The sequence below is a fragment of the Triticum urartu genome, chromosome 6A, assembly GCF_056163025.1.
Source record: "Triticum urartu cultivar PI428250 chromosome 6A, HENAU_Tu73, whole genome shotgun sequence".
Classification (NCBI taxonomy): domain Eukaryota; kingdom Viridiplantae; phylum Streptophyta; class Magnoliopsida; order Poales; family Poaceae; genus Triticum; species Triticum urartu.
In genome coordinates, this window is record NC_141878.1 from 496,594,250 (window position 1) to 496,666,338 (window position 72,089).

Here is a 72,089-nt window from a genome sequence, read left to right on the forward strand (position 1 = left end):
CCCCAAAGAACAAGAAAAGAAATAAAAATATTTACACGGGAAAGCTCCCAACAAGCAAAAGAAGAACGAGGAATCTTTTGGGGTTTTCTTTTAATTATTACTACTATAGGCATGGAAAGTAAACTAACTAAAAGCTACAAGTAATTTTTTGTTTGTTTTTCTTAAGGTTCATCAAACACACAAGAAGAAAGCATAAAAAGGGAAATAAACTAGCATGGATATTACAATGAAAAAGTATGGGCACCGACAACTAGCATGAGTGTGTGAACATGAATGTAATGTCGGTGAGAAATACATACTCCCCCAAGCTTAGGTTTTGGCCTAAGTTGGTCTATGGCCACCGCTGGCTGGGAGATATCCAAAGTTGAAGTTGGGGTCGTACTGTGATGCAACAGTTATTGCCTCATGAGCTGCCGCTTGGAGGCGAGCTGTTTCCGTCCTCCACTTATACTCGTTCGCCTCCTCCCTGGTTATAACATATCTCCCCTTTGCCTGAAAGTCAAAGAAAGCAGGAGCAGGGAGAGCGACGTGATAGGTGCGTCGTCTGTCAAACATTAGTCGATACTAGAGGGACTGGTCGTTCCTCTCAACAAACTAATGACGGACCATAGCATCATAATCTAGATAAGAAGGAGGCAACTCAATATCATCTCCCCGTATGGGTATCTCAAGAAAGTTAGCTATACGAGTTGCATAAATTCCACCAAAGAAATCTCCATGAATACTATTATTATGCAACCTACGTGCAACAATAACCCCCAAGTTGTATTGTTTATCTCCTAAAACAGCGCACTTGAGAATGCTAAGATCAGGTACACACATCTGGCATGCTTCATCTTTACCATTTATGCACCTTCCTATGAAGAGAGCAAAATAATGTATAGTGGGAAAATGAATGCTCCCTATGGTGGCTTGTGTTACATCTCTAGATTCCCCCACGGTTATACTAGCAAGAAAATCTCTATATTCACATTTGCGAGGTTCACTAACGTTACCCCACTATGGGAGTTTACAAGCAGTGTTAAAATCTTCTAAGTCAATGGTATAAGATTTATCATAAAGATCAAACAGGACAGTTTGAGAATTGAGTGATGATGAAAATTCAAACCTTCTCACAGAGGAATCAGTGAGGTAGTGGTATTGACGGCACTTATCTGCCACGAAGCCCTCAAGATCGGCATTACACACATATGCTTCAAATTCCTCCTTGATTCCCGCTCGAACCATGAAATCCTCTTACGACCATTCACAAGGCCTCACTTGAGCGTCCCTCGGTGGTTCATCGTCCGCATCGCGTATTGTGGGTCTGGGTCCTTGCTTCCTTGAAGAACCACCTTGGTACATTTTCCTAAACATATTTCTTCCTCTGAAAAATTTCTGAAATTTTTAGTAACTTAAAAATAAAAGTGGTCCAAACTCAAGAAAATTGATAGCAACTACTCCTACAAGTGCTTAGATGATATATCATGCTTTAAAACTACTTTTGACCATATAAACTTGACATGCAAGCTCAAGAACATGGTCACCTAAGAAGCAAAAATTTGCAATGAATAAAGCACTAGAACAAAAACTATTTGGACCATTGGAGGAGTCGCATACCAAAGAACAATCCCCCAAAGCAGTTTTGTGAATGGAGCTTTGAGCAAGGAGATCGAAAATGGCAGCAAGATGAGCTAGAACTCGTGCTTGAGCTGGTTGGTGATTTTTTTGGGAGGAAGAAGGAGTGTGTGGTGGCTGGACTAAGTGGAGGGGACCCACGTGGGGTCCATGAGGCAGGGGGCGCGCCCACCACCCTCGTGGGCACGTGGCTGCTCCCCCTGCTGTGTTTTTAGGGCCAGATATTCTCAAATATTCTAGAAAAAATCATATTTAATTTTCAGGGCATTTGGAGAACTTTTATTTTCGAGGTATTTTCTTATTGCATGGATAATTCAGAAAACAGACAGAAAATACATTTTTGCTTTATTTAATATAAATAATAGAAAGTAAAAATAGGGTATAGAGAGTTGTGTTTTCTAAATTCATCCATCTCATACTCATCAAAAGGAATCCACTAACAAGGTTGATCAGGTCTTGTTAACAAACTCATTTCGAATAACATGAAACTGGAGAATTGTCGAATACACTAGGTTACCTCAACAGGGATATGCATCCCCAATAATAAGAATATCATATTTCTTCTTGACAGTAGGAAGAGAAAATTCAAAACATCCAATAGTAATTGTTGAAATTTTTCCAATAGAATTGATACTGTGGACTTGAGGTTGTTTCCTCAGAAATTGTACCGTATGCTCATTACCATTAACGTGAAAAGTAACACTGCCTTTGGTGCAATCAATAACAGCACCGACAGTATTCAAAAAGGGTCTTCCAAGAATAGTAGACATACTATCGTCCTTGGGAATATCAAGAATAACAAAGTCCGTTAAAATAGTAACATTTGCAACCACAACAGGCACATCCTCACAAATACTTATAGGTATAGCAGTTGATTTATCAGCCTTTTGCAAAGATATTTTAGTAGGTGTGATCTTATTCAAATCAAGTCTACGATATAAAGAGAGAGTCATAACACTAACACCGGCTCCAAGATCACATAAAGCAGTTTTAACATAGTTTCTTTTAATGGAGCATGGTATAGTTGGTACTCCTGGATCTCCAAGTTTCTTTGGTATTCCACCCTTAAAAGTATAATTAGCAAGCATGGTGGAAATTTCAGCTTCCGGTATCTTTCTCTTACTAGTAACAATTTCCTTTATATACTTAGCATAAGGATTCATTTTAAGCATATCAGTCAAACACATACGCAAAAAGATAGGTCTAATCATTTCAGCAAAGTGCTCAAAATCTTCATCATCCTTTTTCTTGGATGGTTTAGGAGGAAAAGGCATGGGTTTCTGAACCCATGGTTCTCTTTCTTTACCATGCTTCCTAGCAACAAAGTCTCTCTTATCATAACGTTTATTCTTTGATTGTGGGTTATCAAGATCAACAGCAGGTTCGAATTCTACATCATTATTATTGCTAGGTTGAGCGTCAACATGAACATCATCATTAACATTATCACTAGGTTCATGTTCATTACCAGATTGTGTTTTAGCATCAGAGATAGAAATATCATTGGGATTCTCAGGTGTGTCTACAACAGGTTCACTAGAATCATGCAAAGTCCTATCATTTTTCTTTCTCTTCCTCTTAGAAGGACTAGGTGCATCAACATTATTTCTCTGAGAATCTTGCTCAATTCTCTTAGGGTGTCCCTCAGGATACAAAGGTTCCTGAGTCACTTTACCTCCTCTAGTTGCAACTCTAACAGCAAAGTCATTATTCTTACTATTCAATTCATTGAGCAAATCATTCTAAGCTTTAAGTACTTGTTCTACTTGAGTGGTAACCATAGAAGCATGTTTACTAATAAGTTTAAGTTCACCATTAACACTAGCCATATAATCACTCAAGTGTTCAATCATATAAGCATTATGTTTCAGTTGTCTACCAAAATAAGCATTAAAATCTTCTTCTTAACCATAAAGTTATCAAATTCATCCAAACATTGGCTAGCAAACTTAGCAGGAGGGATTTCAGCCTTATCATATATATAGAGAGAATTTACCTTTACTACCTATGTCGGGTTATCAAGACCATGTATTTCTTCAACAGGCAGCAAATTAAGACCATGTATTTCTTCAATAGGTGGTAAATTCTTAACATCTTCAGCTTTAATACATTTTTCTTTCATAGATTTCTTTGCCTCTTGCATATCTTCAGGACTGAGAAATAGAATAACCCTTTTCTTCAGAGTTGGCTTAGGAGTTGGTTCAGGAAGTGTCCAAAAAATTTCATTACTCGACATATTATTCAATAGCAATTCAGCTTGATCAACAGTTCTTTTCCCGAAAACACAACTAGCATAACTATCCAGGTGGTCTCTAGAAGCATCGGTTAGTCCATTACAAAAGATATCAAGTATTTCATTCTTCTTGAGAGGATGATCAGGCAAAGCATTAAGTAATTGGATAAGCCTCCCCCAAGCTTGTGGGAGACTCTCTTCTTCAATTTGCACAAAATTATATATTTCCCTTAAAGTACCTTGTTTCTTATGAGCGGGGAAATATTTAGCAGAGAAGTAGTAAATCATATCCTGGGGACTACGCACACAACCAGGATCAAGAGAATTAAACCATATCTTAGTATCACCCTTTAATGAGAACGGAAATAATTTAAGGATATAATAGTAGGGAGTTTTCTCATCATTAGTAAGCAGGGTAGCTATATCATTTAATTTAGTGAGATGTGCCACAACAGTTTCAGATTCATAGCCATAGAAAGGATCAGATTCAACCAAAGTTATTATCTCAGGATCAACAGAGAAATCATAATCCTTATCAGTAATAAAGATAGGTGAAGTAGCATAAGCAGGATCATATTTCATTCTAGCATTCAGATATTTTTCTTTCAGCTTAGCTAATAATTTCTTAAGATCACTTCTATCATTGCAAGCAAGAAAGTCTCTAGCAGTTTCTTCATCCATAACATAACCCTCAGGAACAACAGGCAATTCATATCTAGGGGGAGAATCTTCATCATCACTTTCATCAATATTATCAGTTTCAATAATTTCATTCTCTCTAACCCTAGCAAGTTGTTCATCAAGAAATTCACCCAGTGGCACAGTATTATCAAGCATAGAAGTAGTTTCATCATAAGTATCATGCATAGAAGAAGTGGCATCATCAATAACATGCGACATATCAGAATTAATAGTAGAAGTAGGTTTAGGTGTCACAAGCTTACTCAAAACAGAAGGTGAATCAAGTGCAGAGCTAGATCATAGTTCCTTACCTCCCCTCGTAGTTGAGGGAAAAATCATGGTTCTTTGATCTTTCAAGTTCTTCATAATGATAAGCAGATCTAAATCCCAAGTGACTCAAAGAATAGAGCGATGCTCCCTGGCAACGGCGCTAGAAAATAGTCTTGATAACCCACAAGTATAGGGGATCGCAACAGTTTTTGAGGGTAGAGTATTCAACCCAAATTTATTGATTCGACACAAGGGGAGCCAAAGATTATTCTCAAGTATTAGTAGCTGAGTTGTCAATTCAACCACACCTGGAAACTTAATATATGTAGCAAAGTGTTTAGTAGCAAAGTAATATGATAGTAGTGGTAATGGTAGCAAAAGTAATATTTTTGGGTTTTGTAGTGATTGTAATAGTAGCAACAGAAAAGTAAATAAGCGAAGAACAATATATGAAAAGCTCGTAGGCAATGGATCGGTGATGGAGAATTATGCCAGATGCGATCGATCATGTAACAGTCATAACATAGGGTGACACAGAACTAGCTCCAGATCATCAATGTAATGTAGGCATATGTTCCGAATATAGTCATACGTGCTTATGGAAAAGAACTTGCATGACATCTTTTGTCCTACCCTCCCGTGGTAGCGGGGCCCTATTGGAAACTAAGGGATATTAAGGCCTCCTTTTAATATAATACCGGACCAAAGCATTAACACATAGTGAATACATGAACTCCTCAAACTACGATCATCACCGGTAAGTATCCCGATTATTGTCACTTCGGGGTTAACGGATCATAACACATAATAGGTGACTATAGACTTGCAAGATAGGATCAAGAACTCTCATATATTGGTAAAAACATAATAGGTTCAGATCTGAAATCATGGCACTCAGGCCCTAGTGACAAGCATTAAGCATAGCAAAGTCATAGCAACATCAATCTCGGAGCATAGTGGATACTAGGGATCAAACCCTAACAAAACTAACTCGATTACATGATAAATCTCATCCAACCCATCACCGTCCAGCAAGCCTATGATGGAATTACTCACGCACGGCGGTGAGCATCATGAAATTGGTGATGGAGGAAGGTTGATGATGACGATGGTGACGGATTCCCCTCTCCGCAGCCCCGAACGGACTCCAGATCAGCCCTCCCGAGAGAGTTTAGGGCTTGGTGGCGGCTCCATATCGTAAAACGCGATGAATCCTTCTCTCTGATTTTTTCTCCCCGAACACGAATATATGGAGTTGGAGTTGAGGTCGGTGGAGCGTCAGGGGGCCCATGAGGCAGGGGCATGCCCAGGGGGTAGGGCGCGCCCCCACCCTCATGGACAGGGTGTGGGCCCCCTGATGTTAATCTTTCTTCCAGTATTTTTTATATATTCCAAAAATAATCTCCGTTGATTTTCAAGTCATTCCGAGAACTTTTATTTATGCACAAAAATAACACCATGGCAATTATGCTGAAAACATCGTCAGTTCGGGTTAGTTCCATTCAAATCATGCAAGTTAGAGTCCAAAACAAGGGCAAAAGTGTTTGGAAAAGTAGATACGACGGAGACGTATCTCGTGTGTTGTCTCCATTTGTAGAAACCTGGGCGGCTCCAATCTGCTTCTGCAGCTTTTGCTTTTTGATAGTGGCATATGTGCAGAGTGGGCATCTGCGGTAATTATGATTGCTCACCACATTTCAGAATCCGCATGCCCTTATCCCGAGAGGTTTGCCGTCCGGGCCAAATTCCACACGTCTGATGGGGCGTGGCAGCTGTTTGGCTCCTGCTTTCACTGCTTGTGTCTTACTCTTCCTCCCCTTTGTGTTTGAGAATATGGGTGGTTTAATTACCCTTTCCTGCTACTGCTGGTAGGATGTCCTGTTGTCATGTTGTTCGCCTACAGCACCATCAAGCTCATGATCTTGCACGTGAGCATGTTGCTACTCTTGAGTGTGCACATGGGCAAGCTCTGGTTGCTGTTGCTCCTCTTCCTCGTTGTCAAATGGGTCAATAGCTCCCAGATGGTTCATCTGAGATACGATTGTAGAAATATCCTACTCAATGGTTTCATTGTCCGCGGCACCTCCGTTTTCAGCAAAATACATGGCGTCGAGTTCTTGTTCAAGTTTTTCCATGACGACCCGTGACCTCGCCATTTGGCCTTGGCTTCTCAAGCTTTTTCTATGCACCCTCATGTTCAGCTGCAGCTGTGTGCTTTCAATGCAGTATTGGGAGGCCTTGTTTGACGCTACTTTCCTTAAGTCATTTCTGTTTAATGCAGCCTTAATTGTCTGTATCATGCACAGGACATGCAAACAGAAAATACCTATATTTTTTGGAAGAGGTGCATGACTTTTGTCATTTCAGTCGAACAAAAACTTTGCAAAAATAAGTTGTTCAGTATGTAACATATTTTTTTAGTCCTCACATGTGTGGTCCCATAGCTTGCACTCGTAGTCATATATTTCTCCCACGGGGTCTACAACCACCTGGAACGCGTGCTGAGACCATGCAAACAGTTTTTGCGGTTTGTTGTAGCGCACGAGGTACTTTGTGGGTTGTTCTGTCTTTGTCGCCGTGAAGAGTGTACTCAGTTTTAGCCTTTTCTGATCTCGCTGTACACAGCTCGTGAGTAAAGCTTTGCCATCTGAGTGTCAAACCCATAGAAGGTCAGCGTGTTTTTCCTTCTGCGCAAGCAAGAGTGATGACCAAATTATTAGTTTTCTCGCAGCAAAAACTTGTCTAACTAAGAAAGTTTTGCTTTAGTAAGAACGTTATTTTGTCTTACAACGGGTGATAGAGCTATACCCGGCTACCCATTGTCTCATGGTTCTCTGTTTGCCTCCTGGTTTTGACGCGGGTGTTTACCTGGCTGACAAACTGGTGCAGGTTTTGTCTCTCACTTATGAAGTTCTTCTTGAGCACATAGTTCATGCTCTCACTCCGTTGTGTGGACATCATTTTGGCGGAAAATTTTTCTTTGAAGTAAGCTGATATCCATTTCTCGCGCTCATTCCACATTGCCACCATTGTGACATCATCATGGAGATTGTACTTATCCATGAGTGCTTTCCAGGGAGCCTCAAACTCAGTTGGCATGAGGGGCCAGTTGAGGATTGCTGTGAATTCATCCTTAAACTCTTCTTGGAGGTTGTACAGGTATGCGAGGTATTCCCTGTACTTCTTCATAATATGCCAGCGGTACAGCTTGTGTACTGTGTTCCCGAAAGCATCTGGGATCGCCAAAGCCATTCCGGGCACTGGTCTGGTAATCATAAAAGTGACATGGAGTGGTCAGCAGATGGTAGTGCATATATACAAATAGAACTGACACAACATTTTTTATTGTGTTATTTTCCTTTTTGGGGGAGGGGGTGGTTTGGTGGTTGTACCTGTGAGGATGCATGTAGGAGCTTTCCCTCTCATGCACCTTAAAATGTTTTGAACAACCATCTGAATGAATCTGCATCCTCATCTCTTATAAGGGTGAAAGCAAAGAATGTAGTCTGCAAGTGGTTGTTACTACCCATAAACAAACCTGGCAATGGTCATATAACTGAACTAAACCTAAACCATAACCAATCAATGTGGAGTTTGAACCAGAGCTAAACCACACCGCCAATCGTCGCGCAGAACCAAAACCAAACCAAACCATATGCTCTGTTGACCTCAACCAAAACCACACCACTCGTCGATCTATGGGCTTAACCCAGTTCTTTGTTTTGGGTTGAAACCAAATCAATCTGATGTATATGCAAAGCTAATCGGCAATCAAGCTAGCTAGCAACGTAATTGATCTACAGTAGTAGCTCAATACGTGTGTGCCCAGTCGTGTCGCGTCACGTAGCGTATGTACCTGTGTGTCCAGCCGCAGCGTGTCACGTGCATACCTCCAGTCTGAGAACCGGTTCTGAACCACGATTCACAACTGCCAGTGACCAAACCATTTAGGCCCGTACTCAGCCATTCCCAACTTGTTTTTATGCAAATCCAATCCAAACTAAACCTATAACAGTCTGGGACCATCACAACCCAAACCAATCAAGCCCAGGGCAAACAACCAAACCATTGGCCCCAGTTAATCAAAAACTGTTCTCAGATTTACCCATAAACACCTCAAGTGGCATATGGTTCCTGTTGGTCTTATATGTGGTGTCAAACATTACGAAATCATCAAATTCTTGATATGCCCCTCGGTAGCTTGCGTTCGCCCAAAATATGTTCTTCACTCTGTCGGGCTCATCAAGTTGTATGTCGCAGAAGAATTCCCTGTTTATCGCTTTCATCTCCCTAAAGAAGTTGACAATCTTTAGGACATCGTCCACATCATCCATCCTTGCATTCTTTGCTTTGTTGCATATTTAAAAGTGAACAGTCATTAAAAAAATGCATGCTGAACTGGCATCAGGTCATGTGTTGCGTAATATGCTTGTACTGATAGAGGAAAAAGACGGATGGGGTTTTATGGGAGGAGAGCAAGATTGTACTTACATGTTAATCAGGTCTTTGGCATTCATTTCGAGGAAGTAGCTACCGGGGTCATCGCCACCCAGTATGCTCATGATTTTTGCGTGTTCAATGCCTTTGAACTGCAGGTACTTGACGTACTCCAAGATTGTTTTGTCAAAGTTTTTGTGGGAGTGCAAGAAGACAAGCATTTGGGAGGAGAGTTGTACCTATGGTTGTGTTCCCAGACTATCTCTTTTATGACAAGTGTTCCATGGTTTTCCCTCTTTAGATTCATTTTATCCCCGCAGTTAGTCTTGGCTGTGGTCTTGTTCCGCTGTCTATTTGCTTTTGACACCTTCGATTCATAGAATCCATAGCACGTGCAATAAAGGTAGACTCTGGTGTTAACCTTGGAGCCTTCCCTGACAGCAAAACTAGCGTGCTTTGCATAGACGTTGTAGAAGTTCTTTGCTTCTTTGAAAGTTTCAAAGCACATCTCTAGCCTTGGCAGAACGTAAGCTTCAATGTTAGGTGGCTGCACGCAACAATGAGCAAACAAAAACACAGTTATGAAAATGTTAGATGGGGTGGTCATAGTACTAGGGTATGGACTGTGCTTGTATGTTTTTTTGAATGGATACTTACATGTGTATACCTCTGTGCTGCCTCCAGTGTTTGCTGTTCACCCTCGTGCATGGGCGCGGGTGGTTTCACCCTCGGCACATGCAGCAATTCATCTCTTGGAGGGAGCAATGTTGATGAAACTCTCTGTCTCTCATTGTACGGTCGTCTTCCCTTAGATTCGTTGTGAGGTTGCTCCTGTCTATATGGCTCATATCTTCTACTTTGCACCCTGCTAGAGTGTCCAACACTTATATCTCTTTGGCCTGGTCTTCCCATCGCAACCGATTTTGCAGCACGGATGATTGATGTTGACGAAGCGACTGGTGGAAGCCTGTGTGTCCTTACCTCTCTGCATGCACTAGGGAAGGAAAACATTTGTTGTTGGGGAAATTGTTGACCTTGTTGCACCCCAGTAGTGGCAAAGCTTGTATTCCCAGATATCTATGTTTGCTGCATAGAAGAACCAGTCTGTGCTTCTGATGATTCTGGTGTACCTTGAAATATGCATGTATTGTTGAAGTATCCAGGTGCTATTTCTGGTGTTACCCAACCAGGCGGTGCCCCATATCTGCTTGGCTCATCAAACCCTCGCTGCGTGTGCCGCCTTGCATGTTTCCGAAATGACATTCAACAGTTTTCGGATTAATCTTTTCTGCATTTTCTTGTATACATGATATGGGTAACATGCCGTGCACTGAAGGTAATCTATAAGTTGAACTTGCATCACTAGGCGTTATTAAACTTTGTTGTCTATTTTGTATCTGATTTATTTTCAATTGAACTGATGAATGGACATGTTCAACACTGATGTACTGATTTTAGCACTGATGCATCTGTTATGGAGGATTTTTTATCCTTTTCCCTATAACTGATGCATAAACATTTGGTGCACTGCTTGTAAACCGAACATTGAACTTCAGAGCAGTATGCATATGCATATATATATATAGGGCTGGACTATTCTGTTACCCGTAACAAAATAATATTCTGTTACCATCGACCCCTATAGGGCCCGATCTGCATTTCGGTACACTGAAAAGAGGCCGACGCACCACAACCCCACCTCCCGCTGACGGGCCTCGCCCCCACCTCCCGGCGACGCGCCGCGCCACCACCTCCCGCAGATGCGCCGTCTCCTCCCCCGCCGATGTGCAGCCCCTGCCTCCCGGCGCCGTGCCGCCCCCTCCCCTTCCCGCCGACGCGCCCCGCCACCACATCCCGCCGATGCGCATCCGCCTGCCTCCCGGTGACGCGCCGCACCACCACCTCCCGCAGACGTGCCGTCTCCTCCCCCGCCGACGCATCCCACCACCACCTCCCGGCGACGCGCCCCCCCTCCTAGTCCCGCCGACGTGCTGCACCACCACCTCCCCGCGCCCCGGCCGCCCCCTCCCTGTCCCGCCGATGCGCCGCAGCACTATCGCCGCCCAACCCCTCTGCCCACAAGCTAGGGAACTAGTCTGCCCTCCTCGTGGTGGTGTCCCTGCTGACCATCAACAGCGAAAGCGGGTTGGCGACTGGAACCTTATCGTGCTCGTCTCTGACATGTGTCGAGGTAAATAAAGTCAGCGGAATTGGTATTGTGAGCTTGTTGGCTAACCGGTCCTGTGTGTTATCTTAATGTTGGACTGAGGAATTTGATATTAAAATTAGTCATCTACAAGTTGGAACATGGAGCTTGCAGCTTATGTTTGTGTAGTTTGAACTTAAGCTGGTCTCCCTCTCATACTTCAGTTTTTCAGTATTGATCTAACCAGTATGGTGAAGATGAAGCTCCTTTTTGAACTTCTCCGGTTAATATACATGCACTTGGTCATCTTCTTTACATGTACTAACATCAACTCATTCTAAGTTGTTCGTGTGCCTGTAACACAAATCAGTTCAAATCTCAAGAGAAGTAAGCTCAAAATAAAAAATACAGAAGTTCGAAGCCAAGATGTTTGCATATGTTTTGTTGAATTGAGTTCCTTCCTAAAAAAGCACTAAATATGTTTGCACATCTTTTCAGTACAAACTTTTAAAAAAGTTCCTTTCTAAACTTCTCAAAATTAATATACATGAACTTGATTATCTTTTTAACATGTACTGATATCAGCTTCTTTGGATTTTTGTGCATGTGCTTGTAACACAATCAGTTCAGATCTCGAGAGACCATAATTTCAAGTTCACTTGTATTCATAAAAAATTTGGTTGCAGTACTAGTATTTCAAAATTTCTTATAATCTCCATAGGTCGGAGGCCGTATATATTTCTTATTCCTATTGCTATAAGTTCAAGTGATCAAATGCTATAAGCTCGCATGTTATTCCCCAATTAGTTCAAGTGATCATTGTTTTATTTTATTTTGTATATGTCTAAGAGTAAACTTTGTGACCTGAACTTTCTACTTACTGCTTAGAGAAGGTCCCTTTTGTGGCATGAACTTTCTTCTTATTGCTTAGAGAAGGTCCCTTGGAAAAGATGACTACCTTTCCAAGTCGGATTATCCTGAAACAATTTATATTTTGATATGGAATAGGAAAATAGGTTTGCTTTGGAGTGTGTTTTACAATTAGAACGTTTCAGACTTCATATTCTTTGCGTATGCCAAAAACAGAGGAGAAAAGCTGGCTACGTGCGTATAGTTTTTATAATTTCCATGGGAAACTAATATTCATGTACCTCTTTGGTGGATGTTTTGATATATTTCCTTCATGAATTGTAGTTGTCGAATGGTGTTACACAATTACTATTCTAGCATTCATTGTTTATATTGTTTTTTAGCATTCTTGCAACCCTATTAACAACACCTTTTTGTGCAGTGTTTGTTGGTTTTTCTTTGATTTATGGACATCTTGGGCTTGCTAGGTGTAGAATAAAGAAGGCCAGTGAGAGGTACTAGTAGAAGGCCAGTTCTTTAATGGTGCACTGCTGGTGGTATGAAGGCAATCAAATGGTAAATTACTGACCCTTATAACCTCAGGTACTACTACAAAAGCAGAAAGGATCTCTGAAAGTTAGTTAATAGCACCATGCCATGCCTCTTGTGCTGCACGACTACTAGTTCTTCAACTAAAAAAAATACATTTCTCTTGGCATGCTTTCTGCATGTTGTATTACATGATATCAATCCCCAAAAAATATAAATTTCTTCTATTGTTAGTTCAATTTTCTCTAGTATGTGTGTTCCGAAGATGATGAGAGAATGGTCTCATGGAGATGACGCATGTTTGTTTGCTTTTTATCATGATATATAAAAAGATGCTGGTAGCTCTAGTACCTATACTACAATAGTTCATTGACAAAAAATATATCAGTTCAATACATACTTGGAAAAAAGTTCGATACCAAGTGTTCTTTGCCTAGATAGTGCCTATAAGAAATTAAATCGCGCATTTCCATAAAACTATGTACTGATAAACCAGAACTCGTGCATTTCCATAAAATTTTGTAAGTTTCGTGTGTGTGTGCTGCTACAAATCTAAAATATTTTTTCAATCATATTAGTACTGATGCAATCACCTAAAAAGTTCAAAAAAAATTCTATAAGTTCAGTGTGTGTGCTGCTACAAATCCAAACTCCCTATCCAGTCATTCTAGACTGATGAAGGTCAAGTTAACTAAAATAATGTAGTCAATTCCTGAGACCCTTATGAGTCCCTCCATATATTTGGACCTTTGCCTTGTCAGTACAACAGCATGCTCCATAGCCGGTCATGAGAAAAGAGCTGCGTGCAGGCCACCCTGTGCTCCATCCTCGATCCAGCTCCGTCATCTCCCTCTCATCCTCTCTCTGCTCTCTGTGTGTGTGTGCAGGGAGTGGGAGGAGACAGAGTAGGGGAGTGGGAGGCCCTTCCATGGAGAATTCATAGGCATCTTCCTTGGAGATTGTGAGCTCTCTCGATTATTGCTTGAGGATTTATGTTGTTGATCTGTCCACTGTAGTTCCTGTATAGCATCCTCCTCTTTATATAGTGTACCTCTTTCAATGTTGATGCATGTGTTTAGTAACCCACTGATATGATTTCTGGAAACAAGATTCAATACAAAGAAGCTTCAGTACGAGAAAAAATGGGTCGTCAGTTCATTCATGTGCAACCTCCTGCATGGTCGTCCATTTTTATTTGGAGCCTACTACCTACAATGCACAGCAGAGGTTGGTGCTCACCTTCTTCGAGACCACTGCCCGACGTCCGCTCCCACATTTGGAGGCTCCTACGGCAAGACCTACTGCCTTGCCACCACCATCGGTGAGCAAGCACACATAAAAAAATCTTCCATTTTTGTTTCTTTTAACCTCAGAACCTTGCTTACAAACAAACACAATAATAATACCGTCAGTCTGAACATTCCCGCACCACCACCAGCACGCCCACCACGGTTGCTGGCAGCCGTCCAAGTTGAGCACTGATGGTAGTCCTTTGCGTGCTTCAACAACACTTTCTTACACGCTGCCTCCTAGCCCGCCCCCGCAGCCATCCACCTCACTGCCACGAGGCACCTCCCGGACATCACCACCAAGAGCCTCTCTCCACCACCACGCCTTGTAGTTGAACTTACATGGGATGACCTGTGACCAACTGCCTCGCCTCTACAAGCTTCTCGGAGGTGACTTGGTAGTCGCTGGGATTCCCTGCAGTTGGCAAAGCCCGGCGCCGCTCATGATCTCTGCCTCCATCAGCTCCACTTCACCAGAGGAATCAGTCTAGAGGAGGAAGTGTAGCCGGTCCACCCGATCTCCGACGTCTTATTCCACCTACAAAAAAATTCATTTTGAGTTCTATTCTTCATCATAGGTTCACCGCTATTACCTTAGTTCAAAAGTGCCAAAGAGTTTAGTTTAGAGTATACTAAATGTCCATATTGTAGATAATATTTGCATTGTCTTAAATTTCAAGAAACAAGATTCAGTACAAGAAAAATGGGGCAGTCACTTCATCCATATCCAAACCCCCATTGACGTGCGGCGACAGGAAACATTTCCAGGTTGTTTTCTTTCTATCTTTGCTTAGCACAAAATTGTGCAAATGCCTAGCAGAAATAGAACTTTTTCGTATACATGGGTATGTTCATGAAAAAATGTTGTAGTAGTTCAGTGAAAGGATTCACATCAGTTCAAACATTTTTGAATATTCAGTAAAAGTTCAAATAGACCAGAGGCTTTCACCTCATTCCAAAAGCCTAAACCAACATTACAATGATAGGATAAAGAATAGTTCAAAAAAATGCTGGAGGTTTGTCAGAATGACACAAAACATCAGTTCAATTTTTCTATACCATCGCTTTTATTGCTAAAAGTTTTAGTCATTTGTTTTCTTGATGCCATCAGGTATTTGCTTAAATACTGCGGTCTTGTGCCGCTGGTACTAGTGTGGATGGGTAGCAAGTTCAACTACCAATCAACACACAGTTCAGGCATGTTGTCTGACTCCCACACGTTCCTAGAAGTTGTTTGACAATTGGAAATCTAGCAGTAGAAAACTCTTGTTTTCACTGTTTATGTTCACCTCAATTTCTAAATTAAGTTCTGTTCATAGGAGTGCTTGTAATAAATTAGTTTGGTTTTACTTATGTTCCTTGAATTTGGAGTACCTTGATAGATTTGGTAGTGGCATGAGCTTCCTCTCCACCACTCCAGGATATGCAGCGCTATCCTAGTCCATCCCCATGGCGTACGTTAACTTAGTTGCTATAGCAAAAACAGTACAAAACTCTTTTTATTTTTATTTCTGAACTTATGATGTTACTATACATTAACTTGCTTGTTCTTTTTACATGAACAACTAAATGGTGGAGTTGCATTTTGTTTCTTGAGTACATACATGATTGAATGTAATCAATGGAACATATGTTGAATCTCCAAGATAGATTTCATATTTATTTTCTTGCAAGTAGCAAATCTTTCCGTGGATCAGTACAACTTCTATACGAACTTCTGTTCACAAATCTTGTAGTATTGTTTCTACATGTTTATTGCTTCTTGCTACCACTATTTTTGTAAATGATTTTGCGTGTGCACTCCAGGACTGTTTCTGTTTCTGTGGGTCAGCTGCTCAACAATCTTGTACCGCCCAGTACATGTATTACTACTGGGAAGGTTCAAAGTTCAGAACTCAACAAGTTCAACATGGTGTATGTCATGAAGGAGATCATCGAGAGGGCACGCCGCGGCGTCATGGGCTACATCAAGCACGCACCCACCCTCTTCACCTGTTTTGTCGTTGTCCTTGTCGTGTCCTCATCATCGGGGTAAGCACCCTAGCCACCTTGGCTGACTACTCATCCTCCACCCACGGTTGCCAAAATTTGATTCATTTTTATATGATGTGATATTTTGAGATGGCTGACGGTGCCGTGTTCCATTGCAGCTCAAGAACGCAGGCGACAAGTCTGAGGACAAGAAGAAGAGGAAGAGGAGGTCCTGAGAGTGTCATCTGTGCATCATAGATAACATCACCTCCGCTGCTAGTGGCACCACCACTGCTAAGTACATTATGTAGTACATATGAAATAAGCTGGTGCAGTAACTTGGTGCCATGCCACCCTTGTTAATTCACACTCGTGGGAACCTGCTGTGAGTTTGCTGCTGATGAAGCTTTTGCAAACGTCGTGTGTGTTCCGGATCTCTTTTGTTCATGTTAGATAATCGAAACCTGAGATGATTTGGTTTGGTTTGCGAAGAACATGGCTACACTTCTTTGTGGTTGATCTAGTCTCATCGGTTATAACCTTGTGACGTGTCTCATTTCTTTTGCACTATATGCCAGCTTCCTCTACGTAAGTCCAACACATGTTTGGTGTAGCGTTTATGTCTTGGTAGGTGGTGTTGAGCAGGGCCTGCCCGATTGTGATTGAGCAAGAGTAACTGAACTAAAATTTTCTACTGTTTCTGCACTTTTTAATGTTTGAACTACTGTTTCCATCAAAATGTTTGATCTAGTCTCATCGGTTGTATGTTCAAACATGAAGTCTCAGATAAGTTTGGGAAAAAGTTCAAACAAAAGAAAAACCCATGAAAATTTAAATGGTAAAAGTTGAAGTCGCAAAACGCGATAAGTCCAAAACATCGTAGCAAAAAAATTGAATTAAAAAAACACAAAACATTTCCTTTTCAAAAAATATCATTCAGTTCAATGATAATGATATAATCCATGCAAGTTCGAGGACTATGAAAACCGTAAACCATTGAAAAGTTGCAAGGAAAAGCCATACAAAAAAGTGAAGTCTAGCATGCGAAAACACCCTCAGTACAAACCCATACGGGCATCAGTTCAAGTACTTTTTTCGGAACCATTCAAAATTACTCTATGAAAAAATACCTCCACTGTACAAACACACACAGAGATCGGTACGAGTGCCGCCGCGAGCGCCGCCGTTGTTGCCCGTGCCCCAAATGTTGTAGCTTAGACGACTTCAGAATGTTTATCGTGTGTGCTCTTCCGTCGTGTGCTAGTCCAAGAATTCCTTCTTCACATAAGTCCATGTATTACTACAATGGTAGTTCAAAAGAAAACCCTATAACACGCGCTATGCCCCGGCCCCATGCTCGGGACGCGAAAAAAGCTCAAACAAAAAGAAAATCCTATATGAAAATTCAAATGGTAAATGTTCATGTCGTAAAATGAGAGAAGTCCAAAACATCATTGCAAAAAAATATTTTCTTTTTGAAAAAATGTCATTCAGTTCAACTATATAAATCATGCAAGTTCGGGGACGATGATACCATAGATGGTTGGAAAGTTACGAGGAAAATCTTATGGAAAAAACAGAGTAAAGTCCAGTCTATGAAAACCGCTCAGTACAAACCCAAAAATTGGAGATTAGTTCGAGTCCTCTGTTTTCAGAAGAATTCAAAATTAATCTATGAAAAATAGGAGTACTATAGATGAAGAGAGAGGGAAAATCAGCTGCAACAAACAAGCACCCCGTCATGGATTACAAATATCCAACGCAGTGCCATTTCGTGATAACATGATCAGCCTGCTAGAAGAAACCTTCAAAGACAAAATGAATTGGTATCTAGAAAACTGATGTGCAATATGAAAGGAAGATGATTTATACAGTACTAAATAGTACACCCTCTTCACTCATCCATGTATTTACAAGCGTGTGGTCGAAAATTAGCACGAGATGGCACAATAGTTCCTATTTTTTCCTACCCTAATTAAAAGAATTTAAGCCTAACTATAGCTAAGCTGGTACTCCATTATTGATCCCAATCAAGAGAGACTGAAGATCGAGCAACAGTATCTCAAATGATCTCATCAAGAGTCAAAAGGAGAAATGAAAAGAAGATTAACTCATGATCAAACGGTTGTTCGTACGTCCATAGTACCCCATCCCGTATGCATCTTTGGTTTTGCTCAGAGTCAGAGACTCACAGCCAGAGCGCGCTGGCGTCCTTGAGTATGGCCACGAGCTCGCCGGAGATGTGCACGGCCATGAGCCGACCGAGCCCGCCGAGGATCCTCCCACCGACGAACACCGCTGGCCTCGCCTCCAGCATTCCCGGCCACCGCCGCGGCGAGCTCGGCCTCGTCAGTGACCTCGTGCATGGCGGGGTTCACCCCGAGCCCTTGCACCAGCCGCTTCACCACGTGGCTGAGGCAGCACCCGCGCCTCCCCACCACCAGCACCAGGCTCTCTGCCACCGCCCTCCTCACCGCCTCCCCGCCGTTGCCCCTCGCCGCCGCGTCGGCGAGCCGTGAGCCTGCTCTCCTGTGGCCGGCCGCACCCTCGGCCTCGGCCTGCTTGGACCGCTGCGGGCACGCCGGCAGCCGGCTGGCGCTGTAGGGGATCGCCTGGTACATCTCGATCGGCCGAGCGACGTACAACGTGATCGAGCTCTTCTCTTTTCTGCTCGGTTCGTCGTTGCTGTGACAAGTCCGTTGCCACCATGGACGCATGCTTCTCTGCTTCCCTCGCGTTCGCTCATGCTCCGGTCGCCGCCTGTGTGTGGACCTGTACCGCCACTCTACCGCGTGTGCACAAGGGCCGCAAGGCAAGAGGCGTCCAGCTCCTTCCGCTTCTCGCCCACGCCATGGCGTGCATGCTCCTGTAGAGAAAAATAGCTCAGAGTTCAATGTGATGAAAGTCATCACTACAACCGCCTGAAACCATCAGTTCAAGTAGGGTAACAGAAAAACTTTAGCTCTGGCACCTGCGTGAATCACTGCTTCCCTCTACGAAAGGACTATCTATTTACTTTTATGTTGTGTCATCACCTTCTGAAACAAGCGGTAGAACCTGAGAGCACTAATGTCATGACTTATGCATTGTGTGTAGCTAATGTTGGGTGCATCAGGACTGGATCTTTTCTACCATGAATTACAATGTTTAGTCGCTGCTTGAACTTTGGAGGTGCTCTGCATTTATGTTTTGCAGTCTCAGAAAGGGCTAGCGAGATATCACTATTGTCATATTATATCATGGTTGTTTTAACAACGTGTTGCTTTTTGAGATATCTTATTATTGCTCGCTAGCTGATTATGTCATTGATATGAGTTTAATATAATCTCTAAAATTTATTGTCGGCATGGTTAGTTATAATGTTGGCTGAAAACCTTGGTGTTGTTTAAGCTTATTTATGCAAACAAGAGTAAAAGAGTTCGTAAAAGTTTTTGTTTTTCACTTTCAGTTTATCAAATAAATTCTTGAGGAAAAGCAAAGGTTTAAGCTTGGGGAGTTGATACATCTCCAAAGTATCTACCTTTCCTCTTGTTTTGGACTCTAATTTGCATGATTTGAATGAAACTAACCCCGGACTGACGTTGTTTTCAGCAGAACTACCATAGTGTTGTTTTTGTGCAGAAATAAAAGTTCTCGGAATGGAACGAAACTTTGCGAGGAATTTTTATACAATAAACAAGAATTTCTGGAGCCAAGACCTATCGGAGACGAGCACCTGGGTGGGCACAACCCACCATGGTGCGCCCCCCTCTCCTGGCGCGCCCAGGTGGGTTGTCCCCACCTGGCGGCCCGGCAGACCCTCAAACCGACGCTATAAAATCCTATTTTTCCAGAAAAAATTAGGGAGAAAGAATTATCATGATCCACGAGACAGAGCCACCGTTGTCGGCGTTCTGGGAACGGGGGTCCCCAGACTTGCCTGCCTGCGGCCCACAGCGTGGCTTTGCTCGCGGTCATGTATGACCCACCTTCATCAACAAGGAATCAAGACCCTCGCGAGGGGCCAAGCCTCGCGAGGCGGACGACACAATACCTCCTCAGGAGCGGCCTCACCAGGCTAGCTCGTGAGGGGCGGAGAGTTCTAGGCCTGGCAAACCTCGCGAGATCCTCGTGACGTCAGCCATGACGATCGAGACCAGGCAAGCGCCAGCGCGCGCAGCGTCCTTATTTCCTCTTTGGTGCTAAGGGGACAAGCGCAGGCGCGGAGTACCGAGGCATCAAGCAAAGGTTTCCATATTGGTGCAAAGAGACCAAGACCGGAAGGACGGCAAGACGGAGGTCACCATGGAGTCCAAGACGGCGTCACCACCAGAGCCTTTTGCAGGCGAAGACCACTTTTGTCAGGATAGCTTGTACAAGTTGTCCCCTTTCAAATTGGCCATTGTTGGATCCCTTCCCACTCAATATTTGGGGAGAGGACCAGGGCCTCTATAAATAGGACTAGCCACCACCCTAGCGAGAGGAGAGAAGAGAAGAGAGGGCAAATCAGAGGAGAGATTGGAGCCACCACATCCTTGGCCACCAATAACAAGAACACCTCAACCTCAGGAGGCTGTTCTTCCCCTTGTACTGTTCATCATCAGCCCAAGAGGCAATCCACAACCACCACACTGGAGTAGGGTATTACACCACAATGTTGGCCCAAACCAGTAAAAATCTTGTGTCTCTGTGCTGCGAGTTTATCGAGTTAGGTCGTAAGATCTTAGCCAAGTTAGGAAGTGGATCGGCTGGGGTGAAATCTTCACGCACACCCTAGTGTTCGAACCTTAAGGGTTTTTCCGGAACCCGTGATCTGACATTTAGTGCGCTGGGTAGGGGTGTGCCGAAGCTTCCTTTATGTCGCTCCGTGTCACGTCGCTTCATCGTCTGAATGGCGGACGCACACCGCATCCGCGCCGAGCGTCGGGCTGCCCTGCCACCCATGTTGCTCAGACGACCCCGGTCGGCGGGCCACCCCGTCGCTCTCCGTCGCCTGCCGCTAACGCCGCCATCGGCCTGGCGGGGAACGAGCAGCAAGCATCCTCGCTGCACCCCTCGGTGCGACAGGATGGCCACACCGCCACTCCATCACTGACTCTCACTGGTTCATCATCTCACGCTCGTCGCGTTCCCGCGGACGCACGGGTCGTGCTCCTCATGGCACACGAGCTCATGCGCTACAGCCCGGTCGACGACCTCTACGACGATTGGCTTGACCGCATCGCCGAGCTCGTCCGCGCGTAGAGGGGGCTCCCCTGCGCCGTCCCACTCTCTGCCTCGCCCTCCGCCAGCCAAGGGCGACGCAGCTCACGAAGCACCTCCACCACCTCTGCACCAAGACGGCGCCCTAGCGCCAAGGCACGCGGCTCCATGGCGCGACCCACCGCACCTAGCGCCCGCGCGTGAAGAAAGAAGTTGTCAAGAAGTCCCTCGACCGCAAGCAAATGCTCCGCCACTCCTCGCACCACCACGCCAGGATCGTTTGCTGTGGCAAGGCCCCGCGCCGCTTGCCGTAGCGGCGCTAGGGCGCCAAGACCAAGCTCCACCTCCAAGGCGGGCCCTGGTGACCACGGCCGGTTCTCGCGCCTTCACTCCCGAGCTGCGTAGCATCGCCTGGCCGGGCAAGTTCAAGCCAGATCTGCCTCCTCGCTACGACGGCACCCCCGACCCCGCGGAGTTCCTGCAGCTCTACGAGCTGACCATCAAGGCGGCCAACGGCGACGAGAAAGTCATGGCGAACTGGTTTCCCATGGCTCTCAAGGCTGGCCCTCGCTCGTGGCTCCTGAACCTGCCTCTAGGCTCGATTTCCTCCTGGTACGAGATGCGCAACCGCTTCATCGCCAACTTCCAGGGCACATGTGACCGCCCCCCGGTCGCGGGTGACCTACGCCGCATCAAGCAACAACAAGGAGAGACCCTGCAGAAGTACATCCAGTGCTTCAACGGCGTGCATCAAAATCCCCAAGGTGACCGATGAGGCCATCATCTCAGCGTTCTCTGACGGCGTCCGCGACGTCAAGATGAAGGAGGAGCTCGCCATCCATGAGGAGTTGTGCACGACCTTGGAGCTGTTCAACATCGCGACCAAGTGTGCAAGCGCTAAGGAGGGGTGCCTCTCCCTCCTTGAGCTGCCTGCTGCGGACCCGGAGGAGAAAAAAGCCAAGGCCAAGGACGTGAAGCGCAAGGGAGCTGTCGTGCTCGCGGCAGAACCGGATACCAAGCGCGGCAGAGACCAGCCCGAGTCATCCAAAAGCACCCGACCGTTCTGCGGCTTCCAAAACCTGCATACCCACAATACCAGCGACTGTCAAGAGCTCAGAGCCATTCGAGAAGGATGCTTCGGTCGACGCCCCGAGCGCAGTGACCGGGGCTACAGCCGAGGAGGAGGACGTGGTGGCGGACTCTGGGACGACCTTGGCCCGCGCCAGGAGTGGCACGACCGGCCTCATGAGGACCGCTGGCAGGATCAGCCTTGTGAGGCTTGTCCTCAAGGCAACGCTGGCCTTCCTCCACTACCGCCACCACCCAGAAGGAATGATGACCACCATTAAGACGAGGGGGCTAGGGGCTTCCAGGAGCCACGCGCTATCGCCTGCATCTTGGGCGGAGCTCAAGCCCCAGCCTCGCAGTGTATCTTCAAATAGTTTGCTCGTGAAACAGTTCTCCCCAAGCTCGAGGCCACACGCCCGCTCAGATGGTCCAGGTGCCCCATCATGTTCGGTTTGGCAGACCAGCTCAAGTGCATGGCTACTGCAGGCGTCCTCCGAATGCTCTATTCACCAGTCATCAGCAACGTGCAAGTTACCAAGACCCTCATCAACGGCGGCGCGTGGCTCAATGTCCTGTCCGTCGACACGTTCGACAACCTCCAAGTGCCATATGACCAGCTTCAGTGTAATGCCCTCGATGCGGCTATATCTCCTACGTGTCGAAGCACGACTTAGAGGCATAACCGCATTGAAAGCAATGTCGCAAGTAAGGTAATATTCACAACATCCCATGTAATAGATAATAAGGGGAAAACGTACATAGTTGGCTTACACTCGCCACGTCACACAAAGTACATAACTAGCATTACATCAACCAATACAATCATGGTCCGACTACGGTATCAAAATAAAAGATCAACCCCAACAAGCGACATGGTCCTGATCGCCCCAACTGGGCACCACTACTGATCATCAGGGAAAGACACATAGTAACGGCGTGAGTATTCATCGAACTCCCACTTGAGCTCAAGCGCATCATCTGGAATGGAGTCATCGGGCCCTGCATCTGGTTTGGAAGTAATCTGTGAGCCACGGGGACTCAGCAATCTCGCACCCTCGTGATCAAGACTATTTAAGCTTATAGGAAAGGCAAGGTAATATGTGGAGCTGCAGCAAGCGACTAGCATGTAAGGTGGCCAACCTATTCGCAAAAGAGAGCGAGAAGAGAAAGCAAAGCATGAACGAAGAACTAGAGAACCAACTACGGCAAGCATTACTCCAACACCGTGTTCACTTCCCGGACTCCGCCGAGAAGAGACCATCACGGTAACACACGCAGTTGATTCATTTTAATTAAGTTAAGGTTCAAGTTATCTACAACCGGGCATTAACAAATTCTCATCTGCCCATAATCGCGGGCACGGCTTTCGAAAGTTCAAATCCCTGCAGGGGAGTCCCAACTTAGCCCATGACAAGTTCTCACGGTCAACGAAGGATATACCTTCTCCTGAGACATTCCGATCAGACTCGGCATCTCGGTTCTACAAGACACTTCGACAAGTTAAAACAAATCCAGCAACACCGCCCGAATGTGCAGACAAATCCCGATAGGAGCTGCACATATCTCGTTCTCAGGGCACACTCAGATTGTCCAAGGTACGGGTAGGCCAACCCAGACTTGCCCCTGGTGGCCACCGGCAGCTGACAGGTTGGACCAACACTCAGAGGAGCACTGGCCCGGGGGGGTTTAAATAAGATGACCCTCGGGCTCCGGAAAACCAAGGGAAAAGAGGCTAGGTGGCAAATGGTAAAACCAAGGTTGGGCATTGCTGGAGGATTTTTATTCAAGGCGAACTGTCAAGGGGTACCCATTATTATCCAACCGCGTAAGGAACGCAAAATCCGGGAACATAACACCGATATGACGGAAACTAGGGAGGCAAGAGTGGCACAAAACACTAGGAAAAAAGGCCGAGCCTTCCACCCTTTCCCAAGTATATAGGTGCGTTAAGATAACAAGATAATATAGTGATATCCCAACAAGAAAATAATGTTCCAAGAAGGAACAATCTCCAATCTTCACTTGCAACTAGCAACGCTATAAGAGGGGCTGAGCAAAGCGGTAACATAGCCAAACAACGGTTTGCTAGGACATGGTGGGTTAGAGCTTTGACATGGCAATTTGGGAGGCATGATAAGCAAGTGGTGGGCATCGTAGCATAGGCATAGCAAAAGAGCGAGCATCTAGCAAAGCAAAGATAGAAGTGATTTCGAGGGTATGATCATCTTGCCTGCAAAGTTGTCAGAGTTGACTGGATCCTCGAAAGCAAACTCAACGGGCTCCTCATTAGCAAACTCGTCTCCCGGCTCTACCCAAACAAGACAAACAAGCAAAAGGAACACAATCAACCACATGCAAATGCTCGAACAACATGATGCAAATATGGTATGCTATGCGGGATGCGATATGGGATGCGTATGCAAGATTTGACAAGGAATGAATGAACCTGGCCTCAACTTGGAAATCCAAGAGTGCCACTGGAAAGGTGAGGTGATTTCGGTTGAAATCGATATAAAGATCACCGGAATCGGATGCACGGTTTGGAAATGGCAAGCAAAACAAACATGGCACCGGTCTGCGATAAACAGCAAGTAGCCATCTAAATGCATCAAGATAATTATGCTACGGCACTCAAACATGACAACAAAATACATGGCAGGGATCCACTCATAAAGCTTGACAAAAGATGAACACTGAGCTACGGCCAATTCATCCATTAACATGTTCAAACAAGCATGGCAAAAGAGCAATTGGTGAATAGGTTTCAGACTTAGTGAAATTAACACCAGCCTGGAATTTCAGATCAGATAGCACACTTTGGAGCATGAAAACTAGATGCTACGGGAACTTAACATGGCAAATCAAGGCATGGCATGAAGATACTCAAAGAGCTTAACAAAAGTCCGTTAGTGACCTTGAGCCAAAAGGGATGAGAAAATACAATTGCAAGCTTGTGAACATGGCAAAAACATAATCAGATCTCAGACTTGGTGAAAAACTGGAGCATGCAAATATCTTAATGAGTAGGCATGTTCACGAGCTCGATGCACTCACTACAGAGCAAGGCATGACAATATAAGCATACACCAATCAAGAATACATATTACATAAGCTAGACATGGCAAGAACAACAACATAGCATGTATGGGTCAACAACAACATCCTCGGCAAAATCGCTAACAAGTAGACAATCTGCCCAGATTCATGAAATAGCAAAAGTAGAGCTCGATTGACTCAAGCTAGGGTGCTCCATAATTGAAAGCAAAGACATGGATGGATAGATCACCACAAGATTAACAAATCATCCTTACTGATCATCCTCAAAAGAGGCACGGATCACTAGGAAACAAAATGAACATATGGCATATTGATACGAACAGATCAAGGACGTAGTGGAATTACTAAGACCCTGAAATCAGCATTAACGAATGCACCACTTTTGAAAGCTTGTGCTAGTCACCACATATAACACAAAAATACATGGATAGCACCTCTGGAAAGATGGCATGGCATATAACAAAACACATGTAGAGCTCAGGAGCATATCATGCACACACTAAACATGGAAAAATGACAAATAGCTACTTGGTGCAGCAGATCTGACAATTAACTCAAATAGCTCTCTTCCAACAGCATTTTGGGAATCAAGATGAGCTAAAATGAAACTGATGCAATGAGATGAAATTATGTGCTCCCTGAGGCGAACATTTTGATATGCTACACGCCCAAAACGGATCTACGGATGCAAAGTTATAGCATGAGGAACATTGCAAAATAGTTAGGGTTTCTGAGAAAAAGTCAACCCCTCGATCTAGATCTGGCCGACACAGTAGCACGCGCGGACTTCGAGGTTCAACGTCGCCGGAGTCGAGGTCGTCGGAGGAAGGAGGCCGGCCGGACTTGCCGGGGAGAGGAGGGGCTCGCCGGGGCGTCGGGCGGCGAGGTAGAACGGCGGCGAGGGCGGCGGTGCTCGGGAAAGCCGGAGTGGGGCGGCGCCGACCGGTGAGGAGGAGGCGGCCGCAGTCGTCAACGCCGGTGAGGGACGCGGCGGCTGGTGCGGTGGCCTGCGGCGGAGGAGAGAGGCGCGGGGCGGCGCGGCTCTCCCAGGCTGCGGGGCGCGGTCGATGGGCCTCGGGGGCCCGGGGCGGGCTCCGCGGGCCGGCGGGATTCGTGGCGAAGTGGGACGCGCGGGCGATGACGTGGCGCGTCAGGAGTGGTCGGCGGCGGGGGCGGACATGTCCGGCCGAAGAGGTTTCGTCCGGCGGCGGCGGGGTAGGTGGATCTAGGGTTTCGGGGGAGAAGAACCCGTGGATTTCGTAGGGGATGATATTTATAGGCATAGAAGGAGCTAGGAGTGTCCAAATGAGGTGCGGTTTTCGGCCATGCGATCGTGATCGAACGCTCTAGATGATGGAGAGAGTTTTGGTGGGTTTTGGGCCAAATTGGAAAGGTGTTGGGCTGCAACACACACGAGGTCTTTTCGGTCCCTCGGTTAACCGTTGGAGTATCAAACGAAGTCCAAATGGTATGAAACTTGACAGGCGGTCTACTGGTAGTAAACCAAGGCCGCTTGGCAAGTCTTGTCCCAATCCGGAAATGTTTAACCCCCACACACGGAAGGAAGGTAGAAAGGACCACCGGAGGAGATAGGAGCGCCGGAATGCAAAACGGACAACGGGGAAAATGCTCGGATGCATGAGACGAACACGTATGCAAACGCAATGCACATGATGACATGATATGGGATGCATGACAACGGCAACAACACACGGAGACAAAAACCCAAACCCGAGGAAATAAAATAACTTAGCGCCGAAAACGGCAAGAGTTGGAGTACATATTAGGTAAATTACATCCGGGGTGTTACAACACTCCACCACTACGAAAGGATCTCGTCCCGAGATCTAGGACTGGAAGAACGCCGGGTACTCAGAACGGAGGTGATCCTCGCATTCCCAGGTGGCTTCACGGTCGGAATGGTGTGACCACTTGACTTTGAGGAATTTGATTGACTTATTGCGAGTCTTGCGTTCAGTCTCTTCAAGAATAGCCACGGGGTGCTCACGATAAGAGAGATCTTCTTGGAGATCAATGTCTTCGAAGTTGACGGTGCGATCAGGAGTCTTGAAGCACTTGCGGAGCTGAGAGACATGGAACACGTCGTGCACATTTGCAAAGTTTGAAGGAAGCTCGAGTTGATAGGCGAGATCGCCTCTCTTGGTGACGATCTTGAAAGGACCCATGTATCTAGGGGCAAGCTTCCCTTTGATACCGAATTGACGAGTACCTTTCATTGGAGAGACGTGGAGGTAAACATGGTCTCCGATCTCGAAAGTCAAATCACGATGCTTACTATCATAGTAGCTCTTCTGGCGCGATTGCGCTGCTTTGAGGTTATCTCGAATGACTTTGCACATTTCCTCTGCCTCTGTGGTTAAGTCATTTCTGAGAAGTTGACGCTCACCGGTTTCAGACCAGTTGAGTGGAGTACGGCACTTCCTGCCATACAGAATTTCGAATGGGGCCTTGCCCGAACTTGCTTGAAAACTGTTGTTGTAGGAGAATTCGGCGTATGGAAGACAATCTTCCCACTTCATGCCGAAAGAGATCACACAAGCCCTGAGCATATCTTCAAGAATCTGATTGACACGCTTGACTTGACTGCTAGTTTGAGGATGGAAAGCTGTGCTAAAGCGGATGTTGGTGCCCATGGCCTTCTGAAAAGACTCCCAAAACTTGGAGGTAAAGATGCTGCCACGGTCTGAAGAGATCACCTGTGGAATGCCGTGCAGCGAGACAATCCGAGAGGTATAGAGCTCCGCCAATTGAGCTGCAGTGATAGACTCTTTGATAGGCAGAAAATGAGCCACTTTAGTGAGTTTGTCGATGACAACGAATATAGCATCATTGCCTCGCTTGGACTTTGGAAACCCAGTCACGAAGTCCATCTCAATGTGGTCAAACTTCCATTCTGGAATGGCAAGAGGTTGGAGGAGACCAGCTGGACTTTGGTGTTCTGCCTTCACTCTTCTGCAGACATCACATTCATTCACGAACTGAGCAATCTCGTGCTTCATTCGAGTCCACCAATAAGCCCGCTTGAGGTCCTGATACATCTTCGTACTCCCAGTGTGGATGGAGAGGAGTGAATTGTGAGCCTCGTTCATGATAACTTTACGAAGATCACATTTGGGCACAACAATACGATCCTCGAAGAAGAGAGTATCTTTGTCATCAAGGTGGTAGCACTTGTACTTGGGTTGACTCTTGGCAATCCCAATCTTCACCTTCTTCACCATCGCATCAAGAAGTTGAGCCTCGCGAATCTGGTCTTCCAAAGTAGGAGAGACTTCAAGGTTGGCGAGGAAACCTTGAGGAACAACTTGCAAATTGAGTTTACGGAAAGCTTCACAAAGCTCGGGTTGTTAAGGCTTGATTATCAGACTGTTGCAGTAAGCCTTCCTGCTCAATGCGTCAGCAATCACATTGGCCTTGCCTGGAGTATACTCGATACTCGGGTTATACTCTAGAATCATTTCGACCCAACGAGTCTGCCTGAGGTTGAGATTAGGCTGAGTGAAGATGTACTTGAGACTCTTGTGGTCAGTGAAGATGTCCACTTTTCTTCCTAATAAGAGATGTCTCCAAGTCAAAAGAGCATGCACAACTGCCGCCAATTCAAGGTCATGAGTGGGGTAGTTCTTCTCGTTGGGCTTCAACTGGCGAGAGGTATAAGCCACAACTTTCTTCTCTTGCATCAACACTGCACCAAGACCTTGAATAGAGGCATCGCAGAAGACCTCAAACGGTTTGGATTCATCGGGAGGAGTCAGAACTGGAGCAGTGACCAATTTCTCTTTCAAAGTGTTGAAAGCGATGTCACATTCCGGAGACCAAACGTACTTGATGTGCTTCTGGAGAAGGTTTGAAAGAGGCTTCGCGATCTTTGAAAAGTTCTCAACGAACCTTCGACAGTAGCTTGCGAGACCGAGGAAGCTACGGAGTTGCTTCACGTTCTGAGGTGGTTCCCAATTCACAATTGCAGACACGTTCTCAGGATTCACCGCAATGCCCTTGGCAGATATGATATGCCCAAGATATAGAACCTCATCGAGCCAAAACTCGCACTTTGAGAACTTGGCATAGAACTGATGTTCCCTGAGCTTATCGAGCACCAAACGCAAGTGCTTGGCATGATCTTCCTTGTTCTTCAAAAAGACCAGAATGTCGTCGAGATAGACCAAAACGAAGTATTTGTGTAGGCGTTGAAGATGAAGTTCATCATGCGAGAGAAAGTCGGAGGAGCGTTGATGAGGCCAAAAGACATGACAGTGTATTCATATGAACCATAGCTTGTTCTGAAAGCCGTCTTGGGAATATCTTGCTCACGGATTCGAATCTGGTGATAACCCATACGGAGATGAAGCTTGGAGAATACTTGGGCACCTTTGAGTTGTTCGAACAGCTCGTTGATGTTGGGAAGTGGGTATTTGGTCTTGATAGTCTTCTTGTTCAATGGACGGTAGTCAACACAAAGTCGGTCCGTTCCATCCTTCTTCTTCAGAAAAAGAACTCCACAACCCCACGGAGAAGAACTAGGTCGGATGAGACCCATTCTCTCTTGAATATCGAGTTGCTTCTTCAGCTCCTTCAACTCTTCAGGTCCGAGCTTGTAAGGACGCTTGCACACCGGTTCCGTGCCAGGCTCAAGATCGATGACGAATTCAACTGGCCGGTGCGGAGGCATTCCTGGAAGCTCTTCTGGAAAGACGTCTTGATATTCGCAAACGACTAGAATTTGAGAGATGGTATCCAGTTCACCCTTCTCATTGAGAGAAAACAGACGGATGGTATCATCACGAGCATCAAAGACAATTACATCCTTAGATGAATGAGTCAATTGAATCTGCCTGGCAGCACAATCAAGCTGAGCCTTGTGCTTAGAAAGCCAGTCCATTCCAAGAATAAGATCAATATCCGAGTCACCAAGAACCGTAGGGGAAGACAGAAATTTGTAGTCACCCAAAGTGATAGTAACATCTGGAACAATGGAGTTAGCATGCATGCGTCTACCGGGAGAGACAACTGCTATCGGTTTAGGCAAAACTTGCAAAGCCAACTCATGCTTAGATGCAAACGGTCTTGAGATGAAACAATGCGATGCACCAGTGTCAAAAAGAACTTTAGCTGGAATATCGTTAACAGGAAGGTTACCCATGATGACATTTGACGAGTCCTCTGCCTGAGCTGCGTTCATCAAATTGACCTTGGCGTGCTCGGGCTTATGCTTGACCACAGCTGTACTTGCCGATCTCACAGGAGGAGGAGGGAGACGCCTCTGATTGAAGCATTTGTTGGCATAGTGACCCTTCTGTTGGCACTTGTTGCATGTGACCTCTGAAAGCGGACGGTGATACGGAGCACTCGATCTTAGAGCATGAGGCGAAGTCTTGTTCTGAAAGCTAGGGTTGGGTGGGTGGGAAGATGCACTGCCACCTTTGCTCTTCTGTTGATATGGCTGGCGGAACGGAGGAGGAGGAAGCCAATACTTCTGCTGCTTAGCCACTTGAGTCGAGGAAGAAGGAGTAGCATCTCCGACTCGCTTCTTGGAAGCATCACACTTCAGTTGAGCAGCCTCTTGCTTCAATGCCATGTTGTAGAACTCATCGTACCTCAAGGGCTCAAAGAGAACAAGAGCTAGCTGGATTTCTTCTCTGAGACCACCCCTAAACTGGTATATCATGCTCTTCTCGTCAGGGACGTCCTGCTTAGCAAAGCAGGCAAGCTTCTGAAACAACTTGTTGTAGTCAAAGACAGACATAGAGCCTTGCTTCAGGTTGCGGAATTCCTCACGCTTGCTTTCAACCACGCTCTGAGGAATATGATGAGCTTTAAAGTCTTGACAAAACTCATCCCAGGTAATTACACGGCCTCCTCTGGAATCTTTGTACTGCTGGAACCATTCTGTAGCTTGGTCTTTGAGTTGGAAGGAAGCGCACTTGATAAACTCCTCAGGCCTGACGTTACTGCACTCGAAATGCTTGCACAACTCCACGAGCCAATCGTCAGCATCAGTTGCCTCAACACAATTGCTGAAGGTCTTTGGCTGGTTAGCAAGGAACTGGTTGAGTGTAGCAAAGTGATTCTGGTTGTTGCCTTGGTTGCCTTGGTTCGCTTGATTGCGCTCTTGAAGAATTGGCATGATCAACTGCGTGTTTGCATTGGTAGCAGCCATCACAGCTTGCCATGCCTCCGGACGAGGAGGTGGTGGTGGCGGATCAGGATTCGGAGTCGTGCGCGTTGGAGGAGCCATCCTGAAGAGGTTGACATCCATTAGCACACTGATAGACAAAAATTGCAGCTGAATCAAGCGGGTTGAAATTGCAACATATAGTCTTCACATCCGAACAAAATGAACGAATGCATTCCAATAGAAATGGTCACATATCCATAAATTGAGAAGCCACTTAGAATTTAGGTAGAGGAATAAATCAACAAGGTACGGATCAAGAACAAATACTCGGTAAGGATCACCCGATCTCAAACCAAATATCCGTGGAAGAAGAACTAGAGCTACAAGAATTCCCACCTATGAACTAGAGCATAATATCTCACCCAAATCTAGCAAATCCTACATCCAGCTGTATCCATCCTTCAATACATAACCGACAAAAAACTTCGGAAATCGTCTACCTCAACCTTCGAAAAGCATCCGTTATACAAGTTATGGCAATACTCCCGAACTCCCGCCCAAGTACTGGGTGGCGTCGAGGTTATCTCACCAACAACTGCATAAAAGAGATTTTCGATGTCGGCGAACTAAACTTAGGTATTCCAGAACTGCAACAATAAAATTGTGACGACAACACCTCGGAGCTCAACTCCCCGGGACACTGCCACAACCCCTAAATGACAGGAGGCACCAAGAACAATGTTCTCGTCACAAATCCATCAGAACGATTCCAAAATACCCGCGTGATCCTAAATTTTTTTTAGTGAAATTTGAGAAGAGAAGAGTCAAAACTCTACGTCAGGATGCCTTACCAGAGCGATGAAGGGACTGGGGAGTAAAAAGAATTCCTAAACTCTCTGATATATAATTCCTAAAAGACTCAAAACATTTTTCTAGACTCAACTCGTTAGCTAATTCGATCAAGCAGTGGGGGCTCCTAAGGTCGGGGAAGGCTCTGATTACCAACTTGTAATGCCCTCGATGTGGCTATATCTTCTACGTGTCGAAGCACGACTTAGAGGCATAACCGCATTGAAAGCAATGTCGCAAGTAAGGTAATCTTCACAACATCCTATGTAATAGATAATAAGGGGAAAAGGTACATAGTTGGCTTACACTCGCCACATCACACAAAGTACATAAATAGCATTGCATCAACCAATACAATCATGGTCCGACTACGGTACCAAAATAAAAGATCAACCCCAACAAGCGACATGGTCCCGATCGCCCCAACTGGGCACCACTATTGATCATCAGGGAAAGACACATAGTAATGGCGTGAGTCTTCGTCGTACTCCCACTTGAGCTCAAGCGCATCATCTGGAACGGAGTCATTGGGCCCTGCATCTGGTTTGGAAGTAATCTGTGAGCCACGGGGACTCAGCAATCTCGCACCCTCGCGATCAAGACAATTTAAGCTTATAGGAAAGGCAAGGTAATATGTGGAGCTGCAGCAAGCGACTAGCATGTATAGTGGCCAACCTGTTCGCAAAAGAGAGCGAGAAGAGAAAGCAAAGCACGAACAAAGAACTAGAGAACCAACTACGGCAAGCATTACTCCAACACCGTGTTCACTTCCCGGACTCCGCCGAGAAGAGACCATCATGGTAACACACGCAGTTGATTCATTTTAATTAAGTTAAGGTTCAAGTTATCTACAACCGGACATTAACAAATCCCATCAGCCCATAATCGCGGGCACGGCTTTCGAAAGTTCAAATCCCTGCAGGGGAGTCCCAACTTAGCCCATGACAAGCTCTGACGGTCAACGAAGGATATACCTTCTCCCGAGACATTCCGATCAGACTCGGCATCCCGGTTCTACAAGACACTTCGACAAGTTAAAACAAATCCAGCAACGCCGCCCGAATGTGCCGACAAATCCCGATAGGAGCTGCACATTTCTCGTTCTCAGGGCACACTCAGATTGTCCAAGGTACGGGTAGGCCAGCCCAGAGTTGCCCCTGGTGGCCACCGGCAGCTGACAGGTTGGACCAACACTCGGAGGAGCACTAGCCCGGGGGGGTTTAAATAAGATGACCCTCAGGCTCCGGAAACCCAAGGGAAAAGAGGCTAGGTGGCAAATGGTAAAACCAAGGTTGGGCATTGCTGGAGGAGTTTTATTCAAGGCAAACTGTCAAGGGGTTCCCATTATTACCCAACTGCGTAAGGAACGCAAAATCCGGGAACATAACACCGATATGATGGAAACTAGGGCGGCAAGAGTGGAACAAAACACTAGGAAAAAAGGCCGAGCCTTCCACCCTTTACCAAGTATATAGGTGCATTAAGATAACAAGATAATATAGTGATATCCCAACAAGAAAATAATGTTCCAACAAGGAACGATCTCCAATCTTCACCTGCAACTAGCAACAATATAAGAGGGGCTGAGCAAAGCGGTAACATAGCCAAACAACGGTTTGCTAGGACATGGTGGGTTAGAGGTTTGACATGGCAATTTTGGAGGCATGATAAGCAAGTGGTAGGCATCGTAGCATAGGCATAGCAAAAGAGCGAGCATCTAGCAAAGCAAAGATAGAAGTGATTTCGAGGGTATGATCATCTTGCCTACAAAGTTGTCAGAGTTGACTGGATCCTCGAAAGCGAACTCAATGGGCTCCTCGTTAGCGAACTCATCTCCCGGCTCTACCCAAACAAGATAAACAAGCAAAAGGAACACAATCAACCATGTGCAAATGCTCGAACAACATGATGCAAACATGGTATGCTATGCGGGATGCGATATGGGATGTGCATGCAAGATTTGACAAGGAATGAATGAACCTGGCCTCAACTTGGAAATCCAAGAGTGCCACTAGAAAGGTGAGGTGATTTCAGTTGAAATCGATATAAAGATCACGGGAATCGGATGCACGGTTTGGAAATGGAAAGCAAAACAAACATGGCACCGGTCTGCGATAAACAGCAAGTAGAGATCTAAATGTATCAAGATAATTATGCTATAGCACTCAAACATGGCAACAAAATACATGGCAGCGATCCACTCATAAAGCTTGACAAAAGATGAACACTGAGCTACGGCCAATTCATCCATTGATAGGTTCAAACAAGCATGGCAAAAGAGCAATTGGTGAACAGGTTTCAGACAGTGAAATTAACACCAGCCTGGAATTTTAGATCAGATAGCACACTTTGGAGCATGAAAACTAGATACTACGGGAACTTAACATGGCAAAGCAATGCATGGCATGAAGATACTCAAAGAGCTTAACAAAAGTCCCTTAGTGACCTTGAGCCAAAAGGGATCAGAAAATACAATTGCAAGCATGTGAACATGGCAAAAACATAATCAGATCTCAGACTTAGTGAAAAACTGGAGCATGCAAATATCTTAACGAGTAGGCATGTTCACGAGCTCGATGCACTCACTACAGAGCAAGTCATGACAATCTAAGCATACACCAATCAGGAATACATATTACATAAGCTAGACATGGCAAGAACAACAACATAGCATGCATGGGTTAGCAACAACATCCTCAGCAAAATCGCTAACAAGTAGACAATCTGCCCAGATTCACGAAATAGCAAAAGTAGAGCTCGATTGACTCAAGCTAGGGTTCTCCATAATTGCAAACAAAGACATGGATGGATAGAGAACCACAAGATTAACAAATCACCCTTACTGATCATCCTCAAAAGAGGCACGAATCACTAGGAAACAACATGAACATATGGCATATTGATAAGAACAGATCAAGGACTTAGTGGAATTGCTAAGTCCCTGAAATCAGCATTAACGAATGCACCACTTTGCAAGCTTGTGCTAGTCACCACACATAACACAAAAATACATGGATAGCACCTCTGGAAAGATGGCATGGCATATAACAAAACACATGTAGAGCTCAGGAGCATATCATGCATACACTAAACATGGCAAAATGACAAATAGCTATTTGGTGCAGCAGATCTGACAATTAACTCAAATAGCTCTCTTCCAACAGCATTTCGGGCATCAAGATGAGCTCAAATGAAAATGATGCAATGAGATGAAATTATGTGCTCTCTGAGACGAACATTTTGATATGCTACACGCCCAAAACGGATCTACGGATGCAAAGTTATAGCATGAGGAACATTGCAAAATAGTTAGGGTTTCTGAGAAAAAGTCAACCCCTCGATCTAGATCTGGCCGACACTGTAGCACGCGCGGACTTCAAGGTTCAACGTCGCCGGAGTCGAGGTCGTCGGAGGAAGGAGGCCGGTCGGACTTGCCGGGGAGAGGAGGGGCTCGCCGGGGTGTCGGGCGGCGAGGTAGAACGGAGGCGAGGGCGGCGGTGCTTGGGAAAGCCGGAGTGGGGCGGCACCGACCGGTGAGGAGGAGGCGGCCGCAGTCGTCGACGCCGATGAGGGACACGGCGGCCGGCGCGGTGGCCTGCGGCGGAGGAGAGAGGCGCGGGGCGGCGCGGCTCTCCCAGGCGGCGGGGCGCGGTCGATGGGCCTCGGGGGCCTGGGGCGGGCTTCGCGGGCCGGCGGGATTCGCGGCGAAGTGGGGCGCGCGGGCGATGACGTGGCACGTCAGAAGTGGTCGGCGGCGGGGGCGGACATGTCCGGCCCATGAGGTTTCGTCCGGCGGCGGCGGGATAGGTGGATCTAGGGTTTCAGGGGAGAAGAACCCGTGGATTTCGGAGGGGGTGATATTTATAGGCATAGAGGGAGCTAGGAGTGTCCAAATGAGGTGCGGTTTTTGGCCACGCGATCATGATTGAACGCTCTAGATGATGGAGAGAGTTTTGGTGGGTTTTGGGCCGAATTGGAAAGGTGTTGGGCTGCAACACACACGAGGTCTTTTCGGTCCCTCGGTTAACCGTTGGAGTATCAAACGAAGTACAAATGGTACGAAACTTGACAGGCGGTCTACCGGTAGTAAACCAAGGCCGCTTGGCAAGTCTCGGCCCAATATGGAAATGTTTAACCCCCACACACGGAAGGAAGGTAGAAAGGACCACCGGAGGAGATAGGAGCGCCGGAATGCAAAACGGACAACAGGGAAAATGCCCGGATGCATGAGACGAACACGTATGCAAATGCAATGCACATGATGACATGATATGGGATGCATGACAATGGCAACAACACACGGAGACAAAAACCCGAACCCGAGGAAATAAAATAACTTAGCATCGGAAATGGCAAGAGTTGGAGTACAAATTAGGTAAATTACTTCCGGGGTGTTACATTCAGCCTACTAAGCCTTTCTCGGGAGTGACCGGCGGCTCTACTACCCTGATCGGGCAGGTCTGCCTCCCCGTTACCTTCGGAGAATGCAACGACTACCGCACCGAACTCATCGACTTCGACGTCGTCTACATCCACCTACCATACAATGCCATCCTCGGGTATCCATCCCTGGCCAAGTTCATGGCGGTGACTCATCATGGCTACAATGTCCTCAAGATGCCGGGAAGTGGGGAATCATCACAGTCCCATGCGAAGAAAGAGATGTGGTGTGCTCCCTCGAGCGTGCCTTCCAAGCTGCAACAATCGACAACCCCGATAGTCAAGGCGAGCGCCCTCCTGAGGCCACCCCCAAGAAGAAGAAGAAGCTGCGCCAAGCAGGGCCTCAGGCAAGCGGCGCCTCCTCAGGATCGGCATCCGCGCTTGGGGCGCCTCCCTCAGCGCCCCTCTTGGGCAGGGCTCGGTGGCTCTCTTCTGGAGGGCCTCAGACTCTTCCAGCATCACAAGCGAGGCGCTTGGGCACCACTTGGAGGCGTGCTTCGCGGCACGTTTCCCTCAGGAGAACGCAGGGCAAGGAGTGCCCACCATTCAGGAGTTCATCACCAAAACCACTGATAAGTACATTTCCTATTCATATTTTGGCACACAAACACACCATTTATTGTGATCTGACGATCCATTCTTGTTGTGAACTCTGATATATTTGAATGAAAATCATACAAAAGATCATTTACTCGTCATTTGATTATTTTGCAGAAAAGTGCGCAAAGGCACTATAAACTTCAAGATTCGGACAAGTTGGCTATTGAGAAGAGAGAAGGGCAGGAAAGAAGTGAAGAAAGGGACTTGAGCGAGAAGAATTGAAGTAATCAAGGGGCCAAGCTATAGATGGCAGGACCAACTTGGGAAGAAAGAAGAGAAGTAGCAGGGCCAAGTCGTAAAGTGGCAGATCACAGGAGGGGATCAAAATCCCTAGCGCAGCCTAAATTCCCCTCGGGCCTGGCATCTCATCTCTCTCCCTCACCCTTCCTTCTCCACCTCTGGCCGCCGCCATGGCTAGGCCGGCGTGGTGGTGCGCCTCTGCACCATCAGCACACCCACCACAAACATCCACCACTCACCACCAACTTCATCCACCAGCGCCACCATCTCAAGCCACCGCCGCACCTCGCGCGCCCAACCAGACATGGGCGAGCACGGGCGTCTGATACTCCGTGTGACGTCTCCCTCTCTGTCGATCCTCTCTTCCTGATGCCCCTGCAGCTCCTTCTCTTTGCGCCTCCTTTGCTGATTCTCTGCTCTGAACCTCAAGTTGCTGCTGCCTCTTCTTCTTCTCTAAACCCAAACTCTGTTGTTCGCTGCTCCACTTTCTTTGCTGCCACTTCTTCTTCTCACTCCACCTGCTGCTTCTCTCCTCATGTCCCTACTGCTTTTCTCCTCACGCCCCTGCTGCTGCTCCATTCCCAATCTTGCTGCTGTTCTCTCTCTCTCTCACACACAAATTTCTGTAATCTTCAGAAGTGTTATAACTAATACTATGTAATGTTTAGTCTTGATAAGTGTAGTATCCTGCTACTTGGCTCAGTTTCGAATTTATAATATAAATGCTTAATTAGTATGTCCTGAGTAGTTGATACCTTGTCACTTAGAGAAGTACTTGATCTGTTATACTTTGTTTAGTGAAATACTAATCTTCATATGTGTGTGGTGTCCTGTGAGATATACATATGTGTGTGTTTGTGATGAGATACATATATTATGTCCTACAACCTTGTTTCTTCCCTCTGTCATACTTGCTGTTATTATACGTATTCTTGTCTTGTTGATTTCCTTTTGTTGTTTAAGTAGTAAAACCTGTGCTAGTATTGTAGTTTCTCAAGTAATGAAAATACCAAAAACATAGTGAGTAAAATCTGAATTTCCCTTTGCTGTTTGTCAGTTTCTTTGTCAATGATCTTTTGGAACAACCTTGTTAGTTTAGGTTTTATTTTCAGTTTTCATCACCCAATTCTATGTCACCTAGCTTTAGCCGAGCGTTGTTGCCGTCGCCTAGTCCCCGTGGAGAACACGACATCTGTAGTTTTGGGCGTAAAAACCCCACTATACTTTCAATTGATCATTTTGGCGCCGTTGCCGGGGACTAGCGTTGAGCGATTATGTTGGCTATAGACTAGGTTTATTTTAGTTCCGTGTTTAATTCGTCGTGTGTTTCATTTTCCGTGTTTCTTTTATTTTTTTTATTTTCCTTGCTGTTGCTTTGGCTTATTAGGATACTAACCTTCTAACTAGTGTTTACTATTTATGAGTGTGCATAGGAAATCTGAACTATTTACAGATTGATTGACAACTACACTTGGTTGAGAGATGTCGATGCTTCGTGATCTTTGGATGCCAAGTAGCCAGTGCTATCTTGCAGGACCAATTTGGCCATCTATCAAGGCAGAGAATTTTGAGCTAAAGCCTGGTCTTATTGCTTTGGTTCAACAACAACAGTTTGGAGGACTGTCTACTGAGGATCCCTATGAGCACTTACACCGAGTCATGGAGTATTCAGATACAGTCAAGTACCATGGAGTTCCTCAAGATGCAATCATGTGCAGGTTGTTCACATTCTCTCTTCGCGATAATGCTCGTGCTTGGTATCGATCCTTGCCATCAAGGTCATACAGTTGGAATGAGATATCACGAGCATTCTTGGATAAATATTTCCCACTACAGAAACAGTCGGCAATTCGAGATGAGATCTTCAATTTCGTTCAGCGTGAAGGCGAGAGCTTGTATGATGCTTGGGAGAGATACAAAGGCTTATTCAAGAGATGTCCTAATCATGGGCTCGAGAGATGGTTAGAGTTGCAGATATTCTACAGAGGATTGACTTCGGACACTCGAGCTTACGTGGATATGGCAGCGGGTGGAGCTATTGCAAACAAGACACTCGATGATGCTTTTCTGCTGATTGAGAGCATAGCTTTCCACCAACTTCAGTGGTACAATGAGAAGCCACCCTCTGATTCATTGGTTTGCTTGCGACAAATCACTACACCTCAACCACCAATTGTTACACAAAATCCTGAACCTCTATCTCAGTGTGACAAGATTGAGCTTGCATGCATTATCTTTGACGATGATGATACCATTCTAGTTGACACGCACGCTACAGATCATATGGATACTAGTGTTGGAGATTCAGTTTTGCATTGTGATGATTCTTCCATGGATGAGCCAGAGCTGTAGTTAGTTGCTTTTGATATTGAGGAGACACCTTTAGATGATATTGATTATGTTCTGCTAGAGCCACATATGGAGAAGTTCTCCTTCGATGATGTTAGCTGCATGGATTCCTCAACACTTGAGCCTGAGATGGAGAGCTTCATGGTTGATTATGGTGAGGTGGATTCAGACGTCAAGGAGCCAAGCTCTACTATTTCACTTGTTGACACGAGTCCGGTTGAAATTTCTACTACCACACCTCACTTGGTATCTTCAATTGAGGTAGTCCTGAAGCTTCTTCCTAACTATCTCAGGTATGATCTCAGCTTTCTGGACAAGACATGTCATATCACTGATATTGCCTATGCGCCATGTGACTTGTTGTTGATACATGTTCCTGAATTGATCAGTAGATATACTTATATGATAGGGTACTCTATTGATGACTTAGAGGGCATTATCTCTGTCACTTCTTGGTTGTTGAGTGTTCTTTCAGGTTGATGCTCGTGTACCATTTACTGCGAGTTAACCGAGTTCGAGATGACATTCCCTGGGATCCTGGTGGATTCACGGCATGGTGATGAGGAGAAGCAATGGGCACACATGAAGAAGAGTGAAGCTGGAGCAGGCATGGGGATAGAGAAGCAAAAATAGAAGAGCTGCAGTTTAGAGAGCTTTGAGTGAGTGCTACTTCCTATATAAGCCCGGTGAGCTGTTTCATGACCCTTTTTGAAATCATCATCCATTGATGCTTACTGAATTAAATTGCTATTATGGTTTCTTGTGCCATTTCTTAAATGTTGTCCCACTAAATTTCACCTTTGACATATGGTGCTTGGTGAGAATGTGCGAACTGATTGTTGAATGCCTTGTAAACTAGTGATCTACACCATGTTTGCTTTGCTGAAAGTAGTGAAAGCTATTTAGTTTTGAGTGCTCAAATCCCTAGTGCATTAGTAAACTTCATCATTTTCTGCTTTTACCTTGATACACTTAGATCATTAAGTGTTAGATGCTGAGTTTGTGCCTATTGTGTTCCCATTGAGAGCAATCACTTTACCACTATGGACTAGTATGTTATGTTCCCTGGATCGGTAGCATGTGAACCAGACATGGGGAAGTGATGATTCTTGTTTTTGTGCTTATGCGTTGTTCATTTAAGATAAGTAATAATGAATAAATAAGTCTGACTACCTACAGTAGCATGTCATGTTCCCTGGATCAGTGGCATGTGAAATCGGGTTAGCTTGGGAAGTAATTAATAATAAAAAATGTAATTATCAAACCAGGTGTATACCATGTTCTCTGGATCGGTGGTATGTTCCTTTGGGGAGACAAACAAAAAAACTAATAATTGGTCGAGCCGGGTGTATACCATGTTCTCGGGATCGGTGGTATGTTCCTATGGTGAGACTAATAATAATATAATCATTCCTTTATCTCTGTAAATAAGTGATTTGATCACCAGATTTAATTCCAGTTCTTTTTGTTCTCGGGATCATGTTCTCTTTAGGAACCATTTGGCACAGTCATCATTTAAACTTGTTGATCCTCTTTTATCATTGTAAAAGTTTAAAATGGTCATGCTTACTAGTATCCTACTGCTTTGTAGCACTCTTAACCATTGATTTTCACTAGCAAAGTTCAAAGCATGCATTGTTTGGAGATCTACTTCACTGGGACATTCTCTAATCAGTTCGCTGTTCACTTCCTTGCTCTTGTCAAATGCCTTTACTTGAGGACAAGTAAAGATTTAAGTGTGGGGGAACTTGATAAGTACATTTCCTATTCATATTTTGGCACACAAACACACCATTTATTGTGATCTGACAATCCATTCTTGCTGTGAACTATGATATATTTAAATGGAAATCATATAAGAGTTCATTTACTCGTCATTTGATTATTTTGCAGAAAAGTGCGCAAAGGCACTATAAACTTCAAGATTTGGACAAGTTGGCTATTGAGAAGAGAGAAGGGCAGGAAAGAAGTGAAGAAAGGTACTTGAGTGAGAAGAATTGAAGTAATCAAGGGGCCAAGCTATAGATGGCAGAACCAACTTGGGAAGAAAGAAGAGAAGTAGTAGGGCCAAATCGTAAAGTGGCAGATCAGAGGAGGGGATCAAAATCCCTAGCGCAGCCTAAATTCCCCTCGGGCCTGGCATCTCATCTCTCTCCCTCACCCTTCCTTCTCCACCTCCGGCCGCCGCCACGGCCAGGCCGACATGGTGGTGCGCCTCCGCACCATCAGCACACCCACCACAAACATCCACCACTCACCACCAACTTCATCCACTAGCGCCAGTGAGGGAGTCGTGGATTAGGGGGTATCCGGACATCCGGATTATATCCTTTGGTCGGACTGTTGGACCATGAAGATACAAGATTGAAGACTTCGTCCTGTGTCCGGATGGGACTCTACTTTGTGTGGAAGGCAAGCTAGGCAATACAGATATGTATATCTCCTCCTTTGTAACCGACCTTGTGTAACCCTAGCCCCCTCTGGTGTCTATATAAACCGGAGGGTTTTAGTCCGTAGGACAACATACAATCATACCATAGGCTAGCTTCTAGGGTTTAGCCTCTCCGATCTCGTGGTAGATCAACTCTTGTAATACCCATATTATCAAGAATAATCAAGCAGGACGTAGGGTTTTACCTCCATCAAGAGGGCCTGAACCTAGGTAAAACATCATGTCCCATGCCTCATGTTACCCTCCGCCTTAGACGCACAGTTCCGGACCCCCTACCTGAGATCCTCCGGTTTTGACACCGATATTGGTGCTTTCATTGAGAGTTCCTCTATGCCGTCGCCGTAAGGAAGGATGCCTCATCTTGTTGTTAAAAACAACATTACCGCCCGGGGAGCCCTGGCTGTCGGCCAAACTCTCCGGCTAGGCAGTTTCATCATGACCGCCTGTTCGGCTGCTGCACCGACGATGACTTCTCGGGTCATCAAAAGCAGCCTCCACGTCGGCTCGGAATTCGCCGAGCAGATGGATCCAATGGAGCTCTCTTCCCTAAACAATCTCTTGGATCGCATCGCCACCTTGGGAGTCGCTACGGACTATGATCGGATTTGGCTTAAACCCGATCAAAGGGAGATTAACTCTCCACCGGTCACCCATCATGTTGCGGTGGTGGAGGAACAATGCGGCGATTCTTCCTCTATCTTGAGGACTAACTATGTCCGGATTCCTGAGCTCTCCGAGCCGGATACCCGTTTATGGGAGGACATCACCCAAGCCCTAAACCTAGAGTCAGGCAGCGGGCCACACTCATCGGGAAACATCCCGGAATCTGAACTTCCAAGATCGAAAACTCCTCGGCCCCTGGGTCTCAGATCGGGTAGGGGTTCGGACTCAAACCCACCCACCCACCCAGACATAAACGATCTTTCCTACATTAGGCAAGAGCCCCATATACATCATTATTGGGCCAGATTCCTCCTTGTGATGAACAAGGTTAAGGACTGCCGTGAGGAAGACGCAGTCTCACTTTTCTACAATAACTGCACGGTCAAGGGAATCCTTAACGCCATAAGTCGCCCTGACATATCATGCTTCGCCGACTTGGTGTCCATAGTACGAAAGTACTGTGCGATGGAAAGTGCCTGGAAAAACGAAACGAAATTTTGGGATAATCCGGCTCCGAATATACACCCAGTCCGAAGTAAAAGGGTGCACTATCATAAGACATCCAAGTTAATTACAAAGAAGCAAAAACCCTCTATAGGGCGTGGAACCACATTGGAGGGATGGCTCAACGGACCCTGCAAAATTCATAGTACAGTGGATACCATACCAACACACAGCCTTAGAGCATGTTGGATACTCCGGCAGGTGGCCAAAAGCGGCGAGGATCTTCTCATCCCAGATGCCACAGAGCACCATCCCAGGGATAACAATATGGTATTAACAGTCTTTGAGACCTTCGCATCAAATAATAGGCGCAAGCAAACACTCCGCAGCATTGCCAAAATCTGCCACGTAGCAATAATAAATCCATGGAGCGACACAGCTATTACCTTCAATGCCAGTGATGAACCTAAATTACGAACAGCCCGAGCACTAGCTGCACTGGTCCTCAGTCCAATTGTGGACGGCTTTCGACTCACCAAAGTACTCATGGACGGCGGCAGTGGATTAAACCTCATCTACAAAGAAACTCTTCAAAAAATGGAAATAGACTGGAACCGCATTGAGCAAAGCAGCACAACCTTTAGAGGAATCATCCCCAGTCGGGAAGCACGCTGTGCTGGGAAAATCACACTAGATGTGGTATTCGGCACGCCGGAGAAATATAGGTTCGGAGAAATTACATTCCAAGTGGCCCCGTTCAGTAGTGGAGACCACGCCCTTTTGGGACGGGAGGCGTTCACGATCTTCCAAGCCATACCCCATTATGGGTACATGAAGCTCAAAATGCCCAGGCCCAACGGAATCATCACTCTTGTTAGTGATCCAGACACAACACTCTGCGCCAAAAACAAAACAGCATCATTGGCCCTCGAGGCATTATCCGAAGCCCTTTCGGCCGAGGATTAACTGCGCTACGCTCCACAATGGACAGGGACGACGTGATACTTGACAAGAGATCCAAGTCCACCTCTTTTAAACCAGTGGATGAAATAGTCAAATTCCAAGTCCACCCAACGGACCCTACAAAAACAGCCTCCATCGGGGCACAGTTAAACCCCGCCGTGGACGCCGCACTACGGGAGTTCCTACGTGAGAATTGGGACATATTCGCCTAGCACCCCTCAGACATGCCAGGAATCCCATGCAGGCTGGCTGAGCACAGCCTCAATATCCTAAAGGGATTCGAGCCGGTCAAGCAGGCTCTTTGGCGTTTCTCTGAACCTAAGAGACAGGCTATGGGAGAGGAACTAGCCATGTTATTGGAGGCCGGATTCATTAGAGAAATAAAACACCCGGACTGGCTAGCAAACCTGGTGATGGTACCAAAGAAGGACAAATCCTGGCGCCTATGTGTCGATTTCCAGGACCTCAACAAGGCTTGCCCAAAGGATCCCTTCCCCCTCCCCCGCATTGATCAAATTATCGATGCTACCGTAGGACACGAGTCATTGTGTTTCCTCGACGCATACTCCGGCTACCACCAAATCAAGATGGCGGAGTCCGACCAAGCCGCAACGGCATTTATCACACCATACGGCCCATTCTGTTTCAACACAATGCCTTTTGGGCTCAAAAACGCTGGTGCAATGTATCAGCGCATGATTCAGACATGTCTGGAGAAACAGATCGGCAAAATAGTAGAGGCATACGTAGATGATGTGGTCGTCAAAACCAAACACGTCGACTCTCTAATAGACGACTTGAGGCTCACATTCGACAACCTCCGAACATACGACATCAAGCTCAATCCGGAAAAATGCATTTTTGGCGTACCAGCCGGAAAGCTCCTGGGCTTCATTGTCTCCAGTATAGGAATTGTAGCTAATCCAGCCAAAATTCGAGCTTTGTCACAGTTGGCTACCCCAACAGACCTCAAACAAATCCAGAAATTAACTGGATGTGTGGCGCCTCTAAGCTGCTTTATCTCCTGCTTAGGAGAAAAGGCATTACCCCTTTATCGCCTCCTTCGGCGCACCGACCACTTCGAGTGGACGGACGCTGCCACAGCCAGATTGGAAGAAATAAAAGCCATACTGGCAACCAACCCCATCCTATCCACGCCAAACATTGGCGAACCAATGCTGTTATACATTGCGGCAACTCATCAGGTTGTAAGCGCAGTGCTCATCGTCAAACGAGAAGCGGACGGACATTAATTCCCTCTTCAAAAGCCGGTATATTATGTATCCACTGTCCTCACTCCATGCAAATCACGGTACCGACATTATCAAAAGATAGCCTATGCGGTATTCATGGCATCCCGGAAGCTGCGACACTACTTTCAAGAGTGTTCGATTATAGTAGCCTCGGAAGTGCCACTTAATGATATTACTAGCAAGATGCCCATGCGTTGCACGGAACATCAAGATGCATTTGTATGAGTAGTTTATCTTGTGAGAGAAAAGGAGGAACAAGGGAAGTCTTTATTTGCAAATGTGGAGAGGGGTGTGGGTATCTTTTTGCAAAATTGTCAGAGTTTCCTTCCTGTCCGTCAAATATAAATCAGACGGCCTATATTGCAGGATGGCAGGCACACCATCATCACCAACTCTGTTTTTTTATAAGAGTAGAGATAAACAACCGCGATGCTATGGGCCGGATTGCCAAATGGGCCATTGAGCTCCTCCCGTTCGACATAACATACAAACCTCGGCGAGCCATTAAATTGCAAGTATTGGCCGACTTTGTCGCCGAATGGATGGAAGCCGAACTCCCTAAAGAGTACGGCGCATACTCCAATTGGATCATGCGCTTCGACGGCTCCAAAATGCTGGCCGGTCTGGGGGCTGGCGTCATCCTGACGTCCCCAACCAGAGATACCGTTCAGTACGTACTGCAGATACTGTATACATACTCCAACAACGTAGCCGAATACGAAGCCCTGTTGCATGGTCTTCGGATGGCAGTCTCCATGGGCATTCAATGCCTGGAGGTGCGTGGGGATTCGAACCTTGCAATATCCCAAATAAATGGAGACTTCGATGCCAAGGATCCAAAGATGGCGGCCTATCGAAACGCCGTCCTAAAGATGTCAGCTCGGTTCGAGGGGCTCGAATTTCACCATGTGGCTCAGGAAAAGAATCAGGCGGCGGATATCCTCGCCCACATCGGTGCAAAACGCGACGCGGTCCCCCCCAACATCTTTTTGGAGAGGTTGTTTAAGCCATCGGTGGTATGGGAAGGGGACACCGGTAACAATAGTCCGGACCCGGCCAAAATTCCCGATACCGAACACTCTGACATAATCGGAGGCTCAGCCACCGAAATAACACCTTCAGCCCACGTAATAATGGCTGTCATCGCCCTGTGGACAGAACCATTCCTGGCCTACCTACCTAGGCAGGAACTTCCCAAGGACCAAAATGAGGCACGCTGCATAGTGCGGCGATCTAAAGCCTACAGGGTCCACGAGGGAGAGCTGTATAAGAAAAGCATTGCCGGAGTCATTCAAAGGTGCATCTCCGAAGAGGAAGGGTGGAAGCTTTTGGCAGAAATTCACGTCGAACTCGGTGGCCACCACACTGCAGCTCGGGCCCTTGTAAGCAAGGCCTTACGTACAGGTTTTTATTGGCCGACGGCCCGGGCAGACGCACAGGACTTGGTCCAACACTGCGTCGGTTGCTAGCTTTTTGCAAACCAAAGCCATATGCCAAGAACCGCCCTCCAAACAATCCCCATTACCTAGCCTTTCGCGGTTTGGGGGCTTGACATGGTTCGACCCCTTAAAGGGGGAACCCATAAGAAAAAATACTTACTGGTCATGGTGGATAAATTCACCAAATGGATAGAAGCCAAACCTGCTAAAACAGCTGAATCCGGACTGGTGATAGACTTCATATCCGGGGTTGTACACCGTTATGGCGTCCCCCACAGCATCATCACTGACAACAGCACGAACTTCACGACCGACGAGGTAAAACTCTGGTGCGGCAACATGGGCATCAAGCTCGATTATGCTTCCGTCTATCACCCACAAACCAACGGCCAAGTTGAGCGAGCAAATGGTCTTATCATGAGCGGCATTAAACCCAGATTAGTGCGGTCCTTAAAGGAGTCTAACATGCACTGGGTAGAGGAGCTCGACTCCGTACTCTAGGGGCTGCGGACCACGCCGAATCGCACTACCGGATATACACCCTTCTTTATGGTGTACGGCGCAGAGGTGGTTCTTCCCTGCGACATAATTCATGACTCACCTCGAGTGCGCATGTACGAAGAAAGAGAAGCCGAGCTTGACCAGTAGGACAGTCTGGACACCCTGGAGGAGAAGCGCGACGTGGCAAAAGCCCATTCCGCATTTTATCAACAACAGGCTCGCAGATACTAAAGCAGAGAAGTACGGGCCAAAACTTATAACGTTGGCGAGTTAGTTCTACGCCTGTCGGAGAAGAAAAAGTCCAAGCTCGAGCCCAAATGGGAAGGTCCCTTCATTATTGACCAAGTTCTGACCGATGGTGCGTACCATCTGCGGGATGCATCGAATAATCGACTTGAGCCAAACCCGTGGAACGCAGCCAGGCTCTGAAGATTCTACGCCTAGCGCCGAACTCTATGTTCGTCTCTTCCTCTATCCATTTTTTGCATATACATTATCTGTCTTTTTCTCTTTCTTTCTTTTATTCTTTCTCTAGGCCTCAAGGGCCAACTTGTGCCTCGCTTGCACATTATAGATGTGCTAACCACGCTCATTATACCTGGGGGCTTCTTACACAGAAGCTTAATTATCTATCTGGGCTTCACGCCCCGCACATGTGTTATTCTTCCGCATGTACCTTTTCTTCGCCACTATATTCATTGATATGACTTAAGTTTTGGCCAAGCTGGGTTGCCTGGCTCTTGTATTTATGCCCTACGTTCTCGTTAATTCGGCTAGGGTATAAGGGGAGCAGCTCTACGATTGTTACTGCCGGGTCAGCCGGATGTGTACCTCAGACTGGGTGAAGCCGAAAGCTAGCGTTCTTAAGGGAATATTCAGTCGGCGAACAAAAGATGATTTTTATTTATTTTCCATATGTGCCCCCAGATGTTTTTGCCTAGTTTCCTCTCACAGTACGGACATGCACTTTAGGGCATGCATACCCAGGGAAAGGAACCCTTAACGGAACTATTCTCCCTGGAAGATGTTTCTTACTACCCATGTAATATAACATAACTAGTTGGGCACTTGTTTGTTCAAGCACCAATGACCCCTACGCCTAGTCTCCACGCAAACCCCGGTTCTTATATAACTGAGCGGGTATTCGGACACACTCCAGACTATCGGGTCCCGAGGTTGAAGCGAAAAGGTCCGCCATGACAAATGATTTACAATTCGGCTAGAAGGCATCATACATGTCACTTTAATTACATAGTCATGTAGACTGACTAAATTCCTCTTCTATACCATCCAATAGGCGGTCCAGCCTACCATCCTGTTGGGAATACTTTGCGGCTAATTCTACTTGCCCATAAACTAAGCTAACGGGGATATCTTTCCCATTGGGCCCCACAGGTCCGACCTCGGCCATGTGGTTTGGGTCATCCTTGGTATACCGTGTCTTCACCATAGCCCAGGCTTCCCTGGCACCTTGACGGCAGGCTGATATCTTCCATAATCGGAAGGGCCGCCGTGCTCCCTTGAGCTTCTCCGCAAGCTCTCTAATGCCTTCTGGCAGGGAGACTGATGGCCACAAGGCCTGGGCAATACCTTCCATCACCTGCCGAAGTTGTTCATGCAGTTGTGAGAGCTCGGATAGAAGATCACCCACAGACCCGGGCATCTCCTCCGCGGGACGAACCGTCAGCATACCTGCAGACATAACTCTGTTAGCCGGCTTCTCCGCCGTTCCTTTTTTAAGGGTTCGTTCAAGCACTTACTGAATATGTCGCGTCGAAGCTGCTTATTCTCCTTCTCGGAGTCCACAAGCTGGGCTCGAACATCTTTCAGTTCCACACTCGGCTTGGTATTGGCGTCTTGGAGATTGTTTTTCTCCCACCTGACCTCAGTCAGCACGTGTTCGCCAGCCTTTAGCTGTCGTACGGCATGCTAGTCCTCCGGATTCTCTCCGGATTCATCTGCAACATCTATTGTTAGATCTACAGCCATGCCACACGCTATATGGTACCTATCATTCTTTGAAAGAAATGTTACCAGCTGGGGACTTTTTAGGTTCCTTCGATGCGGCAACAGCGGCCCAAAGTTGGTTCTTGCATTCCTCCAGCTCCTATGACAGTCGAGTATTCTTCTCTGTAAGAACCTGCACAATAAGATGATCCTTAAATCCGTTCTGCTAACTATTTCAAGTCTCAGGGGCTACTGATACATATAATCGTCAGATTTGCTTACTTGTACATCCTTTACATACTGGTCCGTGGCTTTGGCTAGACCATTTTGAGCAGCACAGAGGTATGCCTCTCCAGAATTGAAGGCATCAAATGCCTCTGGTGAGAAGCAAGCATCGCGGAGTATGGCCCGGTGATGCCTATGATTCATGGCGCTCTCCACTTCTGAATTTGTAGCGGATAGCCTATCCGCATCCTCTGTAGGGGAGTATCCGGCGTCCGCCCCATGCCAGCTTCCGCCTCTATGTCCGGTCCTGGAGCCCGACAGATGGAAGCGTGATTGGCAGCCTCACCAGACATATTCCGGCGAGCGTTTTTTCTGTTAAAAAAACATGGACGTCATTACATTTCAAGAAAGACGACAACCACGGAGCGGGGTTTCTGTCATACCTCTGCACCGGCGTCTCTGTCCTGACCGCCTTCCTTTTTGGCCTGCCCGGCCTCGGTGCCTCTTGTTGGCGAGTTGCTGCGGGTTCGGCATGGCGTCCCAAATGCCTTCTCTGTAAAACACCATATGTATATGGTAGGTGAAGTGTCTAAAAGGGGATCCTAGTTTTTGGAATTGGGATTTTTGGTTTTTCCTACGTGCGACGCAGGAAGCAGTCCGGGATAGTCGGCTGTAATGGCCACCTTGGCGTCGTCACAGCTTAATTGATAGAACTGCCGGTCTATCAGCTCCACGAATATGTCTGGATCTTCTTTGAGTCCGGGACCGACGGCCCGGTCAGGGACCTCTGGTTGTGGAGATGGGCTGCTGACCTCCCTTATGGCTTTTCGCAGTTCCTGCCGCAAAATGGCAAGGTGAGTACCTACGACAAAGAATGCGGGAAGAATGGGAGTAAGGAGATATAACTCACCCAGCTTGGAGGGTTGTACCTGGAGAATCCATCCCATGGCTTGATGCGGATGAACTCCTCTTCCTCTCCCTTGAACAATTCAGACAGAATTTTCGCTAAAGCGGCAGCGTTGTCCGGACCCTTACGCCCGCAATGGGTGGCGTCATCTTCCCCGTTAAAACACCACAAGGGGTGCCCTCGATATTGAAGTGGTTGCACTCCCCGCATTATGCATATTGACATAACCTCGATTACTGTCAATCCTAATTGAGCCAGCGCTTTAATCCGGTTCATCAGGTAAAGGACTTCTCCATTGTCTTCCTCCTGGGGTCTCCGTGGGCGCTAACTTCGGCGTTTCTTCAGAGGAGCATTGCTGAACTCAGGAAGATCCCGCCGAATAGGGTCCGGAAGGGGGACGTAGTCCATATAAAACCATTCCGAAAGCCAGTCTTCGGACGTCTTCTTCGGAGTACCGGACAGGTATCCGATTTCGGCGATGCGCCATATTTCGGCTCCACCCACTTGATAAAGTGACCCCTTCTGTGTGCGAGGGACGAGGCAAAATAACCTTTTCCACAGCTCGAAATGAGCCTTGCAGCCCAGGAATAACTCGCAGAGGGCAACATAGCCGGCGATGTGTAAAATGGAAGCAGGGGTGAAATTATGCAGTTGGAGGCCGTAAAACTCCAGGAGCCCGCGGAGGAACGGATGAATTGGAAATCCGAGTCCCCTCAATAAATAAGGAACAAGGCATACCCGCTCCCCATAGAGGGGCTGGGGAAGCTCTCCGCTTGCTCCCCGCCATTGTAGGTGGCGAGCCCGGCTCGGACGGGCACCATATACGCTGGAGGGAGAAATCCCTTAGTCTGCAGTTCGACTAATCGACTGTGTGGGACTGAACACCTCTCCCAATTACCGGGCTTAAGGCTACCGGGGCGGGAGGAGGAGCTGCGGAGGTCGGCCATGCTGGAGTGGATCTTTCCGAAGCGCGCTCCGACGGATTCTCGCTGGGGGAGGATGGTATGGATTGGATCTAAGAATCCTCATCCCTTTAATACACAATTTATTTATCTGGCTAGGGGGGCGGATGTAAAAACGCCCTGGTGCCTCACATTCATTCGTCGCGTGGAAGATAGCCCTTATTGGGTGCACAAGCCAAGAGGTCCAACATTTATGGGACCGGACACTTCTTAAAAAACGTTCGAAATTTGGAGAAGAACCCGCCTTGCAATGCCGAAGACAACACTGTGCGCCGGACTCATCGTCATTGAAGCCTGGTTCGAGGGCTACCGGGGGAGTCCTGGATTAGGGGTATCCGGACATCCGGATTATATCCTTTGGCCGGATTTTTGGACCATGAAGATACAAGATTGAAGACTTCGTCCCGTGTCCGGATGGGACTCTACTTGGCGTGGAAGGCAAGCTAGGCAATACGGATATGTATATCTCCTCCTTTGTAACCGACCTTGTGTAACCCTAGCCCCCTCCGGTGTCTATATAAACCGGAGGGTTTTAGTCCGTAGGACAACATACAATCATACCATTGGCTAGCTTCTAGGGTTTAGCCTCTCCGATCTTGTGGTAGATCAACTCTTGTAATACCCATATTATCAAGAATAATAAAGCAGGATGTAGGGTTTTACCTCCATCAAGAGGGCCCGAACCTGGGTAAAACATTGTGTCCCCTGCCTCCTGTTACCATCCGCCCTAGACGCACAGTTCGGGACCCCCTACCCGAGACCCGCTGGTTTTGACACCGACAGCCACCATCTCAAGCCACCGCCGCACCTCGCGCGCCGGACCAGACAAGGGCGAGCACAGGCGTCTGGTCCTCCGCGTGACCTCTCCCTCTCCGTCGATCCTCTCTTCCTGATGCCCCTGCTACTCCTTCTCTTTGTGCCTCCTTTGCTGATTCTCTACTCTGAACCTCAAGTTGATGTTGCCACTTCTTCTTCTCTGAACCCAATCTCTGTTGTTCGCTGCTCCTCTTTCTTTGCTGTTGCTTCTTCTTCTCATGCCCCCTGCTGCTTCTCTCCTCATGTCCCTACTAGTTTTCTCCTCACGTCCCTGCTGCTGCTCCATTCCCAATATTGCTGCTGTTCTCTCTCCCTCTCTCTCAAATTTATGTAATTTCAGAAGTGTTATAACTAATACTATGTAATGTTTAGTCTTCATAAGTGTAGTATCCTGCTGCTTGGCTCAGTTTCGAATTTATAATATAAATGCTTAATTAGTATGTCCTGAGTAGTTGATACCTTGTCACTTAGATAAGTACTTGATCTGTCATACTTTGTTTAGTGAAATAGTAATCTTCATATGTGTGTGGTGTCCTGTGAGATATACATATGTGTGTGTTTGTGATGTGATACATATATTCTGTCCTACAACCTTGTTTCTTCCCTCTGTCATACTTGTTGTTATTATACGTATTCTTGTCTTGTTGATTTCCTTTTGTTGTTTAAGTAGTAAAACCTGTGCTAGTATTGTAGTTTCTCAAGTAATGAAAATACCAAAAACATAGTGAGTAAAATCTGAATTTCCCTTTGCTGTTTGTCGTTTTCTTTGTCAACGATCTTTGGGAACAACCTTGTTAGTTTAGGTTTTATTTTCAGTTTTCATCACCCAATTCTGTGTCACCTAGCTTTAGTCGAGCGTTGTTGTCGTCACCTAGCCCCTGTGGAGAACACGACATCTGTAGTTTTGGGCATAAAAACCCCACTATACTTTCAATTGATCAACCACTCAGGAACTGCAAGACGCAAGGGCCATGCGCGGAGGCCGTCGCTGGATGTCGGGCTACACATTAGCATCAATGTCCCAGGGCCTAACCGGGCCGCCTCTCAGGAGCTTCTCTGGCCTTCGCGCGTGGGACGCTGCGAGGGCCCACCTCACAGCTACGTTCGCATGCCTTTTGGCCTGCCGAGTGTGGCGACCGCCTATCGACGCAACCTGCGGAGCATCTTGGTGGCTCAGGAGGCCAGGCACCACGCCATGCTGACAGAGATGAAGAGGTCCTCAAGGAACCCCCTGGACCCCAGAGCCTCCCGAGGCTTAGGGCCCAGTGGCTCATGAGGAGCAGCCCCTTCGCCGCATACCTTCAGCTGCCTTGACTCTCCTTCATCAACAGAACCAGGTGACATTTTCCAAGTTCATTCAGCTGGGTGTGCCCCCAGGGCTGCATCATTCCTAGGCCGCGTGGGTCCGTCCCTGTGGCATGTATCTTTCCTTGTTTATGCCTTTAGCTTACCCTGTTAGGGGCGCCCCTCGGGCTGCATCATCCCCAAGCCGCTCGGGCCGGACCCAATGGCACGCATCTTCCCTGCATTTACTTAAGACAGTATGCTTTCCATGCTTAATCTATCTATGACTATCGCCTGCTTGATTGTCACCCACCATGGGAGCCGCGCGCCGGCCGCCCTTCTTCAAGGCCCTTCGCTTTGTCTAACCATCTCGCAGGACCAAGACAACAAACAAGAACCAAGACCAGGCGCAACCCGCCTTGAGGTAGGGCCTAGTGAGTCCCACGCCGGCTCACGTGTGCCTAGACATACCTCATCTAGCCCTGCCGTGCAAGCCACGTGTCAGGGGGGCTGTACACGCCCCGGGGGCTCTCTGCAATAGGGAGTCCCCTCTCACGCACCAGAAGCAAACCAGCAATCACCAAGCGACCAGTGCCCTTCCTCGCGCTAACTTGCAGGAACTTCCTGAGGGCCACAGCAGGCGGTACCGCGGACTCTCCCTCTTCTCTCATGCGATTCACTTGCGCGTTAAAAGGGGGGCTCCAGAGCATCGCGCCTCAGGACCTCTTCTGGCTCTCCAGCCCTCACCCCCTGCCCTTGACCATGGCACGCGACCTGGCATACCAGTGGCGGCTGAGCATGCTCGAGGGCCGGGACCTGAGGATGTAGAGCACCAAGAAGAACATGGAGGGGAGGGGGAGACTCGCACGGGCCTGACCTAGCTACACTACAGCGACCGACGTGTGAGTCCGGCACGACTCGAGGAGCCGACCCCAAACAGCCAAGATAAGTTCTCGCTCTGGATTCACCAGTCGCTACGGCACGAGACCCTCGCTCACTCCCTTCGCTGCCCTACTGCGGCAATGTTTTCTTCCTTTCCCATCCTAAGACAGATGCTTGCGCACTAAAGGGGACCTCTTGAGCATCGCGCCTTAGGAGCTCTTACTGGACCTCGGGCCGCTCACCTCCTGGCCTTGACCATGGCATGTGATCTGGCATACCAGCGACGGCTGCAGCCTGCTTGGGGACCGGGACCTGTCAGCGTAGAGCACCAAGCGGCCGCAGGATTGGAAAGGGGAGGCCGAGCCTCGGTAGGATATGCGCACACAAATCTTCATAATGAGGGCTATATTGACAAAGGGCATTACAAACACTTTACACGCCTCCACGGGGTCCATTTCTTGATTCCTCACAGGGAACAAAAGGGAAGGAATTCTTAGGGGTTCTATCTACGTGCACCAGATATCGCCGACGACATCATCAACAGTGGGCCATGTGAGGCCGGTGCCAACCCCATCCAGATCAGTGGCGACGGCGGCTGGATGTCGTAGCCCTGCTCCGGGCTCGACGGGAGCTCGGGGGCACGTAGCTGTCATCGCTCATCTCCGGAGACTCCACGAGCTCAGGAGAGTCGCTGGACCACCAGGAGTCACCGCTATCGCTGGAGGAGCTGCAGGCAAGACCCGTGGCGGGCCCCGCGCCCGCCGCAGCGTCATCCTTACGACCTCCTTCAGGGAAGCACTCTAGGAGGGGGCCTTCCTTGTCGAAGACCTTGAAGAGAAGCACGGAGGTGTTGTCGTACTCGAAGTGGATCGCGAGGGCGCCCTCCACATGGAAGACTCGGGCAATCTCGCCCCAGCCTCGGGTCATGAAGATCTTCCCAGAGGCAACGGCTCCAATCTCCGCTCCAGTCGCCAGGTTGTCACAGTCGGCATGCTGCAGCCAAAGTTCGGGAAGGCCCCTCGGTGTCATCTCAGCGGCGAAGAACGGTGGAGGCATATCCAAGTGCTCGGGGGCATCGCCGCCCATAGCACAAACTCGCGCGAGGAGTCCGCAGCGTGGACCCCTGGGGCGACAGCATGCGCCTCCGTGGCACGGCGACCACTGTCCTGGCGCGGGCGGCGCCGCTCATCGCTCCTCCTTCCGGAATCATCGGCGTGAGCATACAAGGGCAGCGGGTACCCAGGAGGCGGCCTCTCATACCCAGGCCGTGACACCACTGACCTCACGACTATCTCGTAGCGATGAGACCTCCTTTTCTTCGGCGGGAGTAGCTCGGGCTCATTGAGGGGAGCCTTGCCCTTTTCTGCGGCTGAGAACCTTCGGATCGGGGCCATGTCTGCACAAGCAAGGAGAGGAGCAAGGGAGGAGAAGAAGCGGGAGAGGAAGAGGAAAGATGGGCGACGAGGGCTCCGCCCCACTGCCATTTATACTAGGAGAAGGCCAACCAGCACCCCCACGATCACAGGTAGTGATGGTTTTCCTTGCATGTCGCAGGGACTTGTCACGTCGGGCAATTGCCGAGGCAGCGTGGGGGAGCGGAGATGCCCACGTTCAATCAACTGCCACGCGTCGACCAAGGCCGCAGGCTATTGGGTCCCGCGGTGCTCCGCACTTGACCTTTGGCTTCGCCTCAAAGCCAAGCCCGAGCGCGCTTTGGCCCGGGGACTACTGTCGGCGTTCTAGGAACGGGGGTCCCTAGACTTGCTTGCCTGCGGCCCACGGCGTGGCTTTGCTAGCAGGCCTGTACGACCCACCTTCATCAACAAGGAATCAAAACCCTCGCGAGGGGCCAAGCCTCGCGAGGCAGACAACACAAGACCTCCTCAGGAGCAGCCTCACGAGGCTGGCTCGTGAGGGGCGGAGAGTTCTAGGCCAGGCAAACCTCGCGAGGTCCTCGTGACGTGAGCCATGACGATCGAGACCAGGCGGGCGCCAGCACACTCAGCGTCCTTATTTCCTCTTTGGTGATAAGGGGGCAAGTGTAGGCGCGGAGTACCGAGGCATCAAGCAAAGGTTTCCATATTGGTGCAACGAGACCAAGGCCAGAAGGACGGCAAGATGGAGGTCACCATGGAGCCCAAGACGGCGTGACAACCAGAGCCTTTTGCAGGCGAAGACCACTTTTGTCAGGATAGCTTGTACAAGCTGTCCCCTTTCAAATTGGTCGTTGTTGGATCCCTTCCCTCTCAATACTTGGGGAGAGGACCAGGGCCTCTATAAATAGGACTAGCCACCACCCTAGCGAGAGGAGAGGAGAGAAGAGAGGGAAAATCAGAGGAGTGATTGGAGCCACCACATCCTTGGCCACCAAGCACAAGAACACCTTAACCTCGAGAGGCTGTTCTTCCCCTTGTATTGTTCATCATCAGCCCAAGAGGCAATCCACCACCACCACGCTGGAGTAGAGTATAACACCACAACGGTGGCCCAATCCAGTATAAATCTTGTGTCTCTATGTTGCGAGTTTCTTGAGTTAGTTCGTAAGATCTTAGCCAAGTTAGGACGTGGATCGGCTGGGGGAAATCTTCGCACGCACCCCAGTGTTCGAACCTTAAGGGTTTTGCCGGAACCCGTGATCCGACATCCGTCACCTCTTATTCTTCATCGGGAGGCCAGATCTGAAGTCCGTTTGGGGTTCTAGAGAGAGGGATCTCTGTTCTTCGTCATCACCAACCATTCTCCATCGCCAATTCCATGATGATCCCCATCGGGAGTGAGTAATTCCTTTGTAGGCTCGCTGGTCGGTGAGGAGTTGGATGAGATTCATCATGTAATCGAGTTAGTTTTGTTAGGGCCTGATCCCTAGTATCCACTATATTCTAAGATTGATGTTGATATGACTTTGTCATGCTTAATGCTTGTCACTTTGGGCATGGGTGCCATGATTTCAGATCTGACCCATTCTAGATCCATTATATCCATGTTCTAGATCCGATCTTGCAAGTTATAGTCACCTACTACGTGTTATGATCCGGCAACCCCGGAGTGACAATAGTCAGGACCACTCCCGGTGATGACCGCAGTTTGAGGAGTTCATGTATTCATCGTGTGTTAATGCTTTGTTCTGATTCTCTATTAAAAGGAGGCCTTAATATCCCTTAGTTTTCAATAGGACCCCACTGCCACGGGTGGGTAGGACAAAAGATGTCATGCAAGTTCTTTCCATAAGCACGTATGACTATTTACATAATACATGCCTACATTATATTAATGAACTGGAGATAGTGCCGTATCGCCCTAGGTTATAACTGTCTCATGATGAATATCATCCAACAAGTCACCGATCCAATGCCTACGAATTTATCCTATATTGTTCTCGCTAAGTTACTACTGCTATCATCACTGTTACACTTGCTACAAAATTACTGCTATCATTGTTACAGTTATCGTTGTGCTGCTACTATTCTCAAAACCATCATACTACTTTGCTACTAACCAATTTGCTGCAGATAATTAATCTCCAGGTATGGTTGAATTGACAACTCAGCTGCTAATACCTTCAAATATTCTTTGGCTCCCCTTGTGTCGAAACTATAAATTTGGGTTGAATACTCTACCCTTGAAAACTATTGTGATCCCCTATACTTGTGGGTTATCAACGTAGCATGCAATTTCAAAAGTATTCCTACGATCACGCAAGATCTTTCTAGGAGATTGATGGCTACTAGAACAATGTCGGTATTTCCCCGGAGAGGGAGGGATGATGTAGCATAGCGCCGGTAGAGTATTTCCCTCAGTTATGAAACCAAGGTATCGAACCAGTAGGAGAACCAAGCAACACAACGTAATCAGCCCCTACACACAAATAACAACACCTCGCAACCCGATGTGTTAAAGGGGTTGTCAATCCCTTTCGGGTTGCGGCGCCAGAAATTGGTGTGTGACGGTAAAAAGGTTGTAATAGATTGGATAAATAGATCGCAAATTAAATAAAGTGCAGCAATATTTTTTTTGTATTTTTGGTTTAATAGATCTGGAAATAAAAGAAAGGAAAAAGTAGATTGCAAAGGCAGATATATGAGAAATAAGACCCCGGGGCCGTAGGTTTCACTAGTGGCTTCTCTCAAGAAAAATAGCAGACGGTGGGTGGACAAATTACTGTTGGGAAATTGATAGAACTTCAAATAATCATGATGATATCCAGGTAATGATCATTACATAGGCATCACATCCAAGATTAGTAGACCGAATCCTGCCTGCATCTACTACTATTACTCCACACTTCGACCGCTATCCAACATGCATCTAGTGTATTAAGTTCATGGAAAAATAGAGTAATGCAATAAGAATGATGACATGATGTAGACAAGATCCGTTTATCTATATGGCGGTAGATATAGATCTTGTCTTTTTATCCTTAGTGGCAACGATAAATACGGGTCGGTTCCCTTTCTGTCACTTGGATCAAGCACCGTAAGATCGAACCCACTACCGGGCACCTCTTCCCATTGCAAGACAAATAGATCAAGTTGTCCAAACAAAACCCAAATATCGGAGAAGAAATACGAGGCTATAAGAGATCATGCATAAAAGAGATCAAATAAACTCAAATACTTTCATGGATATAAAAACATAGATCTGATCATAAACTCGAAGTTCATCGATCCCAAGTCCCAACAAACACACAGCAAAAGAGTTACATCATATGGATCTCCAAGAGACCATTGTATTGAGGATCAAAAGAGAGAGATGAAGACATCTAGCTACTAACTACGGATCCGAAGGTCTACAAAGAACTACCCATGCATCATCGGAGAGGCACCAATGGAAGTGGTGAACCCCTCCGTGATTGTGTCTAGATTTGATCTGGTGATTCTGGACTCTGCGGTGGCTGGATGAATATTTCGTCGACTCCCCTAGGGTTTTGGGAATATTTGGGTATTTATAGATCAAAGAGGCGGCCCAGGGGCACCTGAGGTGGGCATAACCCACCTGGGCACGCCAGGGCCTCCTGGCGTGCCCTGGCGTGCCCATCTGCTTCCTTTTGGCCCATAAAAATCATCGTAAAGTTTCGTGCCATTTGGACTCCGTTTGATATTGATTTCCTGCGATGTAAAAAACATGAAAAAAACAGGAACTAGTACTGGGCACTATGCCAATAGGTTAATACCAAAAAATGATATGAAATGACTATAAAATGATTATAAAACATCCAAGATTGATAATAAAACAGCATGGAATAATCAAAAAATATAGATATGTTGGAGACGTATCAGAGATGCATATCAACAAGAGGGGGAGAGTGTGTCCATGTACCCTCATAGACCGAAAGTGGAAGCGTTAGATTAACACAGTTCATGTAGTCGAACGTCTTCGCGATCCAACCGATCAAGTACGGAACGTATGACACCTCTGTGTTCAGCACACGTTCAGCTCGATGACATCCCTCGAACTCTTGATTCAGCAGAGGGTCGAGGGATAGTTTCGTCAGCACGACGGCGTAGTGACGGTGATGATGATGTGATCCACGCAGGGCTTCACCTAAGCACTACGTGAATATGACCGGAGGAGTAAACCGTGGAGAGAGATGTCGCACACGGCTTGGAACAATTAGTGTGTCCCCAAGGGTTGTCCTGCCCACGTATATAAAGTAGGGAGAGGAGGAGGCTGGCCACCAGGGGCGCGCCAAAGGGGGGGAGTCCTACTAGGACTCCACTCCTAGTAGGATTCTCCCCCCCCCCTCCTTTCCTTCTCATGGAGGGGGAAAGAGGGAAGGGAGAGGGAAGCGGAGAAGGAAAGGGGGGCGCGCCCCCTCCCCTAGTCCAATTCGGACTCCCTGTGGGAGAGGGGCGTGGTCTCCCCTTGTGGGTTGCCTCCCCTCTCCCCTATGGCCCATGTAGGCCCAATACTTCCCCGGGGGGTTACGGTAACCTCCCAGTACTCCAAAAAATACCCGAACCATTCCGGTGTCTGAATACTATCATCCAATATATCAATCTTTACCTCTTGACCATTTCGAGACTCCTCGTCATGTCCGTGATCTCATCTGGGACTCTGAACAAACTTCGTTCACCAAAACACATAACTCATAATACAAATTGTCATCGAACGTTAAGCGTGCAGACCCTACGGGTTCGAGAACTATGTAGACATGACTGAGACACATCTCTGGTCAATAACCAATAGTGGAACCTAGATGCTCATATTGGTTCCTACATATTCTACGAACATATTTATCGCTCAAACCGCAATGACAACATACGTTATTCCCTTTGTCATCGGTATGTTACTTTCCCGAGATTCGATCATCGGTATCAACATACCTAGTTCAATCTCATTACCGCCAAGTGTCTTTACTTGTTCCGTAATGCATCATCCCATAACTAACTCATTAATCACATTGCTTGCAAGTCTTATAGTGATGTGCATTACCGAGAGGACCTAGAGATACCTCTCTGATACTCGGAGTGACAAATCCTAAACTCGGTCTATGCCAACCCAACAAACACCTTCGGAGATACCTGTAGAGCATCTTTATAATCACCCAGTTATGTTGTGACGTTTGATAGCACACAAGGTATTCCTTCGGTATCCGGGAGTTGCATAATCTCATTGTCGAAGGAATATGTATTTGACATGAAGAAAGTAATAGCAATAAAACTGAACGAGCAACATGCTAAGCTAAAGGATGGGTCTTGTCCATCACATCATTCTCCTAATGATGTGATCCCGTTCATCAAATGACAACACATGTCTATGGCTAGGAAAATTAACCATCTTTGATTAACAAGCTAGTCTAGTAGAGGCTTACTAGGGACACGGTGTTTTGTCTATGTATCTACACATGTATCAAGTTTCCGGTTAATACAATTCTAGCAGGAATAATAAACATTTATCCTGATATAAGGAAATATAAAATAACAACTTTATTATTGCCTCTAGGGCATATTTGCTTCAGTCTCCCACTTGCACTAGAGTCAATAATCTAGTTCACATCACCATGTGATTTAACATCAATAGTTCACATCATTATGTGATTAACACCCATAGTTCACATCGCCATGTGACCAACACCCAAAAGGTTTACTAGAGTCAATAATCTAGTTCACATCGCTATGTGATTAAAACCCAAAGAGTACTAAGGTGTGATCATGTTTTGCTTGTGAGAGAAGTTTAGTCAACGTGTCTGACACATTCAGATCCGTATGTATTTTGCAAATTTCTATGTCTATAATGCTCTACACGGAGCTACTCTAGCTAATTGCTCCCACTTTCAATATGCATCCAGATTGATACTCAGAGTCATTCGGATCAGTGTAAAAGCTTACATCGACGTAACTCCTTACGACGAACTATTTGTCACCTCCATAACCGAGAAATATTTCCTTAGTCCTCTTAGGTAACTAAGGATAACTTTGACTATTGTCCAGTGATCCACTCCTGGATTACTATCGTACCCCCTTGCCAAACTCATGGCAAGGTACGCAATAGGTCTGGTATACAGCATGGCATACTTTATAGAACCTATGGCGGAGGCATAGGGAATGACTTTCATTCTCTCTCTATCTTCTGCCGTGGTCGGGTTTTGATTCTTACTCAACTTCATACCTTACAACTCAGGCAAGAACTCCTTTGACTGGTCCATTTTTGAACTCCTTCAAAATCTTGTCAAGGTATGGGCTTTGTGAAAGTCCTATCAAGCGTCTTGATCTATCTCTATAGATCTTGATGCTCAATATATAAGTAGCTTCACCAAGGTCTTTATTTGAAAAACTCCTTTCAAACACTCCTTTATGCTTTCCAGAAAATTCTACATCATTTCCGATCAACAATATGTCATTCACATATACTTATCAGAAAGGATGTAGTGCTCCCACTCACTTTCTTGTAAATACAGGCTTCATCGCAAGTCTGTATAAAACTATATGCTTTGATCAACTCATCAAAGCGTATATTCCAACTCCGAGATGCTTGCACCAGTCCATAGATGGATCGCTGGAGCTTGCACACTTTGTTAGCATATTTAGGATTGAGAAAACCTTCTGGTTGCATCATATACAACTCTTCTTTAATAAATCCATTAAGGAATGCGGTTTTTACATCCATTTGACAGATTTCATAAAATGCAGCAATTGCTAACATGATTCAGACAGACTTTAAGCATCGATACGAGTGAGAAAATATCATCGTAGTCAACACCTTGAACTTGTCGAAAACCTTTTGCGACAATCCGAGCTTTGTAGATAGTAACACTACTATAAGCGTTCATCTTCTTCTTGAAGATCCATTTATTCTCACTAGCTCACTGATCATCGGGCAAGTCAATCAAAGTCCATAAGTTGTTCTCATACATGGATCCTATCTCAGATTTCATGGCCTCAAGCCATTTATCGGAATCTGGGATCATCATCACTTCCTCATAGTTCGTAGGTTTGTCAAGGTCTAATTACATGACTTCCAGAACAGGATTACCGTACCAATCTAGTGCGGAACATGCTCTGGTTGACCTACGAGTTTAGGTAGTAACTTGATGCGAAGTTTCATGATCATTATCATGAGCTTCCCCTCTAGTGGGTGTAGGCATCACGGGAACGATTTTCTATGATGAGCTACTTTCCAATTCGAGAGAAGGTACAATTACCTCATCAAGTTCTACTTTCCTCCCACTCACTTATTTCGAGAGAAACTCCTTCTCTAGAAACGATCCATTCTTAGCAACAAAAATCTTGCCTTCGGATCTATGATGGAAGGTGTACCCAACAGTTTCTTTTGAGTATCCCATAAAGACACAGTTCTCCGATTTCGGTTCGAGCTTGTGAGTTTGAAACCTTTTCACATAAGCACCGCAACCCCAAACTAAGAAACGACATCTTTGGTTTCTTTCCAAACCATAGTTCATACGATTTAGACGGTGCCCTATTTAACATGAATGCAGCTGTCTCTAATGCATAAACCCCAACCGATAGTGGTAAATCGGTAAGAGACATCATAGATCGCACCATATCCAACAAAGTACGGTTTCAACATCCGGACACACCATTACGCTGTGGAGTTCCATGTGGCATGAATTGTGAAACTATTCCATGTTGTTTTAAATGAAGGACAAACTCGTAACTCAAATATTCGCCTCCACGATCAGATCGTAGAAACTTTATTTTCTTGTTACGATGATTCTCCACTTCACTCTGAAATTCTTTGAACTTTTTCAAATGTTTCAGACTTGTGTTTCATTAAGTAGATATACCCATATCTTCTCAAATGATCTGTGAAGGTCAGAAAATAACGATACCCGCCGCGAGCCTCAACACTCATCGGACCACATACATCGGTATGTATTATTTCCAATAAGTAAGTGGCTCGCTCTATTGTTCCATAGAACGAGGTTCTTGTCATCTTGCCCATGAGGCATGGTTTGCAAGCATCAAATGATTCTTAATTAAGTGATTCCAAAAGTCCATCCGCATGGAGTTTCTTCATGCGCTTTACACCAATATGATCTAAACGGCAGTGCCACAAATATGTTGCACTATCATTATCAACTTTGCATCTTTTGGCATCAATATTATGAATATGTGTATCACTATGATAGAGATTCAATAAACCATTTACATTGGGTGTATAACCATAGAAGGTTTTATTCATGTAAACAGAACAACAATTATTCTCTGACTTAAATGAATAATCATATTTGCAATAAACATGATCCAATCATATTCATGTTCAACGCAAACACCAAATAACATTTATTTAGGTTCAACACTAATCCTGAAGGTAAAGGGAGTGTGTGATGGTGATCTTATCGACCTTGAAATCACTTCCAACACACATCGTCACCTTGCCCTTAACTAGTATCTGTTTGTTTTGCAACTCCTGTTTCGAGTTACAAATCTTTGCAACTGAACCGGTATCAAATACCTAGGGGCTACTATGAACACTAGTAAAGTACACATCAATAACATGTATATCAAAGACACCTTTATTCACTTTGCCATCACTACAAAAAAAGACACATCCGTGACATTTTGGGCCTAACGAATTTTTCTGTCATACTTATGACACTTCTATGACAATAATTATGACAAAACACGGTATCATCATAGATGTGGGGGCGTCCTACTTCTATGACAAAAAATCATGACAGAAAATGGGCTTTTCGCCATGGGCGGGCCGGAGACGCAGCTGCATGAAATTTTTTGGGCTCCATGACGGAAAAAACCGTGGTAGAGGCAAGGGCGTGAAAAATATCAAGGAGTCCCCGGTTACGGTGGGTGGTCGGGGCCGAGCGATGCGCATTTCTCTCGTATGTACGCGTGTGTGTGTGAGGCGTTGGGCTCTAACTGAACTCGAGCGATTGCACTGCAGGCTATGCGTTACTGAACCCGAGCGATCGATCGATGGCTGTTAACTGAACCCAATCGAGCGATTCCTTTGCTACTGCTGCTAACTGAAGCCGGTCGATGCTGCCTCTGGATGAACAGTGAGCGTTGGGGGGGTGGATGAATAGTTCCCGGTGGGGGTGGATGAACAGAACCTCATGGTGTTGCCTCTGGATTAATAGTACCCCGATCGATCGAGCCGGTTGGAGCTGGATGAATAGGACCCCGTGGAGGGCAGGATGAACAGGACCACCCCATGGAGGGCAGGATGGACAGTAGACGGTGGAGGGCAGGATGAGCAGTAGCCCGTGGAGGGGTGGTTGAACAAGAGCCCGTGGAGAGGGTTGGTTAAACAGTAGCCGATGGAGTAGCGCGTGGTGGAGATTGGATGGACAGGAGCCCGTGGATGAACAGTTGCAGGTGGAGGCAAGAGGAGGTCGACGGTGGATGAACAGTAGCCCGTGGAGGCTGGAGGGGGTCGACGGTGGAGATGAACAGTATCCCGTGGAGTCCTGTTTTGCGGTACGCCACACCCCTCCCGATGAATAGGACCCCCATTTCGACCTAGCGCTCCAACACAAGTACATTTCCTCCGTTTTGCGGTACGCCACACCCCTCCCGATCAACAGGACCCCCGTTTCGATAGTAGGAGGTCCATTTCCTCTGTTTTGCGTTACGCCAGACCCCTCCCGATGAACAGGATCCCGTTTCAAACATGGCCGGTCAAACACAAGGCCGTTTCCTCTGTTTTGCGGTACGCCAGGCCTCGTTTCCATCGCCTGTTCCGTCCAAGCCCTCCCGATGAACACGACCACGCATTCCGTTCCGACCCAGCCGGTTGGCTCCCACGCGTTCTCTTGCCTCCCGATGAACACGAGCATTCTGTTGCCTCCCCATGAACACGACGGATTCTGTTGCCTCCCCATGAACACGACGACGATGCTGTTTCTCCGTTCCGACCCAGCCATGTACACAAGCCCTGGCCGTACGTATGCGCGAGTAGGCGTTCGAGACCCTGCCCGTATGTACGTACGTGGCCGTATTTTCTTTCTTGCACACTGGCCGTTGTACATACGTGTACATGCTACGTGCATGCCTCTACTACGACACGTGCGCGCCTCTACATCAACCAGTATGTATGTACACGTTCGCGACCAGAATGACAATGCTACGTACGCTTCGACCAGGTGGGTCCCGACTGTCAGGCACTCCCTTGCGTGTGAAGATGTAGCTGGTGGGTCCAAGTAGTCAGGGGGCCGAATCATTTTTTTTTCCGGACGCACTTCCTTGCGTGCGAAGATGTAGCTGGTGGTTCCCAACAGTCAGGGGGAAACGTTTTTTTCACAAAATACGGTGGCCCGTCCGGTGGGTCCACGCTATCAGGTGGAGGAATAATTATTTTGCGCGTAATAAGGAGGCACTTCCTTGCTGCGGCCGTGGACCCAGCTGTCAGCCTCTCCACGTACAGTCCACGTCCGATGGAAGCCTTTCCTTGACCATGTTGACCATGCCGCGCTGAGAGCACCAGGGCAGTGGACGACAACGAGGCCTAGGAAGGGGACGACGCGGAGCCGGGGAAGATGCGGCAGTGGATGCCCACGCGTAGAGGAGTACGAGGGTTCACTGGTTCACTACGTTGTGAGGCTACCGTCGCCGCAGAATAACAGGGGGTGTGGATGAGTAGAGGGATGGCCTGGCCAGCGGTGGGAGTAGTAGGGGGCAGTGAGGCCTCCGCCGCGTCGCAGCCGGCCACGGGAGGCAGGAGCACGAGGCACGACCGGTGCTGGTTTGGGCGACTGGAGCAAGAAGACCGGAGGTTGAAGAAGCACTACGGCCGTTGGATTGACATCATACGGTTACTGGAGCTAGAATCATTCATATTGACTAAGTTGACAAAGCACTCCGTCCCCGTCAACTTACTAGGCCCACAAGTCAGCCTCCCACCAAGGTGGGTCCCAATTAGCAGGGGGAGTATTCATTTTTTTGTGCGTAATAAGGAGGCACTTCCGGTGGGTCCGAGTTAACAGCGGAGGGAATGTTTTTTTCACGAAATACGGTGGCTACTTCGGTAGGTCCCAGCAATCAGGGGGGAAACTTTTTTTCGCCAAATACGGTGGCCCGTCTGGTGGGTCCGTATTGTCAGGTGGAGGAATAATTATTTTCCACGTAATAAGGAGGCACTTCGTTGCGGATGCCGTGGACCCAGCTGTCAACCTATCTATGACAGTACTCTTTCGATGGAAGTCGTTCCTTGACGACATTGACCACGCCATGCCGAGAGCACTAGGGCGGTGGATGACGTTGAGGCCTAGGAAGGGGACAATGCGGAGCCGGGGAAGACGTGGCAGTGGATGCCCACGCGGAGAGGAGTACGAGGGTTCACTGGTTCGGCTGCGGTGTGAGGCTGCTGTCGCCGTAGAATAACAAGGGGTGTGGGTGAGTAGAGGGATGCCCTGACCAGCGGTGGGAGTAGTAGGGGGCGGTGAGGCCTGCACGGGAGGCGGGAGTCGGCGGTCCCGCTGGCGCTGGATTTGGCGGCTGGAGCAAGAAGATCAGAGATTGAAGAAACACGACGGCCGTTGGATTGACATCCAACGGTCACGTCTGCTAGAATCGTTTATTGACGTATTTAGTTCTCTCTCGTTTAGGTACTCAACAATATTAAATGTTGGCAAGCAAGGCAAGAGGTAAAGCATAGTAAAACTACCTATCTAGGCAAGTTTAAATGAGGCCGGACAACAAGCAACAATTCTGGTAAAACCTCATATGCATTTATCAATTTGGTGGAACAACAATTTTAAACATTTAAATGTTATTATCATGATGCAGATGACATGTGCAAGTTTAATGCAATTTTTATTAAAAGTTGACATGAGCGTGATGAGAGCATTTGTGTCACCGTGGTAGAAAGAAAGGGGTGCCACGGCGACGAGACAGAAATGATGCCGCGACAACATTCCGATGATCCGCTAGCTCACGGGGATACCGGTGCAAAAGGAAGTGGGTGTGAGTGTGTCATGCAAGAAGATGGGGTGCTCTCGGATTCCGGGTTCCCACATGATGGTGGCAAGGCAAAAGAGCGGCTTCGTGCAACGAACAACTCGGACACAGAGCAACACACGGTCCAACTCATACATCGCAAGCATTCATCCACAGGCGTCGTCTCGGTGGTATACCTTCGAAGCATGCGTTTCGGGCAGAACGAGTTCGTAGAGGGAAGTAGGCATTTCTCGCGACGGTAGTTGAACTTGATGTTTGCGTTACACGGGTCTTCGGCGACGGTCGTCGTACATGGTCCGGAGTGGTACTTGCATCTTCGGACTTGTCGGTCTCGATTCTTGAGACGATAGCGGTATACGTTTCGTTTTCGGAGAGGTACTTAACGAATCCAACTTCCTCGGGGCGACGGTAGTTTTACACGGTCCACAAGACGTCGATCGTTCGGGGTCCGACTTGCTGGTCTTGCCGACATGAGGGGTACTTGGTGTTTTTTGTAGACAAACTTGGCGCATCCGAAGGGTCACACTTGTCGTCATGGGAACTTGGTGAATCCGAGGTCTTCGAGGTCGACGGTAGTTGTACATCTCATAGTGGAACTTGACGGATCCGAGGACTCCGACATAGTGGTACTTGGCGTCTCATCGTGTAGTCGTTTGTCGTAGTCAGACTTGACAAAATGCACACCGGCTATAGTCGTGGTACTTGGCAGCAGAAAACACACAATGTGGGTGATGTCTACTACACAACCTTCTTCTTGTAGACGTTGTTGGGCCCCCAAGTGCACAGGTTTGTAGGACAGTAGCAAATTTCCCTCAAGTGGATGACCTAAGGTTTATCAATTCATAGGAGGCGTAGGATGAAGATGGTCTCTCTCAAGCAACCCTGCAACCAAATAACAAAGAGTCTCTTGTGTCCCCAACACACCCAATACAATGGTAAATTGTATAGGTGCACTAGTTCGGCGAAGAGATGGTGATACAAGTGGTATATGGATAGTAGATAATAATTTTTGTAATCTGAAAATATAAAAACAACAAGGTAACTAATGATAAAAGTGAGCGTAAACGGTATTGCAATGTGTGGAAATAAGGCCTAGGGTTCACACTTCCGCTAGTGTAAGTTCCCTCAACAATACTAACATAATTGGATCACATAACTATCCCTCAACATGCAACAAAGAGTCACTCTGTAACATCCCAAAATTCTGAATTTTGGAATATTATAATAAATAGACAGATTGATTGATTGTTTGATCGTTGTGTGATTGATTGCGTGAAATTGAGTGAAATTCGAAACCTTTTTGAAAGTTAAATGAGAGGGAATAAAAGGACTTTCCCAAACTTTCATTTTGCATTCGCGATCTCCGTGAATTCAAATTCTTTTCACCACGAAACCCTGGAGAGAAGATGACATGACTTCTTCCATTTATTTGAATGACAAGGGGTGTTGAAAATATTTGAATTTCATTTGAAAATATTTTCAATTATGAAACATTATGCAACTCAATTATTTTCACAAGAGAATATAAAATGACTTCTTCAAACATATGAAATATGAGTTGGGAGTTTAAAAGGATCAAAATTTAAAATCCTTCTAAAATTATTTTCAATTTGGAGTTATTTTGGTTTTATTAAAATTATTTTTCTCCAAAAACAAAATACATGGAAAATAGGGTAACATGATTCTCTAGAATAGAAAATTGGAGAGAAATAAATTTGAATTCATTTTGGTATTTTAAAATGATTCTTAGTGGATTTTATTAGAGCAGGAGCACTGTATGAATTATTTGATTTTTTTAGAATTTATTTCGTGTTAGTAAAATGTTCATGTCGTAGAAAAGATTTTTCTGAAAATTTTGATATATTATATACCTATATAATATTTTCATTTCTATTCGTTTTTCTTTGTTTTGTTTGTTTGAAAAAAAAGATCTTAAAAAAAACCTTTCTCCGCCGAGTGGGCCAGGCCAAAGCCCAGCCCAGCTGCTTCACACGCGCCCGAGGTCCCGTCGAGACGGCCACCCGACCCGCTCCCCTTTCCCCGCTGCCACCGACGGGTGGACCCCGCTTGTCATCCCCCTCCTCTGTCTCCTTCTTTCGTGTTCATCATGGACAGAGAGCCCCGATCCCAAATCTCTCCTGATTCGATCTGTTTGTTGCCCCTCGCGCAAGCCCAACCCCTGTAAATACTTCCCACCTCCTCCTCGTCCGATTTTCGTGAAAACCTCGATCTACCGGGCCCTAGGGAGTCCTCCCGATCTCGCCGGAGTTCGCAAAACTTCACCGAGCCCCGCCGCCTTGCCGCGCCTCCACCCTCCCCTTCCGATCACCTCCACCACCACCATCACGTCCGCGTTGCCGCGCCGCACCTCCCCGTGCTCTCATATGAGACAGAGGACCACCGGAGCCGCCGCCTCGTCACCGTCGTCCATGACCGAAGCTACCTCGCTGGAGCCACGGTACGCCTGAACTCCACCAGCGTTGCCTCCTGCCCGACCCCGTCATCCAGCGCCGCCCGACCCCACGCCAGAGCCACCGCCCCTCGCCTCGTGACCCGCTGCCCCTTCCTGCCTTCGCCTGCCTTGCCGGAGTCGTCGCCTGAGCCGGTGACCATGCCCTCTGTAAGCGCCTCCCTCTGTTCGTTTCTTTTTATCTCTGTCATTGTAGTGTTAGGTTTATTAGAACATATCGGTTTAGCCTTTCTTAGGGTTTAGTTAAACCGAACCGCCCTGGTTCGCCAGCTTTTTTTTGTTTCTGGTTTATTATTTAGTTTAGTTTGTTTAGTGAGCGTTCATCAGATTAGGTTTGGTAATGAACGGTTTTCGTCGGTTTTGTTTCTGTAGCGAACGTTCGTTAGATAGGTTTTTCTTTTTCTGTTTAACTTCGGCGAGGGACCCATAGGTAATTAGTTTCTTCACAGTTTAGTCCCTGATCTTCAATCTATCACTACTTTTTGCTCGTTTGTCCAAATCCAACGAAACCAACGCCCACTTCTTTGTTACGATCTCCTCTATCCAGTAATCCAACCCAAACATGTTTTGAAATTTTAAAATTTGAATTAGATCAGATTTAAATTCAAACTTCGTTTGATCATAACTTGAGTTTCGTAGCTCCGTTTGAGTTGATTCTTTTTGCAAATCGAAGCTCTTGACCTAAACTTTATGATAAGGCCAAATTCATATAATTTTGGTACTGTTAGAAATTGTTTTATGTTGCAATAGTTATTTGCTTGGTTTTGATGTTTTCCGAGTCGTCTTCTTCGATCTTTCTGATATTTTGAGTGATTGCTTATGTGTGGTTACTATTGCTTGCTTATGATAGATTGATCGGAGTGTGACGAGTAGAACTATCAAGAGTTATGAGTGCGAATCATCTTCATCAACATTGCAGGCAAGTTCACGCTATGATCATATCCCCTTTCATACCCAGTTTTTATGCATTAGATTCACCCTCAAACATTGCATGAGTAGGATTGATAACATGTGGGTATTGGGGAGTAGTTGATGAGGTTTGAACCTATTGCCCTGCATTCAAACCTTGGGAGTTACTTTTATGTTATGCTTACATTGCCATGCTATGCTCGTAGATGTGGATTGGGTTTTGAGAGTATTCATGACAGATGTGAGATTGTTAATTAATGGTTTACTTAAGGTGGCAACTTAAACACACATCTGGGTGGATTGAGGCACCTGGGTATTCTAGGATTGCCTATCTAGGCACCTGGGTAGACCAGGATTGCCTGTTTTTTATGGACCGCCACCCAGGCTCAAAGGGATCATGAGATTATTTATACTAGAAACTTCCATGTGCAGCCACAAGCTACTATGGGCTCTAGCATAGTTGATTAAGTCATTCGAACTCTTATAGGGTAGACTAGCAGATGTAGGGGAAAGTAGGTGTAACGGTCTATCAATCGTAAGGTGCTAGTGCTTCTGAAAGACTATGTCTCGGTCATCCGTCCTCTCAAACACCATGTAGTGCGAGAAACCAAATGGAGACGATCGAGTCTTGTGG

General features: G+C 46.7%; 1 non-coding gene and 2 pseudogenes across 1 annotated transcript; 1 reads left to right on the top strand and 2 right to left on the bottom strand.

Annotated features, from left to right (window-relative positions):
* Positions 1–18,230: 18,230 nt before the first annotated feature.
* Positions 18,231–18,663, bottom strand: LOC125512436 (monothiol glutaredoxin-S9-like; annotated as a pseudogene).
* A 20,432-nt stretch (positions 18,664–39,095) lies between these two features.
* Positions 39,096–40,522, top strand: LOC147965875 (uncharacterized; annotated as a pseudogene).
* Positions 39,462–39,565, bottom strand: LOC125517704 (small nucleolar RNA R71). The gene has a single exon (XR_007287747.1). It is a non-coding gene; the product is annotated as a small nucleolar RNA R71 (small nucleolar RNA).
* Positions 40,523–72,089: the final 31,567 nt, after the last annotated feature.